Source organism: Megalops cyprinoides, chromosome 20, assembly GCF_013368585.1.
Source record: "Megalops cyprinoides isolate fMegCyp1 chromosome 20, fMegCyp1.pri, whole genome shotgun sequence".
NCBI lineage: Eukaryota > Metazoa > Chordata > Actinopteri > Elopiformes > Megalopidae > Megalops > Megalops cyprinoides.
Window position 1 is genome coordinate 14,645,438 of NC_050602.1, and position 60,948 is coordinate 14,706,385.

Consider the following 60,948-nt stretch of genomic DNA (forward strand, 5'->3'; position numbering starts at 1 on the left):
GTAAAGAAGAAAATGCTGATCCATTTCCCTGACAGGTTATTACCCAGGCAGTATATGACCTTCTCTCAACATTGAAGCAAATGTATAGCTGTGGGATAATATTGCCATAACAATGCAGAAATATTGCATGAACCGTGTGTCGTTTTGGATAATGATCAGGCTTCCTCAGTGAGAAGTTCTGAAAACTGGCAATCGTGCCACCTCATTATTGTGACATATGCTGGGAATTTTCTGGCCTGTTTCCAGACACTACATTAGTGTCCATGTAAAAATACCTTTCTATGGAAGGGGTAACTGGGGTAGTTACTAGAAAACAACACCAATGGAAAGCATTGTGGCTGTATTGGGTATTAATGAATCTGTTTTGAGAGGGCCATCAATTTTGTGTGCTCATGGTGTATCCATCACTGTTTTGCTGATACAATTTAGAGATACAAAGTGACTTTCTCCAGAAATTTTCAAACTAATTGCATTTCCAAGTAAATATGCATTTAAAATAACAGTTGAAAAGAATATGACTGTCAATACATCAGAGGCAAATGCTACATGCCCTTTAAAGGAGAAAAGTGCACACCCAGCCTAAGAGTGATTACGTGTTTTCCAGCATCACCTGATTACACAGGTTGGTTTTCAAAGGCAGAGACTGATATACCTCACAGATGATTCAAAGTCTGACTTCATTACACACCACAAACTCCCTTTGCAAACTCCATGCTAACCAAAACAAAAACTCACCCATGGACCAGGAAACATCTGCTTACTTACAACCCCAAACATGGCTGTGGAAAGTGAAACAATAAACTTTACACAATTATTTGTCTTGAAATATAATGACTATGGTATATATCTGTGAAGTAATGGCTATTCTGAAACCCTGAATCAGTCTTTCATCAGAGCGGTTACCTGTAACAATAGTCAAAAGAAGTATCACTGTACTGCTTTGCACAACATATTTTATTAGACTTATCAAAACTGATTAATCTGATTATGTCCTTAAATAGTTTTGAGCTGAGAAATGGCTAATTGGTTAGATTAAACTGGTTTAAGAAATGAAAAAGGATTGTTAACACACATACTCCAAGTTTATTCTCATTTTAACTGTATTAATATGTCTTATAATGTTTTGGCATTTGATATTTGACATTTTGGCATCACTGCCTTGTTCAAGAGGAAAACACAGTGACTTTATAGACACACTTCATCAAAACTGTCTGTTTCTCTATCTGCTATTTAACAACATTTACATTTAACAAAAACATGACATGGAGATATTTATTAATAGTGTATTTTATATTATAGTAATAGTGTATTATATCATTTTATATCTAAACATTGAATGGGTACCTCAATATATTTGTTACTAAAATTTGTCTATTGCAAATGTATTTTGATTCCAAGAATATCTTGGACATTGTACTAGTGGATAATGCACACAATGATGTGTATATATGTTCATATATATATGAAAACTGGGTACTCCACATTTTAGTTAAAAATATTGAACACCAATTTGTCTGTGTTATGTATGCTTATGGGTCGTAAGTCATATTATGAAGAGAATGCACTTGAAAAATGTTATCTGTGCCCTTTGAATTCCCATCTGCCAAAACGCAACACATTCCACCACCATCTTTATCTACCTGGGGGTATATCATAACCCAGATCACCCCTACTAAATCAAGTGATACATTCCTTCTAGGTTCCTTTCCCAGGCTCCTGAGTCAGACCAAATTCTGGTAGACAAAGCCAGGTTAGCAATCACATCTGGAAAATCTGTGTTATCACTTCGGCAAGCACGAACCTGGCCCGGCTGCTCCCACACAAGCCTAGCTTCCCTGCTGATCCAGGTGGGAAGATTTCACAAATTTTAACAGTCGAGGGCCTCAGCCGGAATATGGGAGCCTGTGGTATGCTCACACTAAGCAGCGCCGGCTCTTATTTACGAGCTCTGCAGCTCTCTGACAGTCTGCCAGCATTCTTTATTCTTTCAACAGGGGTTGGCATGCCTCAACCTCCAGTCTCTCTGAGAATGTACAGTATTCAAGGAGGATGGAGCATTCAGAGAGTCAGAGGTCAAATTCCTGTAAAGGCATGCCATGTCTTGAAATGTTTGTTTCTGCGCTTTTGAAGTCTCGGTGCACATAGTTTGGCTGTCAATCCAATTATTAATAAGACGTGATGTTTGCTTCACTTTGAAACTGTGAAAATACGTATATCCATGTGCTGTTTTTTTTTTTTTTTTTTAACTGGCATGCTTGTGCATTGCTTCATTCCTTTAAATCGACTTCTCAGTGGTCACAAAATCATGGAGAGTGTTTTTAATACTTTCATTCATTGGCATTATAAAACCTACTCACATTGTTAAAAGGGGTGCGTCATACTCACCAGGAGCGACTGTAGCGTGCAGAAGGAAAAACAATCAACTCATTTCTATTTGGGAGTGAGAAATAGTCATTGACAATGTACATCAGGAATGAGCTGGCCAATGATTAGAAATGTGACTCCCAGAATGAAACACTAGCACGGACAACGTGCCAGTCCACGTGTGTCCTTTACTGATGAACAGGGCCGTCCAGCTTATTTAATGATTTTAAAGGGCATTTCAGCTGGGAGTACTGAAACCAAATGGAGAGATTAACTGGCTTCTTTGAACCACACACAACATCATCTTCTACCATACACCGAATGTTCCCACATCTTTTAACAACATTTATGAATCCTATGTGAGTTTTCATCATAATAAATCTGAAGCTGTGAAAGTAGTTTTTACTCAGAAAGAGCTGGAAATGGGAAGCATGCATGTTGTCGTGCCTGTGGATCAATCACTTTCACTCCATCGCAAATGTTCAGCACTGATTAAATGGGGGGGGGGGGGTTGGGCAAGGTACCGTTTATGTGGTTCAGACAGCCTGAGGGGCAAACCAATTGACGTAATCTTTGTCAAAGTTACTCTTTTTTTTCAAATGGCAGCATATTTTCTGGCAGTGCTAATGCGTGTGCAATGTGCTAACAGTGCAAAACCATGGGGAGTAGCACAGACCCCACCCACCAAATATTTGTACAAGTTATTCTGTTCTGTGAAAGATGGCATATCACTGTGTTGCATGTCTTAATTCAGTTATAAACTCTTTGTACTTTTTGCTCTAACTTCTGACTAATTCATTTCATCTGACCAGCCTTGATCAAGAGTACTTAATGGTGTTCGCAATGGTGTTCTTAATTTGTTAATTGAGCATGCTTGTGCATGTCATGTAATTAATCAAGTATTTAATTGAACGCTTGCTTAATTGAATTGACGAGAACACAGGAAACAGGGTGTCCTACCCTGGGGCAAGCTATGGACAGCACAGCGGGGAGCAAAATGGATTTTACTTTATGGTTGCCATGCATCGGACTGTCCTGTTGGTTGCCACGCATCAGAATGTTCTGTCCTGTCCTGCTCAGTTGCTGACTCCCTAAGTTACCACAAATCAATATCCTGCACTATGAAGGTGAAAGGCTTTTAAAATCAGTCCCACTGTTTCTCTCAGTTTTCCAGTCCCTATTCTGGGTGAAACTCTGGGCAAAACTGTGAACCTCACTACCATTGTTGGTAGCTGCACTTGCTGCACCTGGAGATAGAGCCAAGCTAAGGTGCCAAGAAAGGTGGAACAGGTGTGCTTCACTGACAGCATGAGGACATATAATTGCATAGTGAGTGATTCACAGCTTTGAGTTTCCAGTTCGCTAGATGTGCCAGTCTTGTATCTTTTTTTTTTTCCACATCTCACTTCCAAAGAATTACATTTCTGATCATCTCTAGCTGGAACTTACGCCGACAGCTGGTTTGCGTATGTGTGAGAATATGTCCTATCAGGAGGACGTTAAGTAATCAGTACTCACTGTTGAAATATGTAAAGATTGTGCCCAGGGACACGGACTGTTTTTCTAGCGTTAATCTCAAACGGCTGAGATCCCGCCAAAATGCCTTAAGACAACGAAAAACATCACCCCCCCGACAAGTAGTCAAAGGTGACGCAACGTAAGATGAGAGTCCATGTGATAGACTGTTAGCTACAGTGGAGGCCTGTTTAAAGTTGTGACGAATGGGTTCAAGCCCAGCCAAGGTCCTACACATGGTCCCACAGAGACCCTGTGCGAGTGAACTGCTCAGAGGAAGAGGGCGTGTGAGGTTGTATTGTAGCATGATATCTTTCTCAGTCTTCCTGTCTCAGTCAGTCAGCACAGTCCGGTAGCACAGATTCTCTACAAATGAAACCTTTCTTGAGGGATTGCTCAACATTATTGCAATTTCATATATGCAGATTATGCAAAAGCATTTATGCATTATGTAATGATTGTTAATAAAGTTTTTTTTTTTAAATCTTTTTAAAAAAAACGTGTTTTAACTGAACGCGACGCGAAATTTAAGAGCTGCGCAAATGCATGAAAAGTCAATGGCAGGAGGCGAATGGGAGGAGTTAATTGCAGCGAGACTGCGCACAACGCAAAATGGGCGAAATGAGCATTTGCTTGAGTTAAAAAAATGTTCAACTTGAGCAAAAACTTCGCCTAGCGAAAGCCAATCACCTTCAAGTAGGGCTAGAATCCAAGCCGCCTTTCCAGAAATCTCAAATCAAATCAAACTTGCTAGCAGCGTTGGTGTACTCAAAAATGCTTGTTGTGATGTGGCGCAAAATTCGCTTGTTCATTTTTCAGGCAAGTGATCAAACCCGCACGAGGAAAGCGAAGCAAAATTTCACTTCGCGTTCGGTTAAAATGCAGCTTAACAATGCATAAAGCAGCTATGATGGGGAATTCCACCATAAAGAGAGATTGCAGAAGAATGAGGATGTCAGTTCCTGGTAGTGAAGGGTGTGGGTCAGGTTAAGATATTAGCCAAGGTACTGTGATTAATGGCCAAGTAAAAAATGTGAAAATTTGAGTAATTACTGTTGATGGCCTATAGTCAAGAGGTATTCAAAGCAATGATTGCATTCTAACGGAATCTACAGATAAAATGTGCAAAAGGTTGTTCCACTCGGATTTGGCAAAGGTGCTTGAGAGCGATGTATAATCAACAGGATTTAAGGGTGTAAAGTTATGATCCAGACTTGTTCCAACCTTCATTCCACATCCTTGGGAGACCATTCTCTCTTCCCCCATTCTCCTTGCAGAATAAGTGGGAAGTCAGGTATCTATTGTTTTTGGATAGAAGCCTAGATTGGGTGAAAAGGCATGGAGATTTGAAGTCATGATGGAGAGATCCTGGAAACCTCTAAACATGCACGAGAACAAGTCCTGACGGATCGTGTGTATATTTAGTGCTTTCCTGTAGCCTGCGGTCCTTGCACAAGGCTGGTAACCACAGGAAAAATGTGCTTCATTGTGAGTCCCATTGATCTAGAGCTTATTTTGAATCATTTATTTGGGTAGACAAAGTACCTCTACAAAAAAAGTGCCTGCATATGTCAGTAAAAATAAAAAGGGTACAAGAAACACATTAAAAGGTTAAAATATATCTGACATTTATTTCACTATGTATCAGTCCTTGCCACTGTCAAATGTACAATTGTATGTGTATTTTTGTCTATGATTTGTATATGCACAATTTAACAAAACTGTATGTGCATAAAATTACATACTTACCGGTTGGTCTTCCACCCCTCCCAGGGGTTAGAGCATACAGACAGGCGTAGCGCTTTCTGCGCTAATTGCGGAGGAATCTGGGCGTAATGATGGGCACTGCCAACACTGGGCCTCTGAGGACCGGTGCAGCCCTGTCACATGCTGTGGCCTAACAGAGAAAGCTTTATGAGCAGAAACTACAGAAATAACAGTGTCCTGATAAATGACTGAGGTCTGAGAGGCCGCGCCAAGCCAACACAGTCATTCCCGATCAGCTGGGGTGATGGTGTGGCTGGGTTCCAGGCCCAGGAGGCCGACGTGCCAGCGGCACAATGCTCGCATAGGCCTGGGACACTGGGAGTAGTGATCACCCCCCTTTTCCCAGGGCCCCTCTCCAGCACTGACATCACTTCTCTTTCCATATGCACGTGCACAAGGCCTTGTTTTTACCACCTTTCTTTGTTTAATCGGCATAATTACATGGAGAGTGAGCGGGGGGGACGCCTGTCAATTTTTAGATTAATGGCCCTGCACGTTGCGATGTATTTACCCTGTCAAGGACTGTGTGCAGGAAGCAATTGCTGTAACTGAGGAGAACCCCAGGGCACTTAGGCCAGAATTTCCATTTGGAAAAGCATAGGGTTTTCTGTCAATTTTAGACAAACTGTGAAGGAAGTTATAACTGCTGGGGATAATTGCCTGCATGTGCAGGGTACACCTCTGCGTAAATGGACCAGAAGAATCTCCAGTGAGCTGAGCTGAGCTAGCTTCTAGTGCCACAATGCCACGAGACCTCCAGACAGCAGAACTCCATGTCATCCAGTAGGTGTCCACAGTCATCAACAGGTATATGCCTCTTTCCCACCAGCATGTCGCAGAGGTGAGAATGAACTGGGAAAAGACTCCCTGTTAAGCACTACTGTGTGTTTCTATAATATTTGCGACCAGGGACCTAGGGACCGAGTTACTCCTTACAGAATGACGACACAAACATGCCTGCCTACAAATGGAACACTGGCAGCAGAGAGTTGCATGGCACAATGGAAACCGAAACACTCCACCAGCCCCACTGCTTCATCTTGCGTCAGGTAAATGCCAGCTGTTATGTCACAGAACGTGGGAAAAAAATAGAATGGTGCTACAATTTTCTGCTAGCCTGCTAATTGTAAGCATGTGGCTAGCCAGTCAGAGAAGGAAGGGCATTTGAATCTTCCTCTCTTTTGCGATGGGGGCACAAACCCTTCCATTTCCATCTACATATCAGAGTGTGGGTTTAGCTTTCTTTGGCATTTCTTTATATTAGTGGATATGTACAGTATAACATCCACAACAACGTGTAGTCAGTATGTGGTGATGTCATTATATCTTAAATACCACTGGCTACACTTGGTCAGTGTAATGTTCCCAGAACTGTTACTGGGCCAGAAGTCACTGGCTCCTGCTACCCAATGCCACCTCATAATAGAGACACATGCAAACCGGGACCTTTTATAAGCTCAATGCTAGAGCACTGGAAAAGGGGGCACACCTACTTCTGTGTTGTTCTACAAATGGGATTGGGGTACAAGTGGGATTTTTTCCATTGCCTGTTCCATTCACGCAGCTATATGTCAAGGAGTCAATGCATTAATAAAGTGTCAAAAAAACATACATTACAAATAAACCCTTACTTCACTGGACAGCATTGCCTCTCCTTCTAGCTTTAACAGAGTGTGCCCTTTGACACAAACCACATATTCATCGACAGCATGTTTGCTCCTAAGGTTACTGCTTAAGAATGCCAAGAATTGAGAACACAAGTTGAATAAATTCAGAATTTGTTGAAAAGACCACCTGACCATTTGGACAAGTTCCATCTACACTGTTATTAAAATGACCTATGGTTAGTTATACATGGTGCAGCACTGTGAAAATCTTACTAGGGTAGAAAAAGAATCCATGATTTTGAAGTCATTTTACATAAAAGGGCACACAGGGAGGTTATGACCATGGAAAGAAATCAGTTTGAAATTGGGCAGAAAAAAGGGGAAGGCTGAAAAGTATTAAAGCAAGTGAAATATTCCCCCCCAACCGTATCATCAAATTGAAAGTGTAAAAAATGTAATCTCTCTTTAATCTCCCTGTGACAGAAATGTCAAGTCTGCTCCTCTAGCCCGCTGACACATCTTAACATGAATCCTAGCGTCGATTCATGTCACATTCTCAGGTTCTCGGGTTACCTACTGTCTCAGAAACCAGCAACAGAAAAGTCATTTTCAGTTAAAGCGTTCAGTTACGGCCACCTGTTTTGCTTTTCCAGTTGCATTCTAGAAGGCGGCCATTACTATTTTCTGTCAAAGGAACAAATATGTAAAAGGCCTGGATCAGCCTTGCCAAACTGTGGGAATTATAAACACCAGGTGAGGTTTCCATGACCAGTAATACGGTATAACTTACCATGGCTGTCACTGGAAATCAGAGAGGATCAGCAAAATAAATGTTTCTGTCTCGAGTTCAGATGTCATTCCGGAGGGCTAACCTAATATTTTGACAATAAATTCTTGAGAAATGGAGACACCAGGCTCTCTCCTGGCTATTTTTTTTTTCAGACCTGCATTCCATTCACAGATTTTGCTGGGCACAGAGAGAGGTTAATTATTTGATGTTAAACACAGAAATACTGATAATCATTTATGCTCTAAACCCTGTGGGCTCCTGTCTTACACATTGCGTTTCCTGCAGGACCAGCATTATGAGATGGAATGGTAGCCATTTACGTATGCCTTTATCAAGGCAGGTACAGTCAAGGTGTACATAGTACACGAAAAAAAAAAGAAATCAATCATATTAAGAGTAATATTTTTCATGCATTAGTGTATGTGCACACTTTTTTAACGTTTTTTTTTACTTCCTCATTCCTACTGTGTTTTCAACAAGTAATTTTGCAAAGCACATTTAATTCAAACGACCAGACAGTTACAAAACAAGTATCAAAAGCATTCTGGCCGATGCTGTTGATGTTAATTGTTACCCACTGAAAATACTCGAACTGAACTGAATCATCTGAACTGTTAATACAAACACTAAGGTTTCTTTCTGTGAAGAAAGAAATGGCAAAAATAAAGACTAGCTATAACACGTGCCCAGTTATTATTCTAACTCTAACATCTGGTGTTTATATTCTCTTCGGGATTCCTCAAGGGGTAAGACGTATACAGCATTTCTGTGTTGTTTTTCGGAGGTGTCTCAAAAAAGGCAGGGTGCCTAATACAATGATTTTAGGGTGAATTATTTGCTGCTGCACATATAATAAACGGCGGGATGTGAAAGTCAACACCGCTCTTCCAATCAGCCGTGACATGCCGTCATCACAAAAAGCATCGCCAGGCGCGCTGCCAACATCTGCATTTCATTCTCGATGACATATGCTTACATACCGCAAGTGCTGCACATATTTACCTCATTCAAGTGTTTGAATTCCTTAGACGCAAGTGGTTTCAATAATGTGATTTTGTTAGGGGCCGCGGTATGTGCCGACTGATGACCATTATTTGCTTTGACAGGAACACCATTCTTTACTATAGGTTACCGGTGAACTTTCTACTTGTTTTTCCAATTTGTGTCACTTCTATGAAACACCAACAGACTTTTCACATTTATGGTGATTTTATTACTCTTGGGCATCACTATGATAAACTTAATCAAATGCCTCATTGGGAAAGCATTCCTAGGTAATATATTATATTTCTTCTTTTTTTAAATGAGATGCTACACACTGAAGCCTGAGTTACTAAATGTGCTGTGAGTTAATTGGAAAGACTGCATAGAAAAAAAATGAAATAGCGCCACCTAGTGCTACTGACATGAAATGTAGACATTCTGGTGGACCTTCATACAAAACGAACAGTACAGTAAGAAGGTAAATTCCCCCCACCGCTATAAATATTCACAAATGCATGTATAAGATCCCTTTTAGTTTTTTTGTTCTGTGGATAATAAACTTCAGCCTCATAAAACATGAAAAATAGCATGAATACACAGCCAATATCAGATCACAAGATACTTTACTCGTGGTCAACTGCTGCCTTTGGCTAAATGTGTCCTACAAAATGCCAAGAGAGTGAAAAACCGAAGCTGAACAGAATGCAAATAAAATGAGATAATATGGGATCACAATTAAGCAAACAAATCAACACAGTTAAGCTTAAAATTAAGCTGAGGCCCAATAACTTGGGAGAAACCTGAATATCAAAAAATGCTATGATTGTTAAAAAACCAAATAAATTAGTCTCAGTCATAACAATACCAGTAATAATAATAATTAATATTAAATAATAATTAATTGAATTTCAGGAAGAGGAAACCTGACAGCGACCACTTGGCTGACCACCTGCTGCCTCCAGAAAGTTCCCCACAGATTTTTGGTGTCAACTGATTGGCAGGGATTCAATCAGCCAATAAAACAGAGGATGGCCGGGTGGCCACACTGACAGTCACTTTTTTTAATTTGGCCAGGAGCTGTAGTTTTCCACCCCTGCTGTTTGCGAAGGCCGCCATGGAGTTTTTCACCACTCTGGGAAGCACTGAGTTTCTACTCATTGTGAGGAGGCGCGAGGACAGCTGTGCCCATTTGAACGTCCACCAGCACCTGTTGTATCCGCAGTCTTGCCAGCTTTTGCATCTGGGCGTTCTCCATTTGCCGCAGTTCAGAGGCTACGAATTTGCCAAAGATGTCAAAGGCATCTTCAGCGGGAGGCTCCCTGACATTCACCGCGTCTGTCCTCTCGTCTTGTGCGAGCCGTATCCGTTTCTCTGTGACAGCACTGGTGACATGACCGTTCCTCAGCTCGTTTGTCAAATTGGCTTTCTCCTCTGTGCTGACTTCACCTGGGTGAAACCTGTCATCTTTCACCTGTAAGTGTGTGAGGGGATGGGTCGTGTTACTCTTAAAAAACATTTAATAGTAGATTCACAGATATAGTGATATATCAACAATAGTTGGTTGAAACTGTCATTAGTGTTATACTAATTACTAATTAAATAAAATTGTGATATATGTTATTTTCTGTGTTGTCATAAAGTGATGTATAACTGTATTTCCCTTTGCAAATTGCAATTCACTCCTTGCTTATTGAGCACTCATCTCTTCTGACCCAGATGAAACCCATTCCCAGTGCAGTAACTGTGCCACACAAAATTTAGAGCTGCTGTCTTTCAAATAGGGCCTTACATCACAGTTCAAGCTTCCTGCAGTCATTTAAGATATGGCTATTCCTGAATGGAGCAAAAACCCTGATTTCCTGGCCAATTTCCAAGTCAGGAACGCTGTGTGGCCAAATAACACTTTCCAAGTTTGATAGACTAAATATCCCCCTTGGTGTGTTCCAGCAAAAAATGGCAGCCCTGCACATGAAAATCCATCAGCGACTCGTAAATACACTCCCATGCTGAGGGCGAAGAATGCTGACACATCCCAGTGGACTGTAAATTTAAAAACTAAATGAAGTTAAATTAAGTTACTACATCAAGTGTTGGCAGTTTTCTTTTTTTCTTGCTTTGGGAATATGTGTGCTCCTGACCCAGAAACGGAGTTATTTTGCTCTGAGAGTTGAGCAGGTTTTGGTATTGCCTTTGTTTATGTTCTATAGAAGGGGCCCATCACACAGCTTTAGTTCAGTGTGTTTGCAATTTTGACTAATCACAGTGATAATGTCAGCTCAGCTGACCACCAGCCCCTTCTGTCTGGTAGTATACTTCTTTATGTCTCTTTCTTGATCATACCATCGATCAGCTCACAAGACATTGCTTCTCCTCAGGCGGTGGGCAATAGCTACAGATGGCAAACTCATATTCCAGCATTACACCTTCAAATGAGACTCCAATATCATTTTAATTGTAAACTTAAGTTTACTCTCTATTTTAATAAATCCATTCAGTAGTGCTGACATTTGGCAGCTCAGTGGTGGTGGGTTCAGATACGCACCTCTGCACTGACTTCTGCAGTGCTTGATAAGGGGGCATCTGACTTCTCCAAGAACTTCAGTGCTGACAAGAGGTACCACTTAGATGAAGATACGTGACAGTTGTCACTCGGGGAAAAGCGTGTTTTTCGTCTCTCTCTGGCGTACTGGCTTCTCAAATTCTTCATTTTCTTCAGGAGTTCTTCAACTATTGGCAGGGAAACATCAAATAAATTAACTCCTTATCTCTCCAATCCCTACACTGTTTATTTCTTTTGTGTAAAGCCATCAAAGGGATTGCAGGTACTTGAGATAGCAGGATATCGGTAGCTACACAATACATTTGCGATAGTTATGTAAGTGGTGATTAATTTATATATTCAAAAATACACAATGTTTGGAACTTACAAAATATATATATAAGCCTACTTACTATATGTATATATATGTATGATGTATACTTTCAAAACCTGAAATGGGATTATAGTAAAATATATAGTATATTATTCTATGTAGTTTTTGTTTTCTTCAGAGAAAAGGTAGAGAAAATGTGAAATTTTACACACAAGTGACCACAGGGGGGCAGAGTTTACCGTTGTGTGTTACAGTACAGTATGTGTCTGCTTTAAGTTTTAGTGATTGTTCGTAACAATCTTGATAACCAGGGTAGTCTGGTAACAACGACTGCTTAAAAACATCTTTATTTCTGTGATTTTCAATTATTTAAAACACTATGCGTAGAAACACTGCATTCAAATCATTATGATTTGGTAATAAATATATGTAGTTGTTTATTGCCTTAATTATCAATACCTGCCATACTGGGGAAAGTCATGAGCCATGATTTTATCCTGATTTTACACTGTAGATGCTATTGCAAATTGTCTGTATGAAGTATCGTTTCATCAGTCCGAGACGAATCAACCAATTAATTACAAAGAAGCATGCACTGAATGTAACATTATAATCTTTCCCTAGGGATCATCACTTCAAAGAGTAAATGGAATCTCTGCCTAACTCTAGATTCTAACTTCTAACCTCTCTCCTATCCAGTTGCAGAACTTTTTGGATTCTGTCGACAAGTATTTGGGTCGGGAAGAGACAGCTAGATATCCCCATATAAAATCAATATAGAATTAGGCTTTCTGTGGGCCTTTTATTTGACAAATTCTTTTTGCTACATAAAAAGCGGAAAATATACGGAAGAGTATTTTAACCATTTAGAGCATTTAATCTAACTCGCCACTTGGTGTTTACAAACCAGTTCAACTGACAGCGTTCATTTCGCTGAATGGCGGCCATAAATGTAACCAGCTAGATGACAGACAGGACACCACTGTCTCCCTTTCTCTTGCCATTGAATCCATCAGTACAATTAATGTTTCAGCCTGCACTGACAACTAACTGAGATTTTCACATTATTAAATTCTAAATTCGGTGGAATTAATATGATGAGAATTTCTGTCTAAAATATTTAATTTTAATTTAAAATGTTCATTCTGAGACACAGTTAGCTAGATAATCAGTCACCTATCTGGCCAAAGGAAGTAGGGAATCATTCTATTTACATAAACACAGGTTTTCTTACTGTTTATAGTTAGCCAGCATGCCAAGCTGTTCCCGGTATTCCTACAAGTCGACGCATTTCATTCAGCTAGCTAATGTATATGGAGAAGTTCCGTTATAATTAATCGCATCAAAACGCAGGCGAGTTTCAGGAGATAAATTCCAATATGGAAATTACAGTGCATAACACCTCTTCCAGGGCACCTTGGTCACGCCCACCAATTCTGCTGACCTGGCCAGCTAACATTATTTGTTCGTCTGGCCAATCGGCTGGCTTTCTTTTGACAGTTACATTGACTTACCGGTTGTGCCCAAATGTTGAGCAATTTCTTCGGAATCGCGTCTTTTCTGCCACCTATCGTGACATGCATGGTCTAGATTGTACAGCGAGGGCTTTGTTTTCCATAGGTTACAGAGCTGCTCTACTTTTGGTCGGCTCCAGAACTCTTTCCCTTCCATGCTGTTATTTGCAGCTAGCTGCTGAATAAGGTCGCTAGCTAGTTACCACTTCACTGCGATTAAAGTGTGACCGTTTGCCTTGGTTTATCGTCGGAAACTGGATAGTTGTATGGAAGCAAGCAACAACAGGAGACACTGTTGTACTTCCGGTTCAATATAAAATAGTCGCCTTTGGCGCTGGTGCGCAAGCGCACTGATGTGGGAAGGCCTAGATTCACTGCTCCCAATGCAGCAACTTTGTTGCTATTTGTAAAGACTTTTCGATCTGTCAGCGACTTTTTAGCACGTGATTGCCGACAAATCTAGTGACTTTTCAGAACGAGTTCGAGGACTTGGAGAGTGTATGTCGGTGCGGTATTCGGAATATTACTATGGAAAACAAATTAATCCCTTCGAATTTTCTTTTTACAAAAATGATGTTAAATGGATTTCATATGTTTACTTTGTTTTGCCAAAAGCAATGTGGGTTTATGGTGTGGGGTTTTACATTTTTTATTTGAGCGACCAGGCTAAAATGAAAGGCAGAATATTGATGGGTTTAATAAACATTCGAGATTCTATTTTGCGGAGATCTTACGGGGCCTTTGCCTTTAACGGGTTATAGCAAAAAGCAAAAATATCTGTATTAGCTTCACTTTTTGGCTTGTAGTGGTCATTATGGAATGGGGAAGGTGCCGTATTTACGAACGCATCGACAAGTCCGTATGATATTACATGTTGACGGATTTTTTTCCAGGCACTAACATGTGGAGTTGCCTAATGTGGATCACAAGCACCATTTTCACACATTCGTTGAAGCAGTTACGATAATTTACGTGATCTGGGGGCTCGCCAATTGCGGTAGCCTGATCATTTACAGATGTTGAAACACAGGCATCAGCGCGGACACATTTAGGACGGCACCCCGCAGTATTTATCATGTCAATAAGACACACCTCGGACTGGGTTTAGTTGGTTAATTCGGACGAAAGATTCCGCCGGCCCGGCGTCAGGCGGCCGGACAGTCTCCGAAAGAATTGCTTGTTGGGCGGACTCATCATTGCACGCTTTGTGGCCGCTTTGCTGTGGACGCAGAAGATGAGGCTCGGCGATTGGTTTTCCCCGTCTCCCGCACGCGCCCTTCGAGAGGTTCTTCTGCTATTGGATAGCGCACAGCAATTCTTTTTTTTAATTGGTTGTAAACCTGCGCAGCTTTTTCTGCGAGCAGTCCTCTTCCGGTGTGACTCATATGTGTTGTTGAAGAGACGGATGGAGAAGACTGACCCCGCTAATACGGTTTATGATGAGTTGGGCTGTTTGTTCTGATATCAAAGATCGTTAAACGGCGAACCGAAAAGGTAGAGTGCAGATCGATGAGAAGTAAAAAGACCGCGTTATCACTCGGAATACCTTTTTGAATGTAACATTTCATTGTATCCGATCTCAGAACGAAGCTGAAAACAACGTTTACGGTAAGGGGCGCCTTTTATTTTTCTTTGCAGATTTGGCGAGCTAGCTAGGAGGCTACCTATCTGCTTTTTCCTTGTGTTTAAATGAATATGTAGTGCAAAATGTTTTTGTCCAAGGCGGAACTGGAAATTGTGTGCCTCTCCTGAAAAAACGTTAGCCAGTATGCTAGGTATGTAGCTAGCTAGCCAGCAAGTCAACTCACATATGTGTATGTATCAGTGATAGCTAGCTAATTGGCTAACTGGCTAGCGAGGTTAATTTTTCTAACATATTTTATATTTCTGTAACTTAGATTGCCTCCTTGCTTGTTAATGTACAATGCAACGACTCCGTGTAGATAGTTAGGTCGCTAGTAAGCGACCCAGCAGCATAATTTGTTGAACCCATGGATAGTGGGAGCATTCTTAGTCTAATGTTAACGAAAATGCAATTCATCCCTTTGACAAGAACAGTGCGGAAGAGTATTATAGTTAATGTTAGTCAGACAGGTAGCTTGATTTTTCGTAATTATTCTGTTCTGAGGAAGTGTCGATGGTTAGCCGCCGGGGTGATCTCAGTTAACGATGCTTTGAACTGCGACATGTAATATTGAAAACGGAGGCATTCGTGGAGCTTGTAGCTGGCTAACCGCGTTGGCTAGTCAGCGACCGTTAGTGGTGGTTAGATAGTTACTGGAACCGCTTTTATTGCCACGATTAGTCGCCCATCATATTCAAGTCAATTCAGCGAATCTCACTGCATTCTTAAACCTCTTGATATACATTCCCTGTATTGTCAGCGATTGCACACATGAACACGGCTATACTTGGCTTGCTAGCAACACTTCAGCGTCTCAGTTTGGCATCTGGAAGCTTACTGATTATTTCCTGTTTAAATGAAACAAGATGCACAATTAGCATATAAATGCTCGTCCTTTGCCTGACACTGTGAGCTGCAAGTAAAACATGTAGGTAATGAACTTCTTTTCACACAGAAATCCCGTGTGCCAGAAAATGAGCTCTCAGCAGTTTCCACGGTCCGGAGTACCTACCCCTGGCCTGGGACAAGCCCAGATACCAGGGGCAGCCACTACCATGGTGCCTGGAAGCCAATCAAACATAGGTAAGTAAACAGCGCAGTGATCTATTAGGGATATATCGTACTGTATGCGCAGTCCAGGGCTATGCAAAATTCATGCAAAATTGTTTATAATATTGAAGGACTTTTGTGTAACTCCGGTTATACAGTTGTTCAGACAAGAGCAATGTTTCTGCAGTAACCACAGTCGTTCCTGTCAGTTGCAGTGAATCACTTGCTTGTTCGCTTTGTGTCGATCTCTGCAGCGGGGAGCGAGGACGCTTGCCGTGACGCTGACCACGGCCCGCGCGATCACCCCCCGAGCGGCGCGGGGACCATGCCTTTCCGCGACGAGAAGCAGGAGACCGTGGTGGTCCGGCCCTACCCCCAGGCCCACGGGCAGCCGCTGACCCTGCCCCAGCACCTGCCCATCCAGCCCGGCACCCCCGTCACCGTGTCGGCCCCGCCGACCCACCTCCCCCAGGGCCTGCCGCTGGCCTTCACGGAGGGACCCATGAAGGTAGAGGTCTGAAAGAGTGCGGCTTGCTTGAGTCTGCAAAGCCATCTAACCCAGGGAGACTTGACCCTGTACTTCCACCCAAATCTTAATGAACTAATTTGGTGTGGGTCTCCCTAGTATAGGGATACATATATATATGGGCTGCAGATTTGAAAAGGGGAGCTAATTATTGGTGTGTCATCGTGCCCACTAGATGTCTGCTTTGTTTAGGATAATGAATTAAACACTGACTGGGTTTAACTTGGTTGTACCTGTCAGCCTACAGTACGCCCTATAAAGGCTGCTATTGTAGAGGAACTTGTCAGCTTCTGTTAGTTACAGGAGTGTGTGGTGGCTGCGGGCGCTTTCGGTCTGGCCTGGATCAGTGCCTGTATTCATAAAAATTCTAACGGTTCCTCTTGAGAATTGGCTTAAGGCTCGAAATTGCCCCAGCTCACATAAAAGTTGCGCTTGGAAGTGGATTCCTAAATGTCTTGCGAGTTGCTCTCAGTGAAGAATTGGGACAAACTTTCAGAGGAGAAAAAAGTGTGCTCTACATCATTCCTGTGACAGCAGTGTCATGTTCATGATGTGTTGACACTGTGGTCCAACTAGGTGTTTCGGTTTGCCGTTTCACAGCTTTTCTTCCACAGTGAAAAGCTGTGCCCAATCAGCTGTTAGTCATAATAGTATAACGGGAACATCCCCAACTGTTATGTTTCAGTTATTGCCAGAAATCTCTCTACAGTGTTTAAAAAAATGCGTACCTGTACATTCACACAAGGACTGTTGTTGGTTATTTTAAGTGAAACGAGTTTTGTGATTTGAGTGTCTTGTAAAATTTATGACGTAAATGTATGTTCACTGTCCCCTCTAAAAAGGAATCATCTGAATATGTTTATTTTCAGACAGTGTAAAAATCCATCCGTTATGATAGATGGATATTTGTCTCACTTTGTTGTCGCCAATTTGAATTAGCAAATAGCATTATTTTTTTGTGTCTGTGATGTTATTGACTAATTAAATCTGTCACAAATGGAGTCCTTGAACAATCTAATCGGGATCCTCTCATGAATTCGTTGTCATCATAGACCTTGAGGACATTCCACACAGGATTAAGGTTGCGAGCTTGTTTCAGTCGTTTATGACCTGCAGTGTCAGTTCTCTTGAAGCGTTCCCTGAACAGACTCTCTATCAGTTGTTTGCAGTTCTCTTTGCTCTTCGTGTTCTTTACTTTCTTGTTGTTTTATGAGCAATCTTTAAGGCTTTGTGAATTACCTGATGAATGATTTACTTTTATTTTTGGAAAGCCAAGCATAAGGGTTATTTTTGACGCCGTTTTTTTTTTCTGCATACCAGCCGAGATTCCCCAACCATAATCCTAATTTCTCTTGAAAACAATTCTTCCCCGTGCAGTAGCCCTGGATCAATTTTCATTTATCATATATTCAATGATAAACGTGTGGTGTTGTGATGAGCAGCGGGGCTAGTGACCGAAAGGTTGCTGGTTCAATTCCCAGCTGGGGCACTGCTGTTGTACCTTTGGGGAAGGTACTTAACCCACAACTGGCTGTGTAAATATCCAGCTGTATAAATGGATACAATTGTTATCTATGTAGGTTGCTCTGGATAAATGACAACAGTGTAACGTGCTCTGGTGTCTTGCAGTCTGCCCTGAAGACGCCCATGCCCAGTCGGCTCATTGCTCCTGCACCAGCCTCCAGCCAGGGTCACCTCACAGTGCCGCCCAAGGTGCCCGGCCATGTCACCGTTACCATGGAGAGCAGCATGCCTCAGACCTCGGCTATTCCCGTGGCAACCATAAGCGGACAGCAGGTGAGGCTCTTGTGCTTTCCTCACGGTGGCAGTTTCCGCTCAAGGTGCCGTATGGGTGCTTGACAGTGCTGCAGAGGAGGTGCTCCTGTCCGTGCTGGTTTACATCAGGCTGTTTTTGTGCCGCTTCAGGGACACTCCAGTAACCTGCACCACCTGATGGCGGCGAACGTGCAGATCATCCGGAGCAGCACGCCGGCCCTGCAGATAGGATCGTCCCCGGCCCCTCCGCACACCTTCACCTCCCATTTACCCAGAGGTCAGTGCATGTCAGAAGGATTTTTTATTTTACTTTTGGTAGGCAACTTGGTAAGTTTCACCGCAGAATGGCAGAGCGTAACTGTACTAATAGTAACGCCTTACTGCGTTGTGATATTACATGACATTAATGTAAGGATCTTAGAATGTTTTTGTGTGGGAGTTACTCACCTCAGCCAGCATTAATACGTCAGCGTATATATGTACCTGGGTGTAAGGTACTGTTATGATTGTTTTTTGTGTTGTCATTGGAAATGTCCAGTATGGGGTGTGCAGTAATTGCAGTGGTGAGTGTTGTTGTGAAGCCGGGTAGTCACGGTGTGTCCATTTGGACTGTTTTGCTAGGCGCCGCTGCTGCAGCTGTGATGTCCAGCTCCAAAGGGCCCACCGTATTGCGGCCTGCCACGGGTCCGAGCACGGGAGCGGGCCAGCCCACCGTTCAGCACATCATCCACCAGCCCATCCAGGTATCCGGGGCCTTACCATGGAGATCACCATCTGTTTAACCCATTGGGGTGTTTTACGCACATACTATAATCAATTACCATCTTACTCAGCTTACCCTCTGTCTGCATTCCAGTCACGCCCTGTCGTCACCACTTCCACGGCCGTGCTTCCTGCGGTGGTGGCCCCCGTCTCCGCCACCAGGGCCCAGTCCCCTGTCATCACCACAGCAGCCACCCACACCGCAGAGATGGTGCATGGGTAAGGAGCCGGGTCCGGGTCCGAGGGACTCGCACATACATAGACAGGCTGGGGCAGAGGGTCATTTCTGCTGAGCAGACATGGTGCCTGTCTGGCATGTTTCATTGCACATCTTGCTTTAATTTCCTGTTGGCTAGGGATAACAGTCATCCTTCTGTTGTTTTAGATCATCAAATGGGTTAATGTTGCAAATCTAGAGTGTGCATCAACAGCGTACCCCAGCACCAGTTAAATGCCTTTAAACTTGATAACCTGACTGTCCGCATCAGGTACAAGGCCTTGTTGCTTGTGTTCAGAACAACCAACAAAGCTACACCTACCTACCTGCTACAAGCATTTGTTCCCTCCCAACCACTACGCTCTACTACCAAACGGCGTCTGGTGGTCCTGTCACATCGTGGCACAAAATCACTATCCAGAACTTTCTCTGCTGTTGTCCCCCAATGGTGGAATGTCCGTCCACACTTCATCGGTTCTGCCGAACCCCTCACTATTTGTAAGAAACATAAAGACACAGCTCTTCCACCCTCACCTGATCACCACCACCTAAAGTAATTTCTTATGTTCTAAACTCTGTGTTTCTTTAAAAGAAATTAATGGTCTTATTCACTTGTCTATTCCAGCTAGCGTGTCTATTCCAGCTAGCTTGTACCTTGTCTGACCAACTGTTGAAACTTGGTCTGCACTTCTAATATTGTGACTCCGTGTATAGATTTCACTTGTGTTGGACCCTGCCTCACTTGTAAGTGTCTTTGTATAAAAGCGTCTGGCAGCTGAATAAATGTAATGTAAAAGTAAATTTCATTTCCGTTTTCCTCTGCTAGGCGACCAGGGCTGACCATCCACCCCCCGCCGGCGACCATCAGCATACAGCGGCCGCCGTCGTCACGGGATACGACCACGCGCATCACGCTGCCCTCCCACCCCGCCATCGGGGCCCAGAAGCCCCAGCAGCCCCACACCATGGCGCAGGTCAGCACCCCGTCAGAAACGTCCCTTATTGCATGTGTGCCTGTGACTGACGCTGTCAGTCAAACATCATCACTCTTTCTCTCTCTCTACAGAAGCCAATCTTCAGCACTGTGACTCCTGTTGCCGCGGCAACAGTGGCCCCAATCCTGGCCACCAACACTGTGCCGTCACCCACCACCACAGGTAGGGCCGCTGGGATACGGGGACTCTATCATTGTGCATTGCAGGAAGTGGTTTTTAACTTCGTTAAAAGCAGCAGTCTGAGGCTTGAGGGTGAGAATTTTCAGTCTTACACCTGGCGCTATTAGCTGTTAATTTTAGCTTTCCGGACTGAGTATGGCTATGTTCTAACATCCTGATTCATTTTCTGCTTGAAGCTTGAATTTTTTTGGCTGAAGCAGTAGGTATGTGAATGTTTATCACCGATGTGAGAGCAGAACTGACATTGGTCTCTTAGTGTAAAGTTAGGGACACGTATCAGAAGGTTGGTGGAGCTGCTGTGATGGTACAGTCAGCCAGGGTTGGCCTGTAATCCATGATAAAATGTGCTGGAACATACAGCCCGCACCCAAATGTGATATAATAACTTGCCACTCACCATTGGTTTCAGTGTTAAAACATGATAAAAGTACCACTTTTTGTTCAGCATGTGGTAACATCTGGAAAATATTGAAAGTCTGTTATTATCACTCACTGCTTCATATTTCATATTTGTTCTGCACAGCATGGGAGATATTGAATTGGTTACATTGTATATAGTATGTGGTGTGTGTTAGCCAAGGTCAGCTTGGTGCAAACATGTGTAGTGTGTAAAAGTCTGCTTGTACATGTGTCTATAGCAAGTGGCTTGTCTATCCTTCTGCTGTATTGTAAAAAATAGAAAATGGAAGTAGTTTTCAGTGTATGGGGACCTTTGTTTGAAAGGAGTCTCCATAAAGCAAGCTCAGTGCAGCAGACAGCATTATGGGTATTAATCAGCCTGAGATTAAAATGACCTTGTCCTGTCCTGTCTCAGGGTCTGTACCCCACACGCAGATGACCACCAGTAACATTGTCACCATGACGATGCCCTCCCATTCCTCCCACGCCACGGCAGTGACCACCTCCACCATTCCCGTGGGTAAGCATGGGCTGCCGCTCCCCGCCGCTCTTACCAGACAAGCTGCGCAGTCTTTTTGGACGAGTGACTTCTCTCCCATCCAAGGACACGTCGTGCCTGTTATAGATGGTTCACAGAGCTAATGGAGACTGAACTCGATCCCGTTGAAAGACGCTTCCGGTTAATGATTCAACATTACCATGGCTGGTACAAAGTGTGATTCTGAAACGTGTGAATATATCAAATACATAGTTGAAATACTTAGTTGAAGCTGATTTTTTTTTTCCTTTTTGGATGCAAGTCTCATTTGAACTTCTGTGCTCTCAAACAGCGAAAGTGGTGCCTCAGCCAATCGCCCACACCTCCCCCCGCATCCAGCCGGACTACCCCGGGGAGAGGGGGAATCTCATCAACATATCTGGCCACCGCTCTTCCCCCAACCCCGTCACCATGGAGGCCAGGAGTGACAACAGGCAAGCATGGCAGCGTCTGCCACCCGCTCAAAGGGCTCTTAAGGATTAGTGTTTTTCTCTGATCCTGCACAGAAGAACTGCCTTTTTAAGCAGGCGTTATGGTTTGAGTCTACCTTGAGTCTTTTACAACTACAGGCAGGATCACTAATTAAGGCTTGTGTCATTAACCCCATTCATTTAAAAAAAGTTTGTCTGCCCCCTACAGGCAACCTGTTCCAGTGCAGTTCCAGTACTTCTTGCCCACCTACCCTTCCTCTCCGTACCCTCTGACACACACCTACACGCCCATCACCAGCTCTGTCTCCACCATCCGCCAGTACCCAGGTACCAGACATTGGTGTTTGAAAGCATCTGAGTCCAAATCAAGCCCTCAGGCATCCCTGATTTTTATTAGACTGGCGTCACTTTGTTGGTTTGTGTACATGTGTAAAGGCTTGTTTTTCTGCTGTGCTGTTATGTAGTGACTCCCCAGGCCCCAAGCTCGGCCATGCCGGCCCAGACCGGCGTGGGCGTGGCGCCCGCAGTCCACCTGAACTCCATGCAGCTGATGACCGTGGACCGGATCACGCAGATCAGCACGCAGGGCATCCAGCCCGCCGCCATGGCGGCCCAGGGCATCCAGTCCGCACCAATCGGAGCGCAGGGTCTGCACACCTCCACGCCCATTGGCACACAGGGTATCCAGCCGGCGCCTATCAGCGCCCAGCAGCCGCAGACGGAGGCGAAGGCGTCAGGTAACGCCGCCAAACGCGTCCGAATCCCTGTTTTCCAGTCGGTGGAGATTAGCGCTGTAGGTCTCCCGTTCATGCAGAGATGTTGCTTGCCTCCGCAGTGGTCCTGGCAGACGGCTCCACTCTGGTGGCCAACCCCATCAGCAACACGTTCAGCGCCACCCAGCCCGTCACCACGGTGGCGCAGACGCACCCCCAGGGCGGCAGCGCCGGCGCGCCCACCCTGGTGTCCTCGCCGCGGCCCAGCATCCTCCGCAAGAAGCCCGCCAACGAGGGGTGAGGGCGACCAGCCGCGGGGCGCGGCGCGAGTCAGCGCAGTGTGTCTGTGCCGGACAGAGTGGCTCGGGTCAGTGGGGTGACAATGAAGTTGTCGTGTGTGTGTTTTTTTAGATCTGCCGTGAGGAAAAACCTGATCCCAGCGCAGCCGGGTGAAGCCACCAGCCCCAGGCTGGACAGTGCCATTAGGAGTGCATCGGGGTCCCCGCGGCCTGCAGGGTAAAGCACCAGCAGCAGACCTGCACACATGATGCTCTACTGCGTAGCTCTGTTCGATTAAGAGTGATGCCAGTTTATTTTCTCCTAGTGTTGCTGGATATGAGCCAGTCTGAAAGTAGACCTTTTCCATTAGACATTGTTACATTATTGTCATTTAGCAGATGCTCTTATCCAGAGCAACTTACTTAGGTTACATTTTTTTCACGTTACCCATTTATACACCTGGATATTAATTGAGGCAATTCTGGGTTTAGTACCTTGACCAAGAGTACAACAGCAGTGCCCCAGTGGGGAATCCCAGGGTTCTGTCAGTGGTTAAACGCTGGTGGCTTGAAATACGTCTGTTTGTTACAGATATGCAGAGGCTTTGAACAGTGAAGTGCTCATGGTCCCGGCTGTAACGCTGTGTCACCCCCGCGTGTGCGATTTCAGAGTGAAGCCCAAACCCGACATCCACGTGGCCATCGCCCCCCCGGTGACAGCCACCGTGGAGGCCCTGCCCAGTCAGAGCGGCGACCAGCAGCAAGCCACGCCTTCCCCCGCCCAGCATCCGTCCCAGGCCATCCCCACTCTCCTGGCGGCGACCGCGCCCCCGTCTCAACCCACCGCCGCGCTGTCCGCCATCCCCGCCGCCATGGCGGTCACCCCACCCATCCCCGCCTCCATGGCCAATGTTGTAGCCCCGCCCACCCAGCCTGCAGCCAGTAGCACCGCTGCCTGTGCCATCAGCTCCACCCTCCCGGAGATCAAGATAAAGCAGGAGGTGGAGCCTATGGATACGTCACAGCCAGGTATCCTCTCAGTCTCACTCATTCGTGTGCCTCTTAACTGTGTTGTACAGCCCCACCATAAACCACTGAACCACTGAGGCAAGTCGGTTGAAACGGTTTGTTTTGTAGCTTTAATTGATACAGCATATCCCATTAAAAGGTACAGTGGAAACACTGACAGTAATACCAGGTGGTTATTTTTGGAGGTGCGGCTCAGATTGGCTTAAATTCGATCTACCCGTGGACTGACTAAAAGTAAAGAGTGTCCTTTGGCCTGTACGTTCCTCTCCTAGTCCCCTCCGTCACCCCCAGCGCGGCCCCCGTTCTCACCCCCCTGAGCAACTCCCTGGGCATCGCCGTGGGCGACATGATCCCGGGCGCCTCGCCCCGGAAGAAGCCCCGCAAGCAGCAGCACGTCATCTCCACGGAGGAGAGCGAGATGATGGAGACCAACAGCACGGACGAGGAGAAGGTGACGGCGCGGCCCCTCAGCATCCGGGCGGAGAAGCGCAAGTCCCCCCCCAAGGAGTACATCGGTGAGTGGAGCGGCCCTCCTCAGCATGTCTGTCAACTGTATATATGTGGCAGTGTGGTGACGGGGATTGGAGAGGTTAGACTCCAGGCTTTGGAATCTAATCTTTGTTTTCCTTTAAAAAAATTCAAATCTATCGTTTCATGCAGTCGTATCTCTACCAGCTAGCTTGTACCTTGTCTGGCCAACTATTGAAACTTGGTCATGTAGCACTTCTAATATTGATGACTCCTTATGGCTGTTTGCTTGTGTTGTATACTGTCTCACGTGTACATCGCTTTGGATGAAAGCGTCTGCCAGATGAGTAAATGTAACTGCAAGCAAGCTGGCCTTGTGCTCAGTCACTAACACAGTTTCTGACCATCTCCTTCGTCTCAGACGAGGAAGGCGTCCGCTACGTGCCTGTGCGAACCCGCCCACCCGTCACCCTCCTCCGGCACTACCGCAACCCCTGGAAGGCCGCCTACCACCACTTCCAGAGATACAGCGACATCAGGGTCAAAGGTCAGCCTCCCACGTTCTCAAATGCTCACCCATACAGTACCAGACAGAAGTTATGACACACCTGATTAAAATAATGGGAAATATGCATTCAAAGACATTTTGCGCTAAGGACGTATGGTTATATTCTTGAAATTTGATTCTTAGGCATCAACTTCACTATTTGTATTTGTCTATATATGAATTTCTTTCCAGAAAGTTTCATTTTAAATAATACTTTTTGGATACTTTGAAGAATTTGAAATATGAGTTTTGATTTGTTTCACACTTTTCTGGTCACTGCATAATTCCTTTTGTGTTATTTCATAGTTTTGATGTCATTACTGTTACTCTAAAATGTGGAAAATAGTGAAAAGTTTGGACACACCTGCTCATAGGAGTGTTTTTCTTTATTTTTAATGGTACTGTATGTTCACATCCCACTTTCTCAGTGTTCCTGAAGTGGAAGTGAGGGAATAATGCTAACATGGTCAGCTGCAGCCAGTGTGAGCGCCGGCTCATGGTGTGTGTGTGTGTGTGTATGTGTGTGTGTGCGCTTGCAGAAGAGAAGAAGGGCACCCTGCAGGACGTGGCCAATCAGAAGGGCGTGGTGTGCAGAGCGCAGGGCTGGAAGATTCACCTGTGTGCTGCGCAGCTGCTGCAGCTGGTGAGTGGTGTTTCCGCTCAGGGTTTCCTCAGAGAGCAGCTGTGCTTGGTGTGGCACTGAGGTCTGAGGGTTTAAAGATCTTTATAAGTATCTCAGTTGTCATTGTTGTCAGCTAAAAATCAATGAAAATCGCTGAAGGAGTAAAATTGAGTTTGATCTGAATGAGATCTCGGGGGGGGGGGGGGGGGGGGGGGGGTAAAATCACACTTCGCTTTATTTTGTGAAAGTAAAACATTAAAATGGACTTTTCACTTTATTTCCTCTAAGACATAGTGATGAAGATAAATCATGAATCAGTCCAATGATGTCCCATATCTTGACCTGAGATAGACTAGCCTGTTACTCTCCCCCCTGAGAAGGATGAAGGCAGCACTCTCTGAGCTACACTTCGGTCTGAAAGCATGGAGCAGGGGCGGGGGGTTGACATGCGGGTGAATGACACTGATGTTTGAGCAGCTGTGTGTGTGACCCGTCTCCTCCTCCCGGTCCCCAGTCGAGCCTGGAGCACGACGTGTACAGCAGGCTCACCACCCTCCAGGAGGGGCTGATCCCAAAGAAGAAGGGCGGGGCGGACGACGACCTTCACCGCATCAACGAGCTCATCCAGGTATGTGGGGGTCAGCGGTTAGGACGCGTAACTTATCGGCAAACGTCAGGCTTGAATCTGCCTCCGGCTTCACCACACTTGGAAATGAGTCCGTCTGAGGCCATCCTAGTTGCTTAAATAATGGCATCTGTCAAGAAACAAGGGGACTTTAATTGTCTTAAGTGTCTTTAATTGATTTTTGAAGGTTAAACTGTATACATGTTTAATTATTCAGAGAATCAATGTAACTGATGACGTGTGGATAGATAGTTCCGTTTCCTGCATTGACAGTCCAGTCGGCTGTACTCCTGACTAACCCGTACGCATTAATACCCTTTCCACTGCTACCCCACTCTATCTCCTCCTAGGGTAACATGCAGCGCTGCAAGCTAGTGATGGATCAAATCACCGAGGCCCGCGACGCCATGATGAAGGTGCTAGACCACAAGGAGCGGGTCATGAAGCTGCTCAACAAGAACGGCGGCACCAAGAAGGTGTCTAAGCTGAAGCGCAAGGACAAGGCATAGAGGGGGGGGGGGAGTGCCCCCCCCCCGCTGGAGGGAGGCGGCGCTGGAAAAGCTGGCGGGTTTGGGATCTCGGTTTGCCGTGCACAATCACTCCGGCCACCCGGAACTGAACAAATGCACAGCAGAAAGAGCGGCGGCGTGGTTCCTGGATCGAGCTCCGGCTCTGCTTCGGAATCCATCAATATTTCTACCGGAAACGTGTTTTATTTTCTCCACTACTTATCGACTTCAAAGGCAGAGGTTTGAATTTGAATAGATAGAGACAGTCAATTGGACCTCAATCACTACTACGTAGCCAGTGTTACATTTCAATCCAGAATTCAAGAGCTTAAATGGGTTTCAAGAGTGTTTTCATTCAGGGTGCCTTGTCTTTTTATTTTCAGTGACAAAGGTGGACTAAATTTGTCCTGCCTCTCTCAGCCTGCAAGGCAGACGCACACTTTCTGTTACTCTGGGTAAATGCATTGGCATGGAAATGTGTCCCTGGGATCTCCAATTATAGCATTATTTCCTCTAATTGCTTCAGTCAGTGAGAGGGCTGGTAGCACTTTGTTAGCAGGTGGAAAGGAAAATGAAAAGACCACTAGGTGGCAGTAGCAATCTTACCGCCTCATTGGAAGTTCAGTGAAGGAAGAGGAATCATTGGCACATGCGATAGATAGGATACATTGGTTAAAATGCCTTGCTTGTTATGTACAAGACGCCTATATTGCTTTGTTCCTCCTGGTGTATTTGTGTACCTGAAAGTAGGGTGAAGTACAGCCAAGTTTGACCTGGTAGCCATGGACATTTCAAAAATGACTCTTGATTTTGGAAATAAAGATTCAAGCATTTATTTTTCAAAAGCATAATAATGCATTTGGTAAATGTGCATGAAAAGCACTACAAACTTGGAGGCAGTCTTTAGACTAATGTTGAACGATACCTTGTTCAAATTAAAAGCAATGGCTCTGATATCATGGTTTCATTTGAATTAATGGCTTCACATAAACAGAAGGTTAGATTCATACTGCTTGATGGTGTGCCTCATAATCTTAAGTAAAGCGCTGGCGGGTGACCAGGATCAACATCAAAAACAGTTTATCGTTTACGTTTATGCCAAGTGGTAAGATTTTTGATTTTTGACCCTTTCACCGAAGACAATTTCCGGTATACTATCACCATTTTCATTTGCTAATGGGCTTTTTCGTTAAATCAGTGTCAACCTTAAACCTTACGCTCAAATTAGAAATGTAATATTGCCTTAGACCCGTATTTGTTCTCCCATTGCTGACAGCTTCATGTGAAATACCAAATCACAATGTTAGTATTGGTTCATTTGATGAAGTATAACAGGCAATTTTTTTTAGCCTTTTTTCCAACAATGTGTTGCAGGTCTAGTAAAGGGGGGAATTGGCTTTCAATTAAGATTTGGTTGGTTTCTTAACATTTGGTCATATGAAACTTCTGGGTTTTCTTTTTTTTCTGCTGTCAGCATGTGGAATAACCTGGAAATCATGTTTATGTAGAAGGATGGACTATAAAAATGACTATAAAGAAATAAAGTATATATATAAACGGGAATGCCAAAACGGGCAATCCTTTTTATGTTTAAGTGTAAAGGAAATAAAGTAGGTTTTGTCTTTGTAAATGAAAATGGCTTCCTTTTATTTTCTGGTTTTCCTTTTGTATTTTATTAAGTAGCTCACTCGTTCTGTTTTAAATATTTGTTTTCGACTGTGCCCTGTAATTTTGCAGATGGTTAGTGTATGTTATGTGCTGTTGTCACCTTAAAGAAATCTGAACCTCTTTGTACATAGGTTTTCTGTGTTACGAGATTGTACTCCATTACTGCAGTAAACAAACTTTGTACATTTTTTTGCTTCTGTTTTTTGGTCTTTGTAAAGCTTCTTTTGAGAAGTGTGTTCACTGTGTGGTGTACTTTTCAGTCTTCTTCGATAAGTGGCCTCTAAATTAGAGCCTCCGTTCACGTTCAGAGCTGCAGGATATTTTGCTCTCTTTTGGTTCCCTAAGGCTCCGACCGAAGCCTTGAAGGTACGTAAGATTTGCAACTTTAATGTGTGACATTTATTGGATTTGACTGATTTGACTGCATTTTCCGAGTTAACATCATTTTAGTACAAGCACATTTGGAAACACGTTAGTCAGGGATGAAATTGAAAAAGAGCTTCCCACTTCTCAGGAGTTCTAGAGCTGGTAGAAGAAATTACACGAAGTACATTAATGGATCACATTTGAATTCGTACTGCTACAAATCATAAACTGATATCAGTTGCCTAAAAGTGCCCTGCAGTTTACTTCACACATGGGAAGAGTAGTACTGCTGAATTGTTTGTATTAATAACTTTGACACCGACTGACTGGCATGGCAAAAAGCCAAACTGCTTGATGTGGGTGGATGCAAGGGAAAGGTGTTGCCATGGTGAAAGCGGAATGCAGCAATTCTTGTCCCCTCTCATGGGGACCTCCTAAACTCTGACGTAGGACAGGGCAAAGGGAGGCAAGAAAGGGTTAAATTGACTGTGTGTGAGTTACAGTAAGGTGCGGTCAGCATGGGAGTACAGGACAAGTATGGAAGCTGACCCAGGACCCAGCTTAGAGCTTCATCTGGGCAAAGTTGAAAAGATAGCTTGTGTCGATATACTGCTTTCCTTCAAAGGAGTCCTACACCCATTCTACAATGAAAGAGTGAAGTGTGAATGTTAGAGCCTTCCGTGTCAAATAGTGAATCGAGGATTGAGTTTTTGGTTTGCAGAGTTTTGTCCAAGACCTGACCCTTGGCCAGAGTGGTTTAATAAACTGGTGGTTTGTGCCTGTGCAGATTTATGTGTGGTGTAGTTCCACATGTATGACAGACCTCGCAGGGGAGTGACTTGGCTTGAATTGACTTGATTTTTTTTTGTTGTTCTAATACAACAGATTTTTGTTCCAGGTATTCCAGTTGTTAATTGAGTTCTAGCATTCCTCTGGTCTCAGTTACTAGAACTCGTCATGTGAAGTCTTTGTTTATAGGAAGAAAAACAGTGTTATGAGAACGGGAAGACATTTTGTGCTCTACTGCTAATTATTTACCTCACATCCTTGGCAGATACAGAGGTGACATGCCACCAGAGACTCCAGCTTTACATTGTCCCGGCAGAAACATTTCCTTCTCAAAACACAGAACACCTTCCTGCAATACTGCATTGTGCTCCAAAGCAAATCTTCTGTAATAGCTGACTCGTAAATTCCTTCTCACTGTGAAGCTGCTGTGTTTTCTTTTTCATTTTCCTCATTGTAAAATAAGTGAAGGTAAAGGTCATGGACAGGCAAAGGTGACCTCGAGGGATAAAGCTACAATCCTTCCATCTTTAACAAAAGGCACATAAATCATTAATATAAAGAGAATTTATGAAACTAGGATTTGTCTCTGTTGAAGAAAAGTACAGGTGGCGCTGCTGCTGTGTGGCTTATGGGTAAGAGTCTGTGGCTCTTTGTGGCACTTTATCAGACCACGAACCCCAGTATTTATGAGTGTGACCTGTACACTGTTACTGTTATTGTCAATACGGGAGTGCCGTAACGAGAAGTCACCCTGGAGATAATCAATTCTAGAATTTTAAATGTGTTTAAAGAGCACCAAGACTGCAGCCGCTCCCCTCTTCAGCACTATCTCTCTGATGGCAGGTGTTTGGTCTCCAGTACATTACGTGACATCGTTCTTCCGGGCTATTTTTCAGCCTAGATGCCTCTATTAAGATATTTCATTTTGGGTACTGGAGCTTTACTGCCAAAAATGGGGTAACATACCTTGAGGAGGGGGGTAATAGCAATGGCCCTTCCAAAATTCAAACTTGCAATCCCTTTTATGAAACCTGGCATCTTTACTACTACCCACTGCTGGGATGACCAAAGCATGTGTCAGACTGGCCTCACCCTGCCCCACTGGGCAAACTATTAGTAAGATCCTTAATGTTCTAATTCTTTATTGATAGACATCAAATGAGTTGACATCACTGGTTCAGTCACAATTATATATCGTCAACTCTAGTTTAACAACTGAGTTTTAGAATGGGTGACATTTGGCTGTGTGTTGAGAGAGTTCTCAGTGAACTGTTTTAAGGTAATAGAATAATGACAGTTGTTCAGTGAGCCCCTCCAAATGTCTGTTTTGACAAGGAAAATAGTACACGTTGTGACATTAATGCGCCTGCTTGTGTCCTGATGTAAGTGGTCCTGGGGCAACGAGAAGAATTTGTTTGCTAAGCAAGCAGGTGTGAGCTTCATAGACTTTGGCTCAGCTTGTAGGTAGTATCCCACCACAACCTTGTACAAAGACATAAACATTGACCCATATGAGAATCAGACTTGAGCAAAACATTACAACTGTCTGTGGGCCTTGGGTGTAACTGCAAGTGAAAATTAATCTCAAACCAGAGTGTTGTTTCCATATTTACCAGATGTTTGCTTGTAAGCATCTCCCATCTCCATATCTTAATTAGACTCATTGTTTGTTCTGTGATATACAGTATGTGTGTAACATTTTAAGGGCACTCTATTTTTCCATTGCTAACTCTAAATTGAAATTTTCAAGTCATAAGACTTTAGTGGCAAAGTGCAAGTAAGGAATCACCGTAAATGTGAGATGCAAGAAGTAAGGTTGCGGATGCATTTTCATCTTTCCTCTATAGTGTAATATTCTTTTTTTAAAAAAAGGATGTACAAGAATAGTGATATAACCCATGGGGAACCACTCCTTTTCGGGAATCAGATGTCTACTATCTCTGTCATTTACAGCATAATTGCTGCTCAGTTTATTCAGAAGGCCTGTGTGTGTGCTTTCCGAGTGACGCAGGGTTCCAAAGTTCAGCCCTGTGGTTCTGCACATTTACAATTCCATAATCGGAGGACATTTGCAAATGAAATGAGAACCACTTGTGTTTGGGCAACTTATGACTAAATCAGTTACGGTGGCATGTTATTTCTAAAATCACGTATTATATTTGAGTAAGCACCACAGACATACAGAACTGGGTGATGTAAATGACTGTAAATGATCATTCAGAATGACAATGAAATGGCTTATAGGGTAAGGGTGAATGGGATACCAGGAGGGAGCCATCCTGAGAGAGCAGTTTGAACAGAATGGAATGCAGGGGGTTTAGTACTTTTCCCATGAGCTGCCTCGCTCCTCCGCAGGGAGCAAAGTCAAAGAGCCATAAAGGTGTTGTGCTGGAGACAACACCCACTTCCTGGTCCACAGTGTCAGTGTGGTCTGAGCCGGGTGGGACACCCTCACAGACTGAGGCACACCAGGGAGGCCCACAAGGCTTTTGAAGACCACCATCACAGGCGTAATCTGAAGGTAAGGGCATCAGCTATCAGCTATAAGGTCACTGCTGTTTGCAAATGGAGTGGATAGGCGTACAGGGCAAGCAACTTGTTTTAAAGCTCATTTCAGATTGCCTGATTCCCATTCCTGGCACTCCCAAGAAGTGCATTTGTCAGTCAGGCATGACATTAGTACAAGGCTGAATGAGAGGAGAAATGGCATCTGTTCGGGGAGATCGCAGAGCTGTAAGTCTTTATAATGACTTTGGTGTTCTGTGGTGAATTAGAACTAATGCTGAAAAATGTGGAAGAGCTATTCTCATATTGGCTGTGATCATTTAGATAAGGTCGGGACTGAATTTCATTAGGTAATACTGTTTCAGACCAGAACATGAAAAACTTCCATTTGAAAGTCCATGCTGTTATACTACACAATAATGATGTTCTTATGAAAGAAAAACGTTATGAAAAGCGCACATTTTATTAATATTCTTTGGTACTGTTGTGAAATTATGTAATTCTCTTACATGACTCTAATCAAGATTAAAAAAAATCATGCTTACATAAAAATTTTATCTAAAAAGCCATTTTCATTTCATTCATATCCTTTGATGTATGTGTAAATTACATGGCTCCAAAATAAGGAATTTCCTAAAAATGGAACCGCTCTAACAACTGTTACTCATTTAGTAAACTCTGTAGGACAACCTGGCTAGTTATCATTTACACAGCTGTAGTGCTTCACTGAAATAAAGATAAGTAATTCTTTCTAGGGGCCAATTAAAATCATCCTTTCAAAAATGTGAACGTGTGTATTCTGATTACAAGCCTGGATCCTTATCTCCTTTTCCACTGCAGTACAAATGAATGAAATTTAGGATTTAGGACTTTAAGCACCATGTAAAGTTTTTAATCTTAAATTGGTGGCATCTGTAAATCTGTAAAGAGTGCTGTTTAACAGCCAACTAAATAAAAATGTTGGTCTAACAGTACATTCTACATCTGCAACATTTATGCATATATATTTTGGCACTGACTAAAGAGATTTACTCTCTATTACATCTCATAGACACATAGACCACATTCAGTAAGAAGAAATGATAAAAGAATGGTTTAATGGCAGTGCTTTACCTTTTCTCTCTTTTAAGGTGGGGTTTGGCAACCATTAGTCTGTTAGCCATATATCAAATGTGCAGATGCAATGAGAGTACACTCAGATGACTTTTGAGAGATAACATTAATGACAGTCCAATACCTGATTGACTCATATTCCATATTCAAATTTACTTATAGTGATGCACTATCAGATATCTTGTAATGTAAGGAATTGTTTCATTGTGACAACATCTTTTCTTTGGATTTAGGCTGCAAGGAGGAGGAGGAGATCAGACATGGTGATCCTAAGACAGGTAAGATGGTTAATTAATAGATGCTGTGTTGTCTGATAATTGTTAACGTTCCCAAAAAGTAAACTGAGCAATTAAACCCCTAGAATGATATTTATTTGGTGAATCTGGATTTCTGAGACCAGTGGGATGTTTATGTGACTGCAGATTATTTCAAAATGCAACCTGAAAGACATCTGCTTCATCAGTCGTACATGATCGTGCTTTTCTGATGGCCATTTTGGTGAGTGCTCCGGTTATCAGCATGCACGGTGGTAACTGACTGTGGCTGTTGGCCTTTAGGGGGATTACGTGTGGGCCGACTCCAGTATCGGGGTGCCAGTTGGAGCCCAGGTCAAGATCACGGACACTGGACAGCGCTGGCTGATCGACGATGAGGGGAAGGTACTGGCCTGCAGTAATGCTACTCATCACTGATGGCAACCTTGGCTAGTCCTTAGGGTTCACAATTTGGGTCCTGTCTCAATGCTTTTTTCCAGGAGTACAAAGTCACCAAGAAGAACGAGGGCTCCCTCCGGCCCATGCACCCCACCTCGGTGAACGGGGTCGACGACATGATCCGGCTGGGGGACCTAAATGAAGCAGGCCTCCTCCGAAACCTACTGGTCCGACACAGAGAAGGGATCATATACGTGAGCTCCATTTAGAATGTTCTCTCCTGGCTGGGAAAAAGTCCCTGTTCCTTTAGCAGAAATTGACTGTCAGCTGTGGAACTTGGATAATGGAGCTAGTGTTTTTCACTCAGAATGGAAGCCTTCATTTTAAAAACATACTGTACAACAGGCTGAAAACACCATAATTTGTTAGTTTATAACATAAACAAAGTAAGAGCAAAATATACAGTACCAGTCAAAAGTTTGGACGTAACTTTAATTCTTTATTTTTACTATGCTCTGCATTTTAAAATAATAGTAAAGACATCAACACTGTGACATAACACAAATGGAATTATGCAGTGGCCAAAAAAGTGTTAAGCAAATCAAAACTATCTTTTGTTTTAGATTCTTCAACGTAGCCAAAAAGTTTTTTTTTTTAAAAATACATTTTTTGGAAAGAAATTCATACAGAGGCATCAACTTCACCATTTATTTTTGTCTAATAAACAAATTTCAAGCATTAAAGCATAAGTCTCTAGATCAAAATATCTTTGAATGCATGTTTCCCATTATCTTAATCACATATGTCCAAACCTTTGACTAGTATTTTATATATTTGATATGTGCACAATAGCTTCAGTAGCCATTCAGTGTCCCTCTAGTGGACAGCGTTAAGTTCATTATAAGGTGGTAATGTTATGAGTGGTTCTCGCTAATCCAAGTGCTTAACACTGTGAGCAGGTGGGCCCTTATGCTTCCCTGTGGTGCAGCTGTGGGCAGGCATGTAACAGCCGATACTCTGCCTCGTTCAGACCTACACAGGCTCTATCCTGGTCGCGGTCAACCCCTACCAGCTGCTCCCCATCTACACGGCCGAGCAGGTGCGCCTCTACCACAACCGCCGGCTGGGCGAGCTGCCCCCGCACGTCTTCGCCATCGCCGACAGCTGCTACTACAACATGCGCCGCAACCGGCGCAACCAGTGCTGCATCATAAGGTCGGTCTGTTTACTGATTCCACAGCAAGAGCAGTTCTTCATCTGGCCACAGGCTATAGAATTTAAATATATAGATTCATAACTGATAGAATAAACAAAAGGTTGGTCAGCTTTTGTCTGTGGCTTTAAAGTAGCCATCAAAATCACAACCAGAATCGCAGATAATCACCTAGAGCTCTGCAAACCCTGCCACCTACATTGTCATTAAATATAAATATAAATATAAATATAAATATAAATATAAATACAAATATATAGTTAGAGTTATATTCTATCATTTGATTTAAATTAGCTGTTTGCAGTGAAAACCCAGGATTAATAAAGGAAATGAATGCTATGCGTTTGTAAGTGTGACTGTAAAATGAGGTATGAGGTTCATGTGCTCTGTAAGACTGTTTATTCTGAGTCAGTCAGTGTGTTCCTCTGTGTGAGTGGGGAGCTCAGTCTCAGTGTGTCCCTCTGTGTCATTAGGGAGCTCAGACTCAGTCAGTCTGTTCCTCTCTGTCAGTGGGGAGCTCAGTCTCAGTGTGTACCTCTCTGTCAGTGGGGAACTCAGTCTCTGTGTGTACCTCTCTGTCAGTGGGGAGCTCAGTCTCTGTGTGTTCCTCTGTGTCCGTGGGGAGCTCAGTCTCTGTGTGTTCCTCTGTGTCCGTGGGGAGCTCAGTCTCAGTCACTCTGTTCCTCTCTGTCAGTGGGGAGCTCAGTCTCAGTGTGTTCCTCTCTGTCAGTGGGGAACTCAGTCTCTGTGTGTTCCTCTGTGTCCGTGGGGAGCTCAGTCTCAGTCACTCTGTTGCTCTGTGTCAGTGGGGAGCTCAGTCTCAGTCACTCTGTTGCTCTGTGGCAGTGGGGAGTCAGGGGCGGGGAAGACGGAGAGCACAAAGCTGATGCTGCAGTTCCTGGCAGCCGTGAGCGGGCAGCACTCCTGGATCGAGCAGCAGATCCTGGAGGCCAACCCAATCCTTGAAGGTGTGCACTGCCGCTTTACGCTGTTTTGCACTCATGCCATCAAAGCTCTATGCTAATTATAGCCATGCTGTTACTTCAGACCTCCTCCTTTCAACTCGTTCATTCCACCCTTTCCACAGCCTTTGGCAACGCGAAAACCATCCGCAATGACAACTCCAGCCGCTTTGGGAAGTACGTCGACATCTACTTCAGCAAGAGCGGGGCAATGGAGGGCGCCCACGTGGAGCAGTATCTGCTGGAGAAGTCCCGCGTCTGCCGCCAGGTGGGTAAAGCAATGCCAGCTGCCAGGAGACAGCAGTAAGATTCGTCGTGGAAGCACATCCCCACGATCAACTGAAATTTACTTTCTCTACAGCCCATACCACCTGCTGTAAAGAAATATGCAGCATAAACACCAAATCATTTCCTTAAAACCTTCCTCCCGTTCCTTCCTTCCTCATACTACCATTCTATTTGGCTATGCTGTCAACTCCCGGGTGGAATATTTTTGCAATTGTCGAAACTTTTATATTTGAACACTGCCCTGAATTGCAGGATTACTCTTGATTCTTTTGTGGAATAAAAATGATATTCTCACAAGTGATTTTATTTCAGGCCGCTGAAGAACGGAACTACCACATTTTCTACTGCATGTTAATGGGAATGACACAAGAGCAGAAGAAGATATTGTCTCTGAAAGATGCCACCCACTACAACTATCTGACTTCGGTAACCTCATGTGATCTTCTACCTAATGCCAATGTTTGTGTGTAAGAACAGTACTCCATATACTGACACAACTGCCATTTCAAAGTTAACTTGTGGTAGGGTTTGAATAGTGTTAAGCTCACACTCATTGGTCTGGGAGTGTTGTTAGCCTGGTCTGTCCTCGCAGGGCAACTGCACCAGCTGTGATGGGCGGGACGACCTGCAAGAGTATGCCCGCATTCGCTCCGCCATGAAGATCCTGACGTTCACAGAGAAGGAATCCTGGGAGATATTCAAGCTGCTGGCAGCCCTGCTCCACCTGGGAAATGTGAACTTTGAAGGTGAAAACTGAGGCCCACTGGACTCACATTTGTTTTGTTTTTGGGCTAGAACACTTGTGTGAATTTACTTTTTTATCTCGCTGTCCATTAGCTACTATCTTGAACAACCTGGAGAGCTGTGACATTCTGGCATCAGAACATTTCAACATGGCTGCCAAGCTGCTGGAGGTACTTGTTGTTCATTACCAATGCATTCACACTTCATCGTTCTGTTTTCTGTTCAGGGTGATGATGTAAGGATGTTGTATGCTCTAGATAATAACACTGATAAAAGTAAACTTCTTTTTTCTTGTAAGCTAATTGTAGATTATCCCACGAAAGAAAAAACTGTACTTTTATATAAGATTCCCCATTTGTTCTGATCAGATTTTCTTCCTTCTACAGGTGAATACTGGCGCTTTGGAATCCAGTTTGACACAGCGTTCCTTCTTAACTAACAGGGAGCGTGTCTCCAAGCCCCTCAGCTCTGAGCAGGCTATGGATGGCAGGGACGCCTTCGTCAAGGTAGAAAAACTACTAATCAAATCTAAGTCCATTGCTCCATTGCTGTTTGTGTTCTCTGTACAAGTTGTAATAATTCCTACAAATGATGTAATTCAAGGGCCTGTTGTTGAGAATTTCTTAGTCACTGTGTCTGCTGTTTGTGCTTATGTGTCTCTCTTCAGGGTATTTATGGCAGGATGTTTGTGTGGATTGTCGAGAAAATCAACAGTGCTGTCCACAAGCCCTCCTCTGACGACCCTTCATATGTCCGTCAATCCATAGGCTTACTGGACATCTTCGGCTTTGAGAACTTCGACAAGAACAGGTGTCTATACAATTACTCTCTTTCCCCAAATGCAGATGGAGGATTTTGGGCAGTGTTAGAATCATGCAGTAATTCTGTGATGTGATACCAAGTTGAGTGAGACCAAATAAAAAATGATATTCCAACTTTTACTCTCAGTGACCAGACCTTTTGGGGATCTTTAAATGTCAGGGAATTAATACTGATATAAGAGATGTCGATAGCAATTTGTTGACAAAAATAAGTGTGTTTTTTGTCTTAATTGCCACCCTGAACCTTTTTCTGAAAAAGGATGGGTATGTCCATCCAAATATTTTCCCTGGTGTTTAGTTTCTCATAGATTCTCCCAAAGCACCTTTTTACTATGGAGACAAAGCTTGGACAATAGTTGTATGTAATATCTGAGTAAGAAGTGTTGTGTAAAGAATGAGACATTAGTCCAACTTATAATGGGTGTCTGAATCACACCCCTTGTCTCTGTGCCTGTGGAAGCTAAACTAATGCATTTGGGTGCTGGGTGTTTCTGTGTGGTGCAGCTTCGAGCAGCTGTGCATCAACTTTGCCAACGAGCAGCTGCAGCAGTTCTTTGTGAAGCATGTGTTCAAGCTGGAGCAGGACGAGTACGCCCGCGAGAACATTGTCTGGAAGCACATCGCCTATAATGACAATCAGCACACCTTGGATGTGCTAGCCAGCAAGTCTCTCAACATAATGGCCCTTATCGACGAGGAGAGCACTTTCCCAAAGGTATCACCCTCAGCCGTAGCTTCTAAAATGGGGCTGGAGTATTCTGTTCCTCCAAAATGTTGATTCATTACTTTCTTTGACAAGACATTTACCAATTTTTTGAATGTGGTAGTAATATTTGTGCCTTTAATTCAGGGCACGGATGTCACCATGCTGAACAAGATGAACCAAGTCCATGGGAAGAGCAACATCTACATTCCCCCCAAAAACAACCATGACATGCAGTTTGGGATCCAGCACTTTGCTGGGGTGGTCTACTATGACTCCAAAGGTACCCAGGGAGAGAGACTGAAGCAGCACACTTTCAATTTTGAGCTTTTGCTGTGGTGTCTTCCTTTTTCTATGTTTTGACAATTATAATAGAAGATGGAGAATCTACACCACTATTTTTCTCCCTAAGTTATATGTCATGTTATATGTATAACATGCAGTTTTATTTATAGCAACAACAGATATTTTTAGTATTTTCATCTTTAAGAAAGTCTTTAGAAAAGACAATGATTAAACCATTGTTAAAAATACACACATCATAGCTGACATATTAGCTATAAATCAGGACGTTATCTATATCTAATACCCATTTGTCTTTTCCAATAATCTTTTTACCGTCATATTTGTTGATGGAATGTGCAAGGTGAACTGTTGAAATGTGTGATTTTTAGTGTGTCACATGCTCTTTGTCCAGGTTTTCTGGAGAAGAACAGAGATGCTCTGAGTTCAGACATCTTGAAGCTAATGGAAACATCATCCAACAAGTTCCTTAAGCAGATCTTCCAGTCTGAGCTCACCTCAAATGCAGTGAAGAACTCCAACCCCAACAACAGGATAGTCATAACCCCCAAAAGCTCCTTACGGGTGTGTAGTGCAAACCTCACAGCACATGTAAACATGAAATCAGGCAAGATGTTAAAGGTTTTCTTTGCCAAATATCTAGAATTTATGCCTGGATTTGTGTGTATCTCACAAACCTCCAGTGTTAGCCTCTATTCACCATACAGTAAAGAATTTCCGATTGGTATGACCTGAATAGAGTATTATTTTTAGCAGGTGTGAGTTGGCAGTCTGAATTTTATGAATGAGTTCTTATTTCATTCCTGTATGGATGGAACAAAGGTTGCCATCATGCTGCAGGCCTCCAAGCTAAGTCTCATCTATACTATAAAATACTGTAAAATACTATAAAAGCTATATTGTTAGTAAATTACGCAGAAGACTTACAGCCCGTAGAAACATTATCTGGCAAAATGAGTTGTCGAGCACAATGTGTGACAACAGCAGTAAGTGTATCTCTCAGAGAGTTCTTCAGCTGGACCCATATCTATGACAGCAACTTGCATGTTAAATTTGATGACAACAAAACACATGACAGGTGCATGCACGCTCTGATATCGCCTTCTCTCCACAGCAAATGACAGAGACCAGGAAGCAGATATCCACACTGAGTGGTCAGTTCCGCCAGTCTCTGGATTCCCTGATGAAGGCCCTCACTGTCTGCCAGCCTTACTTCATCCGCTGCTTTAAACCCAATGAGTACAAAAAGCCCTCGGTAATTACAAATGTAAAATACCTGTTCATGATGACATTACATTACATTTCATTCCATGCATTTAGCAGAAGCTCTTCTCCAGAGCGACTTCAAGCACAAAAGAACATAAGTGTATCCATTCAAGTTAAATGTGTCAGACCAGACTAACAACACTCACAGACCAATGAGTGTGAGCATAACACCATTCAAGCCCTACCACAACTTAACTTGTGCAACCTGACTAGGCAACAGAAGCTACACATACTACCATACATCAGGCACTAAAACACAGAATCCAAGAGATGAGACTGAAAAGTTGTTTTAATATATGTCTTTAATTGCTTTTTGTTGGTCTATGGTCTAAACTTACATGTGACCTTGATAGTGTGTTATTTGATTTATTTGATCATTGACTGTTTAATCCGTTTGGTGGTTCCACACCAAAATATATTTGGATGCTATTCTGGCACCTCTCTGCGTGCCTGGTGTGGTCGATAATTGTCTGAGCTGCCAGTCGTCAGAAAGCCAGACTATACTAAACACCAGAGTCATGTTAAGCACTAATCATAATTCCTGGGGCTGTTAATGAACTGTTGCCTGGCAACAGTCTATTGATCCACAAATGGCAGGTGGAAGTTGCCATCAGTGGATTGCTATCAGACACGTTCAGCACCCAGCCCTAGATACCATATTTGTCTTTCTCGTCACCCTTCAGATATCAACAATTTTACATTAGTCAGGATGGTCATTTCGGAGACATCAATTTTTGGGTCTGATTATCACCAGGGACATTTTTGGGACTTTTCACCTGGCTCAGCCCTTAAGGAACTCACATCAATTATGAAACATTTTTCTGTATGGACTTTGTATCTAAACCATAAAATGCCTGGCATTTAACTGTTTAAAGCAGCCTCTGCTGATGATCAAACATTAACCAGGAAAAAGTGGACATGAATTTTGTGGTTCTGTATGATCATTGATGTACTGCTGAGACGCTATTTAACAAGTATTAGTCTATGTTACTTGAATATATAATCCCAACTGTTTGCATTCCTCTACCCCTCTTAGCTTTTTGACAGAGAGCTATGTATGCGCCAGCTCCGCTACTCTGGGATGATGGAGACCATTCGAATAAGAAAGGCAGGATATCCCATCCGCCATACCTTCCAGCAGTTCCTAGATCGCTACCGTGTGCTACTGAGGACCTCTGTCTGTGACCCCAAAAATGTGAGAGGCGTACATTCCCTGCAGTCCGAGCTTTCGTTCCTCATCTGCTATTGAGTTAATACTTAAAAATCTGGAGAGACTACCACAATTAATGTCTTGAGAAATACCACCCCGTTCTTTTGATCGAGAGGTTCATGCCATCATTGACAATATCTGTCACAAATTTGTCCATGTCTCATATTCAACACTCACTTCTCCTGCCCAGGAACCTCCAGAAAAATGCTGTGATTGCATCTGCGAAGCTGTCATTCAAGGGGAGGGTGACTGGAAGATCGGCAAGACAAAGATCTTTCTGAAGGTATAGGACAGGCCCTAACACTAACAGACATGGATAGAATTTCAGGGTGTTTGATATCGAACTGTACAGAGCAGTGTTTGCCAAAAGAAAGGGCTAAACAGAACTTCATTCTAGAGCAACTGATGTGCTTTACAGAGATAGCAAAATGTAGAGCCGACAATTTCTCGCCTCCCCCTAGGATTACCATGACTCCATGCTGGAGGTGGCGAGAGACAAGGAGATCCACAAGAAAGCCACTATCATCCAGAGAGTGCTGAGGGGCTACAAGCACAGGTACAGAGAACTAGGTCTTAATTATATTAATACAGTTATTAATTGGATTGGAAATTTTAATCATACACTGTTCCTGGTTTCAGTTAGTTGTTAGCTGAAATGCATTTTGCAGGACTGTAGATCTCCAGGGCCAGGAGGGCATGCAGTAGACATTCATTCACTTTTCAGATGTGGCTGTCTCTGAGCTACTGAATGCTGTTGATTTTTGCATCCCACAGGAAACGCTTTGTGAAACAGAGGAAGGCAGCATTGATGATACAGAAAACCTGGCGAGGTTACAAAGGCAGACAGCAGTACAGAGTGGTAAGCTATCTACACAACAGGGGAGGCTTTCAGCTATACACAGAGAAACGTCAACATAGATTTTTTTTGTATCTCATATTGAGTGCATTATTTGAAAATGAAGCAGCTCTACATTCACGATTGCCTTTACAGGTGTCAAAACAAACTGTCTTAACCAAGTATAATGATATTCGAAGGAAATGAGCTAACTGACCAAAACCCTGTGCCTCTGTCAGGTCCAGCTGGGCTACGCCCGCCTGCAGGCCAAGATTCGAAGCCGGCAGCTGCACCACCTCTACAATAAGAAGCGGGAGGCCGCCGTTGTGCTCCAGACTCAGGCCCGCAGCTACCTGAAGAGAAAGGAGTGGAAGCGAAAGAGAGAGGCCGTGAAACTGCTGCAGGCCCACACCAGGGGAATGCTGGCCCGCAGGGCCGTCAAGAAGATGAAGAATGACGTGAGTTCCTTCTCCGTGGGGGAGACGCTGGTCCAGCCATGTCAATCAATGTCCCTTACAAGCTGTCACTTTGAGCAAGTACAAAGGTCAACTGAAAGTGTGTGTTTGAAATCTGTTGGTAATCAAAGATCTTTGTACACTGTTATGTGTGTTAGCTTCTTATTTCTTGTTCCTTACCTGTGCAAGTATTTCCATTTCTATAAACTTATTCACTTTATGTCTGAAAGTAACATAGATTATTTTATTTGTGTAAAATGCCAAGGAATTCTCCCTCTTGAGTGAGAACAAAGTCTATTAAAGCATCACAGCAGCTCTGTCTTGTGCTGTGTTGTACTGACTACTGACAGCGTAGCTCAGTATTATAACTCACCCTTCATCACACAGTGGTGCATTTCAGTCTGTTCAGAGCTCAGCATCTGCTCCCTCCAGGCCCTGTGTTCTGAAATCTCTGAGGGCTCTGCTGTTCTCATGCGAGGATCTTTCGCTCGTCTTGCAGGCTTATCTGTCGGCTCAGGAGCGCCTCGCCCAGGAGCAGACGGCTCGGGAGCTGCAGCGCCGCCTGGAGGAGGTGCTGAGCCAGACGCAGGAGGCCAGCGCCAAACCCAAGCAGGAGATCAGCGACCAGGAGATGGTGGAGAACATCTTCGGCTTCCTGCCCAGCACGGTCGGGGGGCAGGAGGGGCAAGCTCCCATCGGCTTTGAGGTTTGACTTTAAGGCCGGCTTCAGCCTTATGTGTTTGTTTCTGGGGTTTATTGTAAATTGGACATGTATGGTTCCCACCATTCCTCTCCTGAATGTACATCTTGGTCTGATCTATCTTCAGGATCTGGAGGGAAGGCGGGCTACGCTTGAGGAAGTGGATCTGGACGACATCCCCATAGTGGATGAAGCTCCCGAGGAGGAAGACGAGGACCCTGACGACACGTTCTCCTTTGCCAAGTTTGCATCCATGTACTTCCAGGGCTCAGCGACACACACTCACATCCGCCAGAGGCTACGCCACCCACTGCTATTCCACGAGGATGAAGGGGATGGCCTGGTACTTATCAAACAGCAGAACAGCGAAATTTGACTTTTGATTCATGTACAATTTGCCCTGCCGCTTTTCTGAGTCCACATACACTTTCCGTGCTGCTACACTTCCCACTTCCTTTGCTACACCCCCTTTGTCTCTGTAGCAGAGTGCCATGACGGGGTTTGTCCAGCTGGGTTCTGCTATTAAGTTTGTTGAAGCTTTCATGCATCTTCTTGCCTCATGTATATCTCTCCGCTCACTTCCCCCAGGCTTGTCTTACTGTATGGTGGATCATCCTGAGATTTATGGGAGATATTCCCGAGCCCAAACAGCGGGCCCAGCAGGGCGCCTTCGCCAACCAGTCAATCGAGCGCAACCTGGGACAGAGGAAGGACCGCCGGCTCAGCAACCTGGTCGGCCTTGATCAGGTGCATCCTTGTTGTCCAAATTTATCCTTTCCATGATTTCACTGGCAGTTTGGATATAGAATATGCTTCAGGCTTTTTAAAGATCAGCCTGTAGAGAGCTTGTGCTGATATAGACACATATTGTATTGTGCATAAAGTAATCTTGTGTCAGCTATTTTGACACAAGGCCTTAACACAGTAGCATTTTCTCATTCACTTGCATGTGCTTTATAGAAATTGTTGAAAAGAAATAAGAAAGGCAACAAAGCAGGAGGTGGTACCCGCAACAGAAAGGCCTCAACAATCCCAGAGGAGGTGAGAGATTCTTGTTGTTTCGTTTTTTCAAGGATTATTCCCAACACAGTGTCAGACTGTTTTATAACCACCTGTCCTTGTATGTACATGGCTGTCCTGTGGGCTGAAACATAATCTATTTGATCTGCTTGAGGGGGTGGGGGGTGGTCATTTGTATTCAGTGGCAACCTGAAATCAGGTGTTTCAGTACAGTTTAAGGATTTTTTTTTTTTAATGAAATTGAGGTAGTTTAATTTACGTTTAGTTTTCAGTTAGTTTTCAGGGATTTTGTGAAGGCTATTGTGAAGAAAATACTTTTATGGGCCTGTTCTAAATTTCAAGCTAGAAAGTATATTCCTTGTTTTCATTTTTCACCTTAATGGTGTCTACAGCTGTATGGCTTTAATACACTGCATTTGGGTCATAGGTTGAAATAAGTGGATATATGACATTTTAATGATATATTTTCATATGCAGCATCATTTGTCACTGAAAGGACAACCTCTCATAGATTAAGTGTGGTAATAAGCCTCAACTGTATTAATAACAGTTCTTGTGTAATTTCAGCCAGCTACAGAGGCATCAACACAGTCCTCAATGCCAGCCTTGAAGGAGGAGGTTGATGTGATGATTGGAGAAGGACCCACCTTGGATAGGCCAATGACATCCCTGGAAAAACTCCACTTAATTGTGGGTTACGCCATTCTCAGAAAAGACATCAGGTAGTGAACAAAACCGTTGTATTTACCATTTAATTTGTGACTGTCAAAAAGATTTATTCGTATAAGCAAATAGTTGCCTTTTGACAGAGACCCTCAATCTTAGATATCTTCAGAAAGTGCTTGCTTCAAAATAGCTAGATGTTAATCAGAAGATTATCCTGCTGCTTTACCTCTGTGCATCAGTCTCCCACTTTGTTCCTGCTGTTCTGTGTCACTGATCTTACTGTTTGATCCCTGTACAACAGAGATGAGATCTACTGTCAGATCTGTAAACAGCTGGTGGAGAATGGGAACCGAAACAGTTGGATCCGTGGGTGGATTCTCCTGTCCATCTGTCTTGGCATCTTCCCCCCAACCGAACGCTTCATCAAGGTGGGTCAAGTAGCCTCGTTGTGGCCAGATCCATTTGCCAGTAAATATTATGTCACACATAGTACCAGTCAAAAGTTTGGACACACTTGATTAAGATAACGGGAAACATGCATTCAAAGGCATTTTGATCTAAAGACTTTTGCTTAAATTCTTGAATTTTTTTCATAGACAAATATAGTGAAGTTGATGTCTATGTATGATTTTTTTTTCAAAAAAAATATTTTAAAAAAATTTGGCAACTTTGAAGAAAATATAAGAGAGTTTTGATTTGTTTAACCACTTTTTTGGTCGCGGCATAATTCCATTTGTGTTATTTCATCGTTTTGATGTCTTCACTATTATTAAAAATATGGAAAATAGTAAGTAGTACAGTAAAAAAAAAACAGTGAAGACAATAAATGTTGTGTCCAAACTTTTGACTGGTCTCAAGAATGAAAGCGGCCTCAATGTTTTCCTCCTGCAGTACCTGCAAAACTTCATCCGTTCTGGCCCTGCAAGCTACGCGCCATATTGCGCTGAGAGGCTGAGACGCACTGTTGCAAATGGAGAGCGCAGTGAGCCCCCATGCTGGATAGAGCTACAGGTAAGAGCTGGTTTGAAAGTAACAGAACCACTTCTTGGGTTTATCACACAATTATGACAAGCGCTTCTGACCACCTCTTGTCCTTCCATTTTGATGGCAGGCAACTAAGACCAAGAAGCCTATTGTGGTGTCAGTGGCCCTGATGGATGGTCGCAACATCAGCTTGCCCGTGGATTCAGCCTCCACCTCCAGAGAGATCTGCAACTTCATTGCCCAGAAAACCAAACTGCAGGACACCTTTGGCTTCTCACTTTACGTCGCTCTGTATGAAAAGGTAATCCAACGCATCCTTCTACAAAGCCATTCATTGGAGAGACACATTGGAGAGAAACAAAACTTATTTCATATGCAAATAGGTAATGCTTTCGTCCCTTTTATGGTTATCTTTTATCAGGAAAGCTGGTTTGCAGGTTAGGGTCCAGGTCCACAAGCTTAGACTATACAGTGCCTGTCAAAAATTTGGATACACTTGATCGCTTAAATGCTCGAAATTTGTTTCTTAGGCAAATCTAAATAGTGAAATTGATGCCTATGTATGAATTTCTTTCCACAAATAAATAAAAAATAATAATTTTGGCTACTTTGAAGAATCTAAAGTATAAGATAGTTTTGATATGTTTAACACTTTTTTAGGTCACTGCATAATTCCATTTGTGTCATTTCATAGTTTTTTTTGTTTTTACTATTATTCTAAAATATGAAAAACAGTAAAAAATAAAGAAAAACCCTTCTATGAGTAGGTGTGTCCAAACTTTTGACTGGTACTGTAACTGTGTTTGCATTGATGTCGGCTGTTTTCAGGTGTGGTCACTGGGCAGCGGAAGAGACCACGTGATGGACGCCATCTCGCAGTGCGAGCAGGAGGTGAAGAGGAAGGGTGGGCAGGAGCAGCATGCCCCCTGGCGCCTCTACTTCCGCAAGGAGCTCTTCACCCCCTGGCACAACTGCAGGGAGGACCCCGTTGCCACCGACCTCATCTACAGGCAAATCATCCGCGGGCTCAAGTTCGGCGAATACCAGTCCGACAAGGTAAGAGAGGCTTTGCGTCCTGCGGTTCTTCTTGGACTGAATGGCTCTGGTCTTTTTTCCTCCACAGCAGGCGATAATCTTGGGGACTGCGACTGATTCCTCAGCCGTGCGTGCCGTTTCTTTTGGTTTCCAGACACTGGATCCAGAATCTCCACACCGAGGCACATAATGGAGTCATTACTGTCAGCGAGTCCCCTCCTCTCAGATTCACTTCAGCAGTTACTCAGACCAGTTGCTGAGATCTTATGGGGTTCATTGTATACCAAGAATACTGGATTTGGCAATTGGCTTTCACGACTTCCCAAGCAATTCACTGTGTGGGAAAATGGCTACAATGGCCCATTTGTGTCAACAGGAATGATTGATTACAGCAGTAAGATTTTAATGGATGGCCTAAAGAACTATCTGCATTAATTTTTTGTCATTCCATTAGGAGGATGACTTTGTCCAGCTTGCTGCAAAACACTTCTACGTACAGTTTGGGTCAGACAGTGGACAAGACAAAGCAAAGAAAGTTGTTGAAGATTGCATTAACACCTCTCTGCTAGAAGCTAGATCAGAGGCTAAGTGGGTGCAGCTGGTGAACACAGCTCATATGCAGGTACGCTGCCCTGTGCTTTGACATAATATTTGCCCAATACCTTCTGGTAAGATAAACCTCCTGTAAAATCCCTATTTTCCTCATTGTTGTGGATAGCTTCTTTAGGAGCCTGACGTATGAAAACAGCCTTTCTTCCTAAAATTCTTCAAAGCGTATTATCCTTTGAATCCTATTTGCACCCAAAAATTTGTTCCAAGTCTGATATTTTGGAGATCTTGATGATTCATTTATTAATAAATATTTTTTAATCTTTTAGGGTCCTTACATAAATTCCAGGAAGGATGCTGATCTTGTGAAAATGGAAGTGGTTGACTATGCTCGCCAGAAGTGGCCCATGTTCTTCTCCAGGTTTTTTGAAGTTATCAAGATGTCAGGTGAAAAAAAAAACAGACTCTCATCGACATTTCAAACATGGACAAACAGATCAGGAATAATATTATAATATCCAAGTATGGGGCATTTTACTTTGGAAGCAATAGCCATGCTACAGAGCAGCCTTTTTCCAGGGCAGAAGCCTTGCTGACATTTTCTTGCCCAGTCTCAGTCTTCCATTTGCTAAATGATGTATTTAGAAATGAATCAATGTTTTATTCACAGGTCCTCCTTTACAAAAAAACAAGTTCATTGTTGCTATTAACTGGACTGGAATCTCTTTTATGGATGAGAGGGAGAGGAAACTGCTAGAACTCTCTTACCCAGAGGTGACTGGGGTGAATACAATGAGGTATGAAGGATTATTCCATGATTTATGAAATAGTAGATTAATATTTCAGTAAAGAGAGAAGCTGCTGGCATTTTGGATTCTGTGTTTGTGATGTGTTCTGGATTCTGTGTTCTGGTGATTAATGCATCAGTGTACTTGGCTTCCACTGACTATTCAGGTTGCACAAGTTAACTTATGGTAGGGCTTAAATAGTGTTATGTTCACACTCACTGGTCTGTGAGTGTTGTTAAGCTGGTCTGACACTGTTGCTCATTTAACTTGAATGGATAAGAGTGTCTGGTAAATGCATGTAATGTGATATGTCCCCCACTGATGATGTTTTAAAAGGGCCTTATGTAGAGTTTGAATGAAGGATGATGCTGTCTGTTTAGGGATGGCATGTCTGCTGGGCAGTCAGTGTCTCTCTCCACGCTGAAGGGAGACTTCACCCTCAACGCTGTGTCCGCTGAGGACATCTCAGAGCTGGTGCACATGTTTCTGGCCGGGCTGAGGGAGCGCTCCCAGTATGCTGTAGCCTTGCAGGAAGCCAGCAGACAAGGTAAGAGGGAGATATGTTAATTCCCCACCACCTCCCCTCTGACAACTTTGGTTCATCACATTTCAGATCCACTGGACCGGCAGTTATGTGTTCTCTGAGAAGGGGACAAATGCACTTTAACGCTACGTAACAGACGGAGACAGTGTGACAGAGTTACATTACCTACAGAGAAGACATCTGCACTGCAAAAAATAGCCCTTCAAAGATAAGAAATAAAATAATTAATACGAGGTTTTTGCTAGTAATAAGTGAAAAAATCTGCCAATGGAAGTAGTGGAAATACACAGATATTCAAGATGCACCGTCTAAAAACAAGTCCTTGTAGCTCAAGGAAATTTTGCTTGTCTCTTTGTTTGACTTGAAAAGAGACAAATATGCTTGGTGAGATTTGGATTTTTTGCAGTGTGCTTTTGTTGTTTGGAGTTTCCCAAGCAAGAAAAAAAAATGTGTCCTCTGCTTCATTCTGTCTCTCTCTCTCTCTCTCTCTCTCTCTCTGTAGATGACCCCACATTTCTCAGCTTCAAGAAAGGAGAGCTGCTCCTCATCATCAAAGATGATGAGTACTCACCTGACCGAGGATGGATGAAGGGCCAAAATGAGCGGACCGGTCAAGTGGGGGCAGTCTCCACTGACGCTATCTTAGTACTGCCCACCCTGAGCAAGCCCACCAATGAAGTGCTGGTATGAGTCTGAATATACTACAGATCCATTCTCTCAACCTGTGGTAATGTGGAATGCACAGGAGTCATGAGGTCCATGTGGAGACCCTGTTGACACTGTTGTCTTGGCTGTGTTCCCAGAGCCTACTAAATCTGTCCCCGGAGCAGAGGAAGTCAATCATACAGACCGCACAGAAGGAAGAGCCCACCATGGACCGAGTGGCACCCATCTCACTCAAAGAATTCTCCTTTGAGTACTTCAGGTGACATACCTGTTCAGTTGAAGCTCTTCTTTCGCAACCCTATTCAGAAGTAAAGACGTTGACCTTTATTTTCTGTGTGGTTCTTCCAGGCAACCTGGCAAGGACATGAATCGACAGATGATCTCCAAGGGTGGAGCCAAAGAGAAGCTGTGGGCCTCCTCCCGCGAGCCCCTCAAGCAGCCGCTGCTGCAGAAGCTGGTGGGGAACTCTGAGCTCAGCCAGCACGCCTGCCTGTCCTTCATTGATATCCTTCCTGCACTGCAGTTCACTGCCCACAATAGGAGACTCACACGGGACTCTGTTGCACTGCAAGCTGACTGACAGTTTTGAATTATGGTGTATGGTTGTAGATTTGAAGGATGTGGAGTTTTAAATTCTGGCTTTTGATTATTAGTCAGATAGACTTTGCAGGTTTGATTGACTATGTGCTGATAAATTGTGGATCACTAAATTATAGGATATGAATTTTCGAGTTTTGACCTGTTATGCTCTTACAAAAGAGGAATGAAGATATTTTATTAAAATGCCTTTTATATCAAGCCAAGAGAAAACAATTCATTCAATCTGGTCCATTAAGACTTCCACATTTTTGCAATATGTATCCTTGGTTGTCAATACAATTAACCTTGTTTTAATGCAAAGCACACATGGGTCATTTCAGGTAGTTGACCATCTACCTACCATGACCTTACAGTACAACTTTATAAAGGCAACACTGTGTCATTGTCGTTTTGCAGGAGGTTAGGGGTTGTGTCATTCTGGGAGACATGTTTGATTTCCTTGACCTTGATTCCACCTATTCTGAAGTACATGGGGGATTACCCCACAAAACAGGTGCGTAGCCCCCTGGAACTCACTGACCAGATCTTCGGCCCAGCAATGCAACATGAGGATCTGAGGGATGAGATCTACTGCCAGATCATGAAGCAGATGACGAGTAACAACAACAGGTATGTGAGAATACACAAACTTACCTGCCTCTTGGCGTAAAATATACACATTTTCAGTGCTTGTAGTTTTGGACAAGTGCTCCCCAACTTTTCTGATGTCAAACTTTTAAAGGAGATTGAGCTTTTATTGATTTCTTGACAGATGCTGCTGATTCTTGCAGTTTGCACAACAGATTAGATGCAACACATGATTCAAATGCGTTCTACAACAACAAATCAAATAATTTGATGTGCATCATAAACTGTATGGCTTTCATCCTTTCATAGCTCTCTCTATGTGAACGCTCTCAGAATAAATTTTTTCTTCAGTGACCAGGCTAATAACCTGGACAGAGTTTTGAGCTCATGAGCTGGCCGAGCTTTGTACTTCATCATTGTGCGTTTTGTCCCCCAGGATCAGTCTGGAGAACGGCTGGCAGCTCCTGTGGCTGTGCTGCGGCCTCTTCCCACCCAGCCAGGCTCTGCTGAGACACACCCAGCGCTTCCTGGAGTCCCGGCCCAGGGATCCCCTGGCCTCCGACTGCCTGCAGAGGCTTCAGGGGATGCTCAGGTAGGCCTCCTGCACCTAGGGAAGGGGCTACCAGCCTAGCCTGGCAATCCTCCACATATTGGATAAAGAGGACCAGCTTCATGTCCTGCCTTTTCCTATAGCTAAGTGCCTCTGTTTGGGGAGCAGTGTGGTGTAGTGGCAAGAAACAGAGCTTGCAACTTGCCAGTTCAATTTCCTCATAGTGATCTGCTGTTATATCCTTGGGCAAGGTACTTAATCCAAATTGCCTCTTTAAATATCCGGCTATATAACTGCATAACATCTAAAGGTTGTAAGCTACATAAGTTTCTCTGGATAAGAACATCTGCTAAGCAAATGTAATGTAATGCTTGGCCAGATTTTTAATCAGTTCTTCCCACCCATGCCATATGGAGTATATCAATTAGTCAGAGAGTGAATTATCCACTCAAGACAGCACTCTGTTCTCTCCCCCAGATATTGCTTTATGGTAGGAAGGTATTCATAGAGGAGCTTTTTTTTCCACACACTGCTCCGCAGTTGAATTGCAATTTGCAAAGCCAACAGCACAAGACTCCCTTTGGTATGAAAAATATCATAAAGACATTCGTACATTTTCTTTAAGTGTATGTTATCCTTTCCAGTTATACATTCTTACATGTCAATGATCACGACTGGTGCAGCATTGGCAGTATTGGGGTTCAAGTGCCCATCATCACTGAGCTCATCACCAGTCCCACAACACACAGCTGAACTTCCTGTCAGTCCAACAGGCCAACAAAGCTGTCAATGGGATTTATAGATGTGGTTGTTGATGAAGGCTATGGATTTCTTCTTGCAGAATGGACCCCAGGAAGTTGCCTCCTCACCAGGTGGAGATTGATGCCATTCAGCAGAACAGCACCCAGATCTTCCACAAAGTGCACTTCCCCAATGACACAGAGGAGGTAGGTGTTTTCCAGGGAAAGGTCAGAGAAACACGCTCACTTTACTACTTTCAGCTGAGCTTAAACCAAGTCCTCTCCCTCCAGATCTTCGAGGTGACGACCACTACCAGAATCCGGGACCTCTGTCACAACATTGCCAATAAACTCATGCTCTCGTCAGCCGATGGCTTCAGCCTATTCGTGAAAACCCCTGACAAGGTGGGTCAGCAATTCAGGGTTATCCCTATGCAATTTTCTGCTGGTTCTAGGACACTTTCTTCACCTAATCTCATCTTATAAAAGTAATGGGAGCTCAAGTCAGTGTATGCTTTGCTCTCAGCTCAGACTATTGAGTGAAATGGAGATGCAAGGTTTGGAGCAGGTCTCGGTTTTCTGAGATGACATCTTAGCCTATTCCTTTCAGGTGCTGAGTCTCAACGATGGAGACTACTTCTTTGACAGTCTGAGGCAGATCACTGATTGGTCAAAGAAAGCCAAGAGAGTCAAAGATGGTAATGCATGCAAACCAAGCACATTGGAGAGCTGAGAACGTCTTCTCAAATGACTGTGTTGGCTTTCATCACTGACACGCTTGTGCTCATGAAGTGTGCCACCTTTGAATTGCAGGAGCACCAACGAGCATGCCTTACCTTGTGTTCTTCATGAGGAAGCTCTGGTTCAATGTGTCCCCTGGCAGAGACTTGGAGGCAGACCTTACTTTCCATTTCCCACAGGTGCAGTAATCAATTTCTTTACTTTTCGTGCTGTTCTCTGAATGGATATGGTGCACATCAGTTCACTCACCTGATATTTTCTATGTGTATATTGTGACAAAGAATATTAATCTTTTGAAGAAGGCCATGTGGTCAAAGAACGTTTGTTTCTTATTGTGTTCTTTGTAATTAACAATAAATACCACCATTATACATTAAAGTTATCACTGCCTTCATATGACTGCTGATTTTATTTGTGGAGCCAGCTTCACAAATTAGACTTGGATAAGTTGCTTCTCCTCCACTGATGTTGTACTCTACAGCATGTAGGTAGGATGTATTGGTGCATGCTGAATGATCCCACTCAGTTGTTGGGATGGAATTTCTTTTTGGCATGACTTTTTGCTCATCTGTCCCTCCAGGAGCTGCCCAAGTACCTGCGGGGATACCACAGGTGTACCAAGGAGGAAATGATCAACCTGGCAGGCCTCCTCTTCAGAGTGAGAGTTGACAACGACAGGTCGCAGTTCGTCATGATCCCCAAGATGCTGAAGGAGCTGGTGCCCGCAGACCAAATGAAGGCCATGTCTTCTGAGGAGTGGAAGAAGGTGAGGGGCCGAGGAGGCCATGTTACACATCACACTAGAGGTATTGCAGGAGACAGATGAGGAAAACCCAGCACAGAACCTAACCATCTTCACCACTTTATTTTCAGAACATAATTGCCTCTTACAACAAGCAGGCTGGAATAACAGTGGACGAAGCAAAAGTGGCATTCCTGAAGGGCATTGCCCGATGGCCCACGTTCGGTTGCGCTTTCTTCGAAGTTAAGGTAGGAATTTTTAAAGGAGTTTAATACATAATCTATCAAAACAATCATCATGTTTTTTGAAAATTTAAGACACACCATGTGACATGTGCTCTCATTTTCCAGCAAACATCAGAACCTAATTTCCCAAATATTGTAATGATTGCAATCAGCAAGCAAGGAGTCACCATCATCCACCCCAAAACCAAGGTAATATTGAGGATTGTTTTTCTGCATTCAGTAATGAACAAAATTAAGAGAAAAGAATTATTTCTGTATTAATTTTGAATAATTATTTTATGTTCCTCTTTCAAATCCTCTAGGATGTTCTGGCTACACACCCCTTCAACCGCATAGCAAACTGGTCAAGTGGAAGCACCTACTTTCACATGACCATCGGAAACCTCATCAAGGGAAACACCCTTCTCTGCGAGACCTCACTGGTAAGAGACCACCCACCACAGTCTGACCTATATATGCACCAAGCACGGTGTTTTGACTCATTAATCAGGATGATGACCAAGACCTGATAAAACAGTCTCCCTTTGTTGCCATTGTTCATTGTATTATCTGACACAGCTATTTTGAATAGTGTAAATAGGCACTATTTAACCTCAACCCTAAAACCCTAACCCTAACCCTAACCCACAACCCACAACCCTTAAACCCTAGGCACTATTCTTTCCATACAAGATATTTTCATTCTTCTTCAGAGTTTATGCCATGTGTCTTCTAGCTGTTCTAGTGATTTTATTATATGTTTTGGATGTAACATGATATGTGTCTGTACAATATGTTTCTAATATATGATTGGTGCCACGGCACAGAGGGGGCTTGCCAGGTCTGTGTGCTATCTCCTTGACCTGCCTTGCTTCATGCCCTCTGTTATGTAACAGAGCTAATATCAGCACTGAGATTGCATCAATTTACTGTTCCTGACACTTAAGACACTTCTTTTTTCTGTGTGAAAGGGTTACAAAATGGATGACCTTTTGACCTCCTACGTCAACATGTATCTCAATGAGCGAAAAGCAGTGCGGCCCAGAAACCAGTTCTTCCCCTCCTGAAGCATCCAATATGACACAAAGAGCGGACAACAGAGACCATTTTCATACACCGTTTGAAAACACAATTTTATGCCTCCACATGCTTACATTCCCAGTCCAAGTAATCAATTCCCAGTTTAACAAAAACTTAACATTTATATGCTCAAACATCAGCACTGCTTAACTGACCATACAATAAGAGTGTATACTGTAGTAACAATGTTCATGACTTCAGTTAAAATTTTATTAATATTAAAATGTTGTGGAACTCCTGTACATTCATCAAAAGGAAAGCCATATGTGTAAGTGTAAACTTTTGTCTTAGAGGGCTTTTCCCTGTATCTAGGTCCTGCAGAAATTATTTATTAGTTTTATGTTGTGCTTACTTACTTCTTCTTTCTTCTTTTACGAAAAAAGTAACACGTTCAAATCCACAATCCACAATGTAGTTGTGAAAGTTTGCAGAATATAATAGAAAATCAGATGTCGCCAGTTATGAGTTATCTGTTTCACTTTACCTGCACCTCTTAGAATATCTTGTAAAATGGCGTGTGTTGTATAATGTATTCATTTGCAAAAACTGGTAAAGCAAGAATAATTTTAAGTCTTGCACACTGGATGCCATTTTATCTTTTTTTCTGATTTATAGCAATAATAAATGCTCATTGAATTGCTCGGTCTGTTGTACGACACATGGACCAAATATTCAATAAATAATTAGCAGCCCAAGTCATGGTCTTATTGCTTATGTAAAAGGCGATGAAACTAAACAATGAGAGTGGTTGATGAAGTACTGCACATGTACATTATGTGGTTATTGAGTGCAACCGAAGGCAGAGGGCCTAATAGTGGCTACAGAAGGTAGGTTGATTACCACTGTTGTCACTAAGACTCATCTATCCTTACTTCCTTGTCTATGGACTCAACATCAAGATAAACTGACACTGAGTGCTGGCATTCGTGGCAGGAATTGAAAATCGAGAAGTTAACTTACAGAAAAAATTGGTGCGAATCAGCTTAAAAGTTTGAATCATGAAGAATAAAAGTTTGAGGACTTCATAGGACTGCTTCTTTATACAAGGTTTATTGAATCAATAAAACATTTGATTCATTTTGGACACAAGCACCTTTGTCAGAACATACACAGAGGGTGACCACTATCGTATACAATATAGCCAGGCTACATAGCTGTTGTTAGGTCACAGGCAAGGTACATATGAATTGAAATACATTTTTTAGTCCAGGTAATTCCACCTGACAGTAATTTGCTAGCAAGTTAACTTTCTCTGTATGTTGCTGTTGCTGTATTTTGTCCCTATATTATGCAGTTATAGTCTTTTCATCTTTTATGCTCCATACAGTAAACGGCAGAAGAAAGACAGAATAATTGTTGAGAATGCTCTGGGTTTCTTCTTCTTATGTCCATTTCTGATATCATGATGAAAGATTATTTCCATTGTCCTCAAACGGTCAAATGTCTTGCTGAGGCAAAGAGGAAAACTGCCACGGAGAAAAGATCCCATAAGGAGAAGCAGTGACACGTCAAAAGTAACCGTTAGCAACAGAAAACCCTTGCTAATGAGGCTTTATCACAGTTACCACAGTTTCCACAAAACAGTGCCCTCATTCAATTCACTGAATCCTATTGAGATGTAGATGTGGAGAGACAGAGAAGAGGAGAATGGGCCGATGTGTCAGATCTACAGCTGTGATGTCCTTGCATGAAAGAAATATTATCTCTGTGGTCCAATGTGGCAGCACATCTGTCTGGTCGGAACGTGACTGGTTGTTTTGGGCCCGTCTGTGAGACTTCTGAGGCATTGCAAAACCAACAAGAGGCCCTGTCTCTGTCTTTATATCCCCACCCTCTCCTCTTTATCCCAATAAGCACAGGGAGCTTTTTTATCTTAGACCAATAAAGGATCATCTCTGTCCATGTATCTAGCCATTCTGTCCCTGTATCCATAAAGCAGCCGATTAACAACACAATCACCCTTCTATTTATTGATATGGGGGGAGAGGGGCGTCTTCACAGGAGCCCTCTCAGCTGGGCCTTGTTTCCATGGCGCCGTGGCTGGCAGCTCATCTCAGTCGAGGCGCACCATTCAGAGGGCTGGGTGTGGGATGGGAGGGGTCGGGGTTCAGTGGGAAGCCCCCGCCACTGAAATTGAATATTACAACAAAACACAAGCGGAGCCACATGCACCACTAGGCAATGTGCCGAGGGGACTGGCACAAGGATACGCCTCCTACCCTTGCTCTCCTATAATATGTGGCAGCGACCTCTCCAGTCCACACATCCCTGCACTTACAGGCTTGGAGCTTCTCTCCAACCCCCTGCTCTGGGGACCGGCTGTCATCCGCCCCATGCCAGGAACCCGCTGAGAGGATTCCTTCTCTGCCTCAAACGCCCACACTCATTACTGCAACCAAACCAGGACTGACAACTGGTGAGTCTCCCTCCATCCATTTGGTTTTAATACAAGGTGTCTGTGGTTTGCAGCGATGAAAGGACAAACCACAGGCAAGAGTATTTACACAGCTCTTTTAATACTTAACTTATGCTTAAATATTTGATATCTTATCTAAGACTGAGATTTGGATTCACAATCAAATGAAGGGTCATTTTTAATTGTCTGTGTTGCTGGCCTGCTGTTAATATTGTGTCAGAAAGTGCACTAAATTGAAATTCAACACATAAATGGCATAGATTAATTTAAATGTATCAGATCTTTAGCAGGCAAAGGAGAATACATTGACTCAACAGACGAGGGATTATTTTGTTAGATGTCTCAGCTGCACTTACAGCACTGGTTCAGCTGGCTGGGAAGTTTTCCCAGCAGATAAAACACCACATTCATTGCCCCCAAATGAACTGGTGCAGCTGAAGCCGACTTTGCATACTCGTGCCACACAATCACATTGACTCAGAGCGAATTTGGCCAGCCCTTGAACCGCCAAAGCAAAGAATCCATTCCTCCTTTTATTTTTTCTGCAATTTCCTGGGAGCCCAGAGAGTTTATTTTACCATAATTGTGCATGCAGGCAGACTCAGGTATCAGAATGAAGGCAGCATAGTTCATGCATTTTTCAGACTATTTGACAAACAGCCACATATTCCACTCTCTCCCGTTGGACTTCTTGAGAAATGGCATTCCTTTTCACCTTGTTTTCACACAGCACACTCCAGACAAAAAGGAGCCAGCTGCTGTGTTCAGCCAAAAAATGGAAAATACGAAGAATTTTTGACACCATAGAGATCCTTAGTCATTTCACAGAAAAATTGTTTTTGGGAAAGAATATTTATGCACTGTAAGTATACTAAGAGAAGGGACTATGTCCACCAAAACCCACAATATTGTCTACCCATTCAGTGTGAGTAAGACAAGCAACAATGTAACAAATTACATTTGTAAGGCAAAGCAGAGTCTGAGAGACACCTGGGCCAGCATGGAAGGAGAGGGTGATGGGCAAGGTGTAGGTATGACTGCTGTCTGACACAGTACAACCACTGAGCCGATCAGGGCACACTCACCTGCTCTGAGACATCTGCAAACATTCCCCAGGGGACACTGCCAGCTCCTGTTGCCCAGCTTCTCTGACTCTGTGCCAAGAACCCCCCCCAAACCCCCAAAAGCTAAACTAAGCTCCATAATATTTACTGCATCACATGTTTACTGTGATAGCAGTATGTAACACCACCTGACAGCCTTCCCACCATGCCTCTGTCTGTGGGGAGTCCACATGGTGGATCCTTCAGTGCAGACGGAAATGGGCTGTGTAAGGTTTGGAGTGTGTTTCTGAAACTCGTCTGGTATTTAGATCAGCTGTGGTGACATGTGCTGCCGGGATCTCTGTGGACTGACAAATATCCCCATCTCCTTCTGTGTAACAAGTGGAAAAGTATTAGGGAAAGGGGTATTATTTTCTGCATTGTAGTAATACTTTTTACATTTTTCTAGACGTTTTACTTGTTTTCTTGTATACTTATTACTTAACTTATTACTTAAATCATATGTTCAGACGTTGGAAAATTCACACATTCACAGATCTCCACCTCTAAAAACTGAAAAGATAAGTATACTTCCGTAAGTAAGTAATCAAATGGTTTATGATTGCAATAATGGTAATTGTTTGCTCTTTTTGGCCCTAGCTAGAAGAGATGGACCCTTCAATAGAAGTTACCTCTCTGTTCTCCAACCAATCAACAGAGAGCTGTGGAGGGGAGACCAGAGTGGAGAACCTGGTCTTTGGGGGCTACTACATCCTGGTCTTCCTACTGGCCTTGAATGGGAACAGCCTGGCTCTGTGGATCTTCTCCCGCCAGCGTGGATCCTCCACTCCTGCCAACGTCTTCCTGTTGCACCTGGCAGTGGCGGACCTCTCCTATGTGGTCATCTTACCTCTGAGGGCGACCTATCACCTGACAGGGGGCCACTGGCCGTTTGGGGAGGTGCCGTGCCGATTAGCCGGGTACCTCTTCTACGTCAACATGTACGCCAGCCTCTACTTCCTGGCCTGCGTGGCCGGGGACCGCTACCTGGCCGTGGTGCACGCCGTGAGGTCGCTGAAGGTCCGGCGGGCCCGCCATGCCCACATTGCCAGCTTCGCCCTATGGTTCCTGGTCACCATCTCCATGGCACCCCTGCTCGTCAGCCGGCAGACCTCCGAGGTGGACGGGGCGACCGTGTGCCTGCAGCTGTACCGCGAGAAGGCGTCCCGCCGGGCCCTGGTCTCGCTGGCGGTGGCCTTCACTCCACCCTTCCTGGCCACGCTGTCCTGCTACTTGCTGATCATCCACAGCCTGCGGCGGGGCTCCCGGCTGGAGCCGGCGCTGAAGCTCAAGGCCCTGCGCACCATCGGCCTGGTGCTGCTCATCTACGTGGTGTGCTTCCTGCCCTACCACGCCAGCCGCGCCACCTACATCCTGGGCTACGGCCACCCGGGCGTCTCCTGCCAGGCCCGCCGGGGCCTCATGTTGGGCAACCGGCTCACTTCCTCCCTCACCTGTCTGAACGGGGCCCTGGACCCCCTGGTCTACCTCTTCGGGGCGGAGAAGTTCCGCGGGAGCCTGCATAAGCTCTTCAGCAGGAACGCAGCAGGGACCTCTGGCGCCACCACTGGGGAGCTGAAGGGAACGCACGAGAGCTCAGTGAGTGCTAAGTCTGAGATCTAAGTCTAAGTCTAAGCCTGCGGGGGGGGTAAAGGTTACAGGAGATGCAATGGGCCCTGAAAACGTGCTCCCTTTAACAGACTCAGTCTTATCCTTTTCAAACGGAAAAGGGCTCCCAGGTTAAATCTCTTTGAATCAAAAGGGCAGGTGGCATCCGGAAATCAAACCCTGACCTTTACATGTTGTCATAGTTGCGGGTTCCTTCATGGGAAATGGAGCCCCTGTGACAGTAACCTTTAGACAAAAGCAAATTATCTTCAGGTCCTTCAACATTACAAGACTGGGGAAGAGCACAGCCCTTGAAGCTAAGCACAATGTTGAAATCCATTGCAAGCTTGTCATGAAGTCCAGTCAATTTGCTTTCAGTTTGCATCTTTTGGTGCTACAGCATGAGGGAAATGCAGCATTCTTAAGTTTGTCTTATTTCTACATGTGTTTTCTTATGTGACAAAAATGTCAAAAGAGGAATATTTTGATCACTTATCTTTTCAAGCAGCACTTCTGAAAATGGTCAAGCTTAAGGAGGTTTTATAGCTGTGTTGTGAAGAAGAGAAGTGGGCTGTGAACATTTGAAAACCAGTTGCGAAGCTTTATAACTTTGTATATATGCACACTCACATTGCTTCTCTGGCAAGCCTAAATGTATAGTCAATATAAAAACAAAATGAAACCCTTTGAAAAGGTTCATACAAAGGGACTGCAATTCTGTTACTGAAGGTTTCAAACACTTACCATATATTTATACGATAATATAGTTAGATTTATAATTTGCATTTTGTATTTGCTAGTGTGCAGTATATATGTGTCATTTTGTTAATGTGCCTGCATTTGAGAAGGTGAGACATTGTGGCAATGTGGCAATATCAGTGCAATGTCTTCTTGAGAAATATTCTGTGTGAAAGATCAAGTCTGTTCATGTGTCTGTGTTGTGTGTGAGAGTGTGTAGGCAGCAGTATGGGATTTGGAGTTCACGTGCCCCCATTTCACAAGGTGGGATGGCCCACTGTTCTGTAATG

At 43.7% G+C, this 60,948-nt stretch overlaps 4 protein-coding genes across 5 annotated transcripts; 3 read left to right on the forward strand and 1 right to left on the reverse strand.

Moving 5' to 3' along the window:
• Nucleotides 1-10,103: 10,103 nt before the first annotated feature.
• Nucleotides 10,104-13,648, reverse strand: LOC118795308. Of its 2 annotated transcripts, none has more exons than XM_036553709.1 (3): nt 13,415-13,648; nt 11,570-11,754; nt 10,104-10,498 (listed from the first exon to the last, which is right to left on the reverse strand). In XM_036553709.1, the coding sequence occupies exons 1-3, from the start codon at nt 13,569-13,571 to the stop codon at nt 10,178-10,180; spliced, it is 663 nt and encodes a 220-aa protein (XP_036409602.1). In that variant the 5' UTR covers nt 13,572-13,648; the 3' UTR covers nt 10,104-10,177. The 2 variants fall into 2 exon arrangements, with proteins under 2 accessions (XP_036409602.1, XP_036409603.1); XM_036553710.1 differs by lacking the exon at nt 13,415-13,648 and adding an exon at nt 13,135-13,163.
• Nucleotides 13,649-14,807: 1,159 nt separating this feature from the next.
• LOC118795528 (histone deacetylase complex subunit SAP130-like) lies at nt 14,808-26,709 on the forward strand. Its single transcript, XM_036554079.1, has 21 exons — nt 14,808-15,022; nt 15,994-16,121; nt 16,343-16,596; nt 18,244-18,411; nt 18,541-18,667; nt 19,012-19,133; nt 19,247-19,371; nt 20,196-20,343; nt 20,436-20,526; nt 21,359-21,463; nt 21,774-21,915; nt 22,121-22,239; nt 22,377-22,649; nt 22,748-22,922; nt 23,037-23,141; nt 23,574-23,932; nt 24,205-24,447; nt 24,822-24,947; nt 25,487-25,590; nt 26,084-26,197; nt 26,545-26,709. Exons 2-21 carry the CDS (start codon nt 16,013-16,015, stop codon nt 26,701-26,703), a joined length of 3,168 nt encoding a protein of 1,055 aa, XP_036409972.1. The 5' UTR covers nt 14,808-15,022; nt 15,994-16,012; the 3' UTR covers nt 26,704-26,709.
• Nucleotides 26,710-33,404: 6,695 nt separating this feature from the next.
• On the forward strand, nt 33,405-54,807 carry LOC118795380 (unconventional myosin-VIIa-like). Its single transcript, XM_036553833.1, has 48 exons — nt 33,405-33,422; nt 33,702-33,803; nt 33,899-34,051; nt 34,828-35,012; nt 35,857-35,978; nt 36,098-36,240; nt 36,573-36,686; nt 36,853-37,006; nt 37,098-37,174; nt 37,391-37,510; nt 37,672-37,814; nt 38,330-38,540; nt 38,676-38,811; nt 39,226-39,395; nt 39,585-39,587; nt 39,946-40,086; nt 41,134-41,292; nt 41,498-41,590; nt 41,769-41,863; nt 42,082-42,166; nt 42,382-42,600; nt 43,097-43,303; nt 43,425-43,640; nt 43,886-44,044; nt 44,258-44,351; nt 44,922-45,039; nt 45,285-45,411; nt 45,875-45,994; nt 46,095-46,268; nt 46,796-47,023; nt 47,457-47,624; nt 47,881-47,998; nt 48,222-48,348; nt 48,720-48,886; nt 49,386-49,567; nt 49,687-49,808; nt 49,898-50,052; nt 50,605-50,758; nt 51,153-51,308; nt 52,108-52,213; nt 52,298-52,411; nt 52,617-52,704; nt 52,820-52,926; nt 53,328-53,513; nt 53,621-53,737; nt 53,840-53,923; nt 54,037-54,156; nt 54,685-54,807. Exons 1-48 carry the CDS (start codon nt 33,405-33,407, stop codon nt 54,778-54,780), a joined length of 6,453 nt encoding a protein of 2,150 aa, XP_036409726.1. The 3' UTR covers nt 54,781-54,807.
• A 2,148-nt stretch (nt 54,808-56,955) lies between these two features.
• Nucleotides 56,956-60,558, forward strand: LOC118795946 (uracil nucleotide/cysteinyl leukotriene receptor-like). Its single transcript, XM_036554762.1, has 2 exons — nt 56,956-57,209; nt 58,913-60,558. The coding sequence occupies exon 2, from the start codon at nt 58,922-58,924 to the stop codon at nt 59,933-59,935; it is 1,014 nt and encodes a 337-aa protein (XP_036410655.1). The 5' UTR covers nt 56,956-57,209; nt 58,913-58,921; the 3' UTR covers nt 59,936-60,558.
• Nucleotides 60,559-60,948: the final 390 nt, after the last annotated feature.

Excerpts from the sequence above, each read along its gene's own strand:
- LOC118795308 (XM_036553709.1), bottom strand. The coding sequence starts at position 13,571 with ATGGAAGGGAAAGAGTTCTGGAGCCGACCAAAAGTAGAGCAGCTCTGT. Across the intron at positions 11,755-13,414 it reads TCAACATTTGGGCACAACCG|TTGAAGAACTCCTGAAGAAA; the intron begins GTAAGTCAATGT and ends CCCTGCCAATAG. Across the intron at positions 10,499-11,569 it reads CTGCAGAAGTCAGTGCAGAG|GTGAAAGATGACAGGTTTCA; the intron begins GTGCGTATCTGA and ends ACACACTTACAG.
- LOC118795528 (XM_036554079.1), top strand. The coding sequence starts at position 16,013 with ATGAGCTCTCAGCAGTTTCCACGGTCCGGAGTACCTACCCCTGGCCTG. Across the intron at positions 23,933-24,204 it reads TATGGATACGTCACAGCCAG|TCCCCTCCGTCACCCCCAGC; the intron begins GTATCCTCTCAG and ends TTCCTCTCCTAG. Across the intron at positions 24,948-25,486 it reads CAGCGACATCAGGGTCAAAG|AAGAGAAGAAGGGCACCCTG; the intron begins GTCAGCCTCCCA and ends GTGCGCTTGCAG.
- LOC118795946 (XM_036554762.1), top strand. The coding sequence starts at position 58,922 with ATGGACCCTTCAATAGAAGTTACCTCTCTGTTCTCCAACCAATCAACA.
- LOC118795380 (XM_036553833.1), top strand. Across the intron at positions 33,804-33,898 it reads TGATCGACGATGAGGGGAAG|GAGTACAAAGTCACCAAGAA; the intron begins GTACTGGCCTGC and ends GCTTTTTTCCAG. Across the intron at positions 45,995-46,094 it reads CATGCTGGATAGAGCTACAG|GCAACTAAGACCAAGAAGCC; the intron begins GTAAGAGCTGGT and ends TTTTGATGGCAG.